The sequence below is a fragment of the Dioscorea cayenensis genome, chromosome 5, assembly GCF_009730915.1.
Source record: "Dioscorea cayenensis subsp. rotundata cultivar TDr96_F1 chromosome 5, TDr96_F1_v2_PseudoChromosome.rev07_lg8_w22 25.fasta, whole genome shotgun sequence".
Classification (NCBI taxonomy): domain Eukaryota; kingdom Viridiplantae; phylum Streptophyta; class Magnoliopsida; order Dioscoreales; family Dioscoreaceae; genus Dioscorea; species Dioscorea cayenensis.
The window spans coordinates 28,355,698-28,416,645 of NC_052475.1; the positions used below are offsets into that span (position 1 = coordinate 28,355,698).

The 60,948-nt window shown below is 34.2% G+C and overlaps 10 protein-coding genes and 1 non-coding gene across 16 annotated transcripts; 6 read left to right on the forward strand and 5 right to left on the reverse strand.

Annotated features, from left to right (window-relative positions):
• Nucleotides 1-1,676: 1,676 nt before the first annotated feature.
• Nucleotides 1,677-4,489, forward strand: LOC120260073 (probable inactive receptor kinase At1g48480). The gene is made up of 2 exons (XM_039267518.1): nucleotides 1,677-3,119; nucleotides 3,740-4,489. The coding sequence occupies exons 1-2, from the start codon at nucleotides 1,745-1,747 to the stop codon at nucleotides 4,339-4,341; spliced, it is 1,977 nt and encodes a 658-aa protein (XP_039123452.1). The 5' UTR covers nucleotides 1,677-1,744; the 3' UTR covers nucleotides 4,342-4,489.
• A 2,029-nt stretch (nucleotides 4,490-6,518) lies between these two features.
• LOC120261240 (phosphoglucomutase, cytoplasmic) lies at nucleotides 6,519-13,646 on the forward strand. The gene is made up of 18 exons (XM_039269041.1): nucleotides 6,519-6,672; nucleotides 7,263-7,344; nucleotides 8,480-8,535; nucleotides 9,104-9,217; nucleotides 9,357-9,419; nucleotides 9,586-9,702; nucleotides 9,782-9,882; nucleotides 10,146-10,205; nucleotides 10,301-10,400; nucleotides 10,491-10,648; nucleotides 10,731-10,826; nucleotides 11,494-11,557; nucleotides 11,630-11,711; nucleotides 12,085-12,260; nucleotides 12,382-12,458; nucleotides 12,795-12,927; nucleotides 13,108-13,224; nucleotides 13,341-13,646. The coding sequence occupies exons 1-18, from the start codon at nucleotides 6,592-6,594 to the stop codon at nucleotides 13,410-13,412; spliced, it is 1,749 nt and encodes a 582-aa protein (XP_039124975.1). The 5' UTR covers nucleotides 6,519-6,591; the 3' UTR covers nucleotides 13,413-13,646.
• Nucleotides 13,647-14,321: 675 nt separating this feature from the next.
• Nucleotides 14,322-17,608, reverse strand: LOC120262093 (glutamine synthetase nodule isozyme-like). Of its 2 annotated transcripts, XM_039270147.1 has the most exons (13): nucleotides 17,461-17,608; nucleotides 17,151-17,190; nucleotides 16,698-16,801; nucleotides 16,443-16,491; nucleotides 16,249-16,355; nucleotides 16,061-16,148; nucleotides 15,710-15,838; nucleotides 15,565-15,639; nucleotides 15,433-15,486; nucleotides 15,294-15,331; nucleotides 15,039-15,198; nucleotides 14,808-14,868; nucleotides 14,322-14,709 (listed from the first exon to the last, which is right to left on the reverse strand). In XM_039270147.1, the coding sequence occupies exons 1-13, from the start codon at nucleotides 17,532-17,534 to the stop codon at nucleotides 14,615-14,617; spliced, it is 1,074 nt and encodes a 357-aa protein (XP_039126081.1). In that variant the 5' UTR covers nucleotides 17,535-17,608; the 3' UTR covers nucleotides 14,322-14,614. The 2 variants fall into 2 exon arrangements, with proteins under 2 accessions (XP_039126081.1, XP_039126082.1); XM_039270148.1 differs by lacking the exons at nucleotides 14,808-14,868; nucleotides 15,039-15,198 and having other exon boundaries at nucleotides 14,650-14,707.
• A 1,658-nt stretch (nucleotides 17,609-19,266) lies between these two features.
• Nucleotides 19,267-29,581, reverse strand: LOC120261215 (protein VAC14 homolog). Of its 2 annotated transcripts, none has more exons than XM_039269000.1 (20): nucleotides 29,205-29,581; nucleotides 28,991-29,104; nucleotides 28,832-28,897; nucleotides 27,457-27,546; nucleotides 27,260-27,379; nucleotides 27,128-27,156; nucleotides 26,893-27,035; nucleotides 26,713-26,807; nucleotides 26,419-26,505; nucleotides 26,113-26,220; nucleotides 25,921-26,012; nucleotides 25,662-25,743; nucleotides 24,421-24,486; nucleotides 22,715-22,830; nucleotides 22,441-22,561; nucleotides 22,179-22,340; nucleotides 21,962-22,090; nucleotides 21,141-21,209; nucleotides 19,957-20,235; nucleotides 19,267-19,890 (listed from the first exon to the last, which is right to left on the reverse strand). In XM_039269000.1, the coding sequence occupies exons 1-20, from the start codon at nucleotides 29,286-29,288 to the stop codon at nucleotides 19,789-19,791; spliced, it is 2,154 nt and encodes a 717-aa protein (XP_039124934.1). In that variant the 5' UTR covers nucleotides 29,289-29,581; the 3' UTR covers nucleotides 19,267-19,788. The 2 variants fall into 2 exon arrangements, with proteins under 2 accessions (XP_039124934.1, XP_039124933.1); XM_039268999.1 differs by having other exon boundaries at nucleotides 28,832-28,900.
• An 865-nt stretch (nucleotides 29,582-30,446) lies between these two features.
• Nucleotides 30,447-36,508, forward strand: LOC120261103 (probable UDP-3-O-acyl-N-acetylglucosamine deacetylase 1, mitochondrial). Of its 4 annotated transcripts, none has more exons than XM_039268799.1 (7): nucleotides 30,447-30,622; nucleotides 30,717-31,007; nucleotides 32,298-32,504; nucleotides 32,943-33,041; nucleotides 33,928-33,992; nucleotides 34,687-34,831; nucleotides 36,133-36,508. In XM_039268799.1, the coding sequence occupies exons 1-7, from the start codon at nucleotides 30,551-30,553 to the stop codon at nucleotides 36,199-36,201; spliced, it is 948 nt and encodes a 315-aa protein (XP_039124733.1). In that variant the 5' UTR covers nucleotides 30,447-30,550; the 3' UTR covers nucleotides 36,202-36,508. The 4 variants fall into 4 exon arrangements, with proteins under 4 accessions (XP_039124733.1, XP_039124735.1, XP_039124734.1 ...); XM_039268798.1 differs by having other exon boundaries at nucleotides 30,449-30,622; nucleotides 30,702-31,007; XM_039268801.1 differs by lacking the exon at nucleotides 34,687-34,831 and having other exon boundaries at nucleotides 30,702-31,007.
• Nucleotides 36,509-36,595: 87 nt separating this feature from the next.
• LOC120261104 (trafficking protein particle complex subunit 6b) lies at nucleotides 36,596-38,800 on the reverse strand. Its single transcript, XM_039268802.1, has 4 exons — nucleotides 38,612-38,800; nucleotides 37,407-37,524; nucleotides 37,092-37,323; nucleotides 36,596-36,862 (listed from the first exon to the last, which is right to left on the reverse strand). The coding sequence occupies exons 1-4, from the start codon at nucleotides 38,761-38,763 to the stop codon at nucleotides 36,834-36,836; spliced, it is 531 nt and encodes a 176-aa protein (XP_039124736.1). The 5' UTR covers nucleotides 38,764-38,800; the 3' UTR covers nucleotides 36,596-36,833.
• Nucleotides 38,801-39,501: 701 nt separating this feature from the next.
• On the reverse strand, nucleotides 39,502-40,587 carry LOC120260219 (protein PHOSPHATE-INDUCED 1-like). The gene has a single exon (XM_039267660.1). It carries the CDS (start codon nucleotides 40,585-40,587, stop codon nucleotides 39,628-39,630), a length of 960 nt encoding a protein of 319 aa, XP_039123594.1. The 3' UTR covers nucleotides 39,502-39,627.
• A 1,986-nt stretch (nucleotides 40,588-42,573) lies between these two features.
• TRNAK-UUU lies at nucleotides 42,574-42,645 on the forward strand. The gene has a single exon. It is a non-coding gene; the product is annotated as a tRNA-Lys (tRNA).
• A 6,099-nt stretch (nucleotides 42,646-48,744) lies between these two features.
• LOC120262220 (serine/threonine-protein kinase SAPK2) lies at nucleotides 48,745-50,899 on the forward strand. Its single transcript, XM_039270296.1, has 9 exons — nucleotides 48,745-49,041; nucleotides 49,161-49,235; nucleotides 49,312-49,413; nucleotides 49,578-49,631; nucleotides 49,709-49,801; nucleotides 49,897-49,989; nucleotides 50,052-50,156; nucleotides 50,269-50,367; nucleotides 50,493-50,899. The coding sequence occupies exons 1-9, from the start codon at nucleotides 48,922-48,924 to the stop codon at nucleotides 50,778-50,780; spliced, it is 1,029 nt and encodes a 342-aa protein (XP_039126230.1). The 5' UTR covers nucleotides 48,745-48,921; the 3' UTR covers nucleotides 50,781-50,899.
• Nucleotides 50,900-51,482: 583 nt separating this feature from the next.
• LOC120261004 (40S ribosomal protein S6) lies at nucleotides 51,483-54,461 on the forward strand. Its single transcript, XM_039268656.1, has 6 exons — nucleotides 51,483-51,638; nucleotides 51,740-51,804; nucleotides 52,850-52,907; nucleotides 53,046-53,154; nucleotides 53,266-53,538; nucleotides 54,000-54,461. The coding sequence occupies exons 1-6, from the start codon at nucleotides 51,633-51,635 to the stop codon at nucleotides 54,242-54,244; spliced, it is 756 nt and encodes a 251-aa protein (XP_039124590.1). The 5' UTR covers nucleotides 51,483-51,632; the 3' UTR covers nucleotides 54,245-54,461.
• Nucleotides 54,462-55,108: 647 nt separating this feature from the next.
• On the reverse strand, nucleotides 55,109-58,010 carry LOC120261003 (peroxidase 17). Its single transcript, XM_039268655.1, has 3 exons — nucleotides 57,739-58,010; nucleotides 57,197-57,388; nucleotides 55,109-55,842 (listed from the first exon to the last, which is right to left on the reverse strand). The coding sequence occupies exons 1-3, from the start codon at nucleotides 57,973-57,975 to the stop codon at nucleotides 55,231-55,233; spliced, it is 1,041 nt and encodes a 346-aa protein (XP_039124589.1). The 5' UTR covers nucleotides 57,976-58,010; the 3' UTR covers nucleotides 55,109-55,230.
• Between the last annotated feature and the right edge of the window lie 2,938 nt (nucleotides 58,011-60,948).

Consider the following 60,948-nt stretch of genomic DNA (forward strand, 5'->3'; position numbering starts at 1 on the left):
CGGATCATCTCTCTTTCAAAATTTAAATAATAATTTGTATGAAGTTTAAAATTTTAAAAGGGATCTACTTTGAAAAATCCCTTTCATACCTTTGTCTTTCATTAGTCCAATTTAATCAAACGGTTGGGAACTTGCTTCGTGTGATGGGCGGAAACGGTCCAAATCAACGGTCAAGCGCGCTATAAAAAAAGACCTCATCTCGAGGCGCTTTCACAGTATCATACTCTTTTATGAACTCCAGCAAACCAGCCATCCTTCATTCCTTTGCCAAGTCTCCGCACGCGGTTTCCGTTTTAAGGCACCATGCCACGTGGGCAATTTGTGGGGTCCACTTTGACGTCAGCCGTTGAATGCCCCTGTCCATGTTTGCCAGCCACCACAGAAGAACCGGAACTCATGGCAAATAGTTTTGTGCCACGTTTCACACAAAAGAGACGTATGGGTCCCACTAGCAAAGATATTAGTAGTTTGACGGTTGGATTTCGTGGAGGCGGTGATTGAATGCTAATGAAGTTTATATCTACCGCGAAACATCGAAACGGTGTTTCGCGGCAATTTGTATGTCTTGTGTCCCAAATTGTATCGTCGTCCCGCGAAAACTAAGGACGATATGTAGAAAACCCCCTCAACTTTTAATATATTGGAGAAGACACCATACTTTTGTTCTCAAAGATTTTAAATAAATTCTAGTAGTACTTCTTGCATCACAGATTCACAAGTACCAGTTCAAACGCTAGCAGTAATTGATTGACTGTTGAAAAGTATGTATGCCATTTTTTTTTTGCCTATAGCTTAATGGTCATCTTATTAAATGAATTTCCTATTTTTGACTACTGAATCGATGCAAATTATTTTTGACTATTCGTGACAATCGCATATTTCAATTTACAGCTTTATTTTCTCACTTTTTAATGATTAAAATTACTAATATACTATTTTCATGTTTTTAGTGATTGCAGATAATCATTAGTAAGCTCTTACAGAGGCTACTCATAAAATAAAGGGCTCAATCAACTTCATTAGCGTCAGGGTTTCAAACAATTCCGGTGAACTCGAATCTAATTCAGCTCTGGAATAGAGCTTTTTTCTCATAGCTTTGTAAACTTGAGTCCCTTGTTGATGGCTTTCGTCTGCAGAGTTGCTATATTCTATTTACAGTCTTTTTCTAATTTTCTTTCAGTTGTACTCGTGCCTCACCTCTAGTGAGAGCATCTACCTTTATTTGTTTTTCTGTTCTGTATTACTCTTTGCTGTTTTCTTTTCAATAAATTTGTAATTTATCCATTTTTATGAAAAAAAAAATTATATTTTGAGTACTCAAAAACAAATTATTCAAAAATAATAATGGAATAAAAATAAATGATCAAATAACTTGATCAACTGAAAGTTTTAAAATGGTTTGAAACTAACTTATAATTAAAATACTCTTGTCTAATTTGGCTTCTTGCTTTTTAATTTTCAAGACTAAAGAGAAAAAGAAAACAGTTATTCATTCAAACTGTAGTCATATATATCTAGAAACGTTTGAGAAACACCTAAAAACAATTTCCACTGTTTATTTTTTATATATCATGTGACCTCTTCTTTCAAACCTAAATGTGAACAACTCTTCCACCTCATCTCAATAAAGCTAGAAAGTCAGACACTGCAACCAAAATCTAAAAAAAGTCTTTTTGGGGGGGGATGAAATCAAATACCTTGTTAGTGAGAAAAACCCAGAGAAATCTAGCAGCTCTTGTGTCTAATGTCTAAAGCCCGTCCAAGACGGTATCGTCACCGCATGGTTGAACTGGGAATGGTATCACCGCCGCTTCTTCTCCTCCTCCTCCTCCTTTCCCTTCTCCCTGGCGGGGCACCCGACCTCGCCGGGGATGCGGCGGCACTACTTGCCCTTCGCGCCGCAGTGGGCCGCTCCGTTCTTCGATGGAACGCCAGCGCCTCGCCGTGCTCGTGGCGCGGTGTGAGCTGCTCCGATAACCGCGTCTCCGTGCTGCGCCTCCCCGGCTCTGGCCTCCTCGGCGCGATACCGGCTGGCACCTTAACGAACCTCACCGCTCTTCGCGTTCTCAGCCTCCGATTCAATGGACTTTCCGGCGCCCTACCGTCGGACATCGGCTCTTTGCGAAATCTCAACAGTATCATCCTCCGAAACAACCGGTTCTCCGGCGAGCTCCCCAACTCCCTCTTCTCCCTCTCTGGACTCGTCCGGCTCGACCTCTCCGAGAACAACTTTTCCGGCGGGATCTCGCCGGGGTTTAACAATTTCACTGGCATCCGGACCTTGCTTCTCCAGAACAACAGCTTCTCCGGTGAGATGCCGGAGATGAGCTTCTCAAGATTGAAAAGCTTCAACATCTCATATAACAATCTCACTGGATCGATCCCTCGGGGAATGAGATCCCAACAGGCGAGCTCGTTTCTGGGGATGTCCCTGTGCGGCGGGCCTCTTCGTTCGTGCCAAAACGAAACCTCTCCAACTCCATCGCCATCACCACCGCCATCGCCACCGCCACCGCCACCGCCAGCATCATCGCCATCGCCGCCGACTGCAAATCGGACAACTGGGGGAAGCAGCAGCAGCAGCAATCTCTCCGGTGGCGCGATCGCGGGGATCGCGGTGGGATCAGCGGCGGGGGTACTCCTCCTCTTGGCTTTGCTCATTGTTTTTTGCAATCGACGCCGCCGTCCGAGCAGCGAGCCCCCTGTCAGCGTTGCAGCGGCCACAGCGGCGAGACCGGCCACATCAGCGCCGGCTGTGGCGAAGAATCCTGCCCCAGCTCCGGCGGCGGCTGCGGCGGTGGAGAAGAGACTGGTATTTGTTGGGGGTCAGGAGATGGGATTCGATCTGGAGGATTTGCTGAGGGCTTCGGCGGAGGTTCTCGGGAAGGGGCCAATTGGGACTACGTACAAGGCGGTGCTGGAGAAGGGGGAGGTGGTGGCTGTGAAGAGACTGAGGGATGTGGGAGTAGATGAGAAGGAGTTCAGGGAGAGTATGGAAGCCATTGGTGAGCTTGATCACGAGAATGTGGTGAAGCTGAGAGCTTATTATTACAGCCGAGATGAGAAACTTCTTGTTTATGAGTTCATGCCCTTGGGTAGCCTCTCTTCTTTCTTGCAAGGTATCCACTCTTCTTCTCTTCTCTTCATTGCTTATTTACAATATGGTTCATTTTATTGCCAAATTGCTCTGCATTTCTGATTTATAAATTGTTTTAATTTCATGCTTATTTGGTTCAAAATTGTTGCATAGTTTTCAAGAATTTTTTTTTTTTTTTTAATCTCTGTTGTTCATGTTTGAAGTTTAATCTTTTACTGCATTGAGAAATTAGTATGTTACATTATGTTATGTCTTAATTCATCTAGTTGTATTCTTACCATAGCTTTAGTGTTTTCTTTTGTATAGGAATATCTTTTTTCTTATGCAATCTTTTATACATTAACTTCATTCGCATTCTTTAATTTTTAAATATATAACTCAGGTAGGAAAAGCTACTATTCTCTCAATTTTTAATAATTAGCATGTGAATACTGTAATATCATCTAATACAATGAATTCAACCCCAAAGCATATGTCCAGATCTACAATCCAAATCTCAAATATGGGATTAGTCTGGAATGATTACTTCATTTCTGCAACAAATTGGGAGCTTTCATCCACAATGCAAATTATTTAAATAATGAATTAACTTAACTTGATATAAAGATTCATTTACTGACAATCCTGCATTCCCTGATTCAGGAAACAAAAGTTCAAGCCAGGCACCTCTCAATTGGTCTGAAAGATGCAGCATTGCCCTCTCGGCTGCCCGTGGAATTGAATACATCCACTCCAAAGGCTCCAAAAGTTCTCATGGGGGCATTAAGTCCTCCAACATCCTTCTCGGCAGAGATAATGAAGCCCAGCTTTCAGACAATGGCCTTGCTCAGCTAATTACCCCTACTGAAAACCTGATCAGTGGCTACACTGCTCCAGAAGTCACTGATACTTTAAGGATCACACAAAAGTCAGATGTATACAGTTTTGGTGTGCTTCTCTTGGAGTTAATATCTGGTAAGGCGCCTTTGCAGGAGGTGCACAAAAGCAAGGGTGGCGCCGATCTGCCAGGGTGGGTCCAGACTGTGGCTCCTGAGAATTGGAGAGATGTGTTTGATCCTGAGCTGCTAAAGTATCAGGATGTGGAAGAGGAGATAGTGCAATTGTTACAATTGGGTGTTGAGTGTGCTTCTCAGTATCAGCATCAGAGGCCTTTAATGTCTGAAGTTGTGGCTCGGATTGAGGCTATTCATGGATCAAAAACTCTCTTGTCAGAGCAGCAGCAGGAGGACTCTGTTGATCCTTGAGAGAGGTGTGTTTTTACATTTCATTTTCTAATGTTTAAACGCTTGTATCTAGTTTTTATTTTTTTATTTTTTTTTATGGTTCTATGATTTATCCTGTTGTTGATGAATGATGTATACTTCATACAGTGATCATTTTAAAGTCACAAAATTCAAAGTTTTAGAGTATCATAATTCAAAGTGAATTTTGTTTTGTTTTGTTTTATCTTATCTTATTTTATTGTTTTTATAATTTATAGTGATTTGATGAATTATTGTTGAGCTTAGTTTTTGAATAAAGAGCTTAGGTATTTTGATTGTTGGAGTTCGTACTTTTGTTTTTGTTTTGGATAATTTTATGCATGCTTATATACAGCTTAAAACAGATGAGCTCTAAAAATAATTTCAGAAAGTTTGAAAATGATTCTGTGTATGTATATATACATTTTTAACTCTCTCTAAAGTCTGAAATTTGCTCTCATCTATTTGGTTGATCTGTTGATGGTTTTATTAGAAAACTGTTATTTAATTATGTTTTTTTTTTAATAAATTTATTTAATAATGTTATGTTTTTAAATTCGACTTCACACCTGCACCAAATTAAAGACTTTCATGGGCTATGAATAGAGGATAACAAATTATAATCTAAAGTTTTCAACTAAATCTAATATGAAGCATTGACAACAAAAGTAATAAAAGTAATTGGGCTTATTACATGAATTTCTGATTAAGATAATTACTTGAATATGCAACCTTCATTGTTACTTACTTTGTGAATTAGTAAAGAAAGATATCATCATTGTCTAGAAAACAATCAAACATACGTGGCCATCTAAAATAGACAACCATTAGCAATTCATTTTATATATTATTCTTGGAGCTTTGTCTTTCCATTTCCATGGATTCTTCCATGCTTGAGTGACACCTAGAAGCCTTTTCTTTTAAAAATTAATTAATAAACTACATATTCGTGACACCTAAAAGTTGCAATAAATTATTAATTTCATCATCTTAACTTTTAATCTCAACCACTCATCAAAATCATTTTCATTGCCGGTAGATTTTACTACCCAAAAATTAAAACAAATATAATCTTATTGGTAAATATGAAAGTTTGATTATACATCAACAAATTAATAAAAAAAAATTATTCATGCCAAATATACTAATTTAAGCAAAAAAAATTTAAATGAAAAAATATATTAAGGGAAGTGATCTCTGATCATTGGACAACATTTTACAAGAAAAATTTAGAGTTTCACATTCAAATTATACTATTTCAAAATTATTATATATCTATATATATTTTTGACAAAGTTATTAATAGATATACATATGATAATAACGTGTTAATATATATATTATCATTCACAAATTATTATTAATAGATATTTTCTCCCCTCCAAATGAATGTATATATATCTTTGAGATCTTAAGTAATACTATATTACATATATACAAACTTCTATTATTAACAAAGTGTATGTTTTCCCATGGATAATTGACAGCCGTACACGTGGTCCGCTGATCTTCTTCCCATAAAGTTTATTCTTTTTCATGATGCCATGGACCCCTCCTGCACAACCTCAATTCCATATTTTTTTTTCATGATTTTCAACTCTCATTATGTTTTTCAGTTTTGGGATCCGCATAATCCAACAACCCGTTAAGGACCCGACCCGAAAATCAAGATTCTCGATCAAAACAATATATCAAGGGGAAAAAAAGAAAATGTTACGGAAAAATAATTGATAAATGTAATTATGCATTGTCCATTGTAAGGAATTAATTTACAAAATTGGTTTTTGATATTCATCCCAAATTAAAAATTATGATAAAAATATTTCAACCAATAATGTATTTATACCCTAATATGTGAACAATATAACTACTTAAAATTTTAATAAAGCAATAAATCTTGAAATGTAAAAGAAAAAAACCCCAAAAAAAAAAATATATATATAAATCCACATCTGAATCTACATGATTGCTTGTATATCAATCTCACTCAATTTCGGACCCAAAAATCGGATTATTTAAAACCCGAATCCGATATAACCTCAGCTCCCCCAGTGGTAAGTGTTAACTTATTCATACCGCTTATTGTCCAGAGCGGCCAAATCGGTAACTGAACCGCCTAGTAACTCGGGAATGAAGACATCGAGAACCATCACCATCATCAAACATCCACTATATAAGCACTCCGTTCCCCTCCTCTCCTCCTCACTCCCTTTATCTTTCTCTTCTCCTTTTGATCCTCCTCTCGCCCTAAAAATGGTGGTTTTTGCCGTCGCGCGCAAGGATACTACGCCTTTTGATGGCCAGAAGCCTGGCACCTCGGGGCTCCGGAAGAAGGTATCGATCTATTCGCATCTGGGATTTTTTTTTTTTGATCTGTAGGTCTGGATCTCTATTTTTGGATTCTTTTCTTCAATGTTGTACAGTTAGATCTAGCTTGTTTGGAATTTTGGATCTCTTGATCTGTGTGGAAAATGATCTTGTTTGATCTCATCAACTGAGTCGGTCTGTTTGAGTGATCTGATGCATCTTGCATTGTTTGATGAGTCTTTGGGCTTTTAGGGTTGTACTTCGGTTGAAAAGGGATGAACTTTGGGGAGTGATGCAGATGTTATTCTGTTTGATTTTTATATTTGATCGTTTTTTATTTAAGTTTGGATCACTGTGTGGTAGCGTAGTGTACTGAAGCTAATTTGTACAGGCATCGCATGTTTCAATCTAAATAAGTCAGTTCAGAGCATGTTTGCGTGATGCATATGTTTCTTATGCACATTGTCATCTCTGGATAGCATACCAGATGGTAATATGCCATCTGAATCCATTCTTTGGCGCCGTTATGGATGTGCGTAAATGATAAAGTGAATTATCCCTTCATTATTTCGTAATTTTTGACAAATATACCATGACATACCTGAATTACTTTTCAGGTGACTGTGTTCGCACAACCTAATTATCTGCATAACTTTGTCCAATCCACATTTGACGCCCTTACAGCTGACAAGGTGAAAGGTAATCTTGGTCTAGTCTGTCACTATTTACCAGAAATTGTAAAGTGTAATAGGATAAAGATTAACTTCTCTTTTAAATCTGAATGAATATTTCTGCTTGACATAATGGTAATTGTATTGGAAATTTCTTAGTCTTTGTTCTTGGTTTTCTTTGTCAGATTGTAAAGTCTGATTTGCTATAATCTGTTCTTCAATCTTTAAAATTTGGTTTAAGCTCCAAGATCTTGTGGTAATGTAGGCTTTTTCCTATGTTTGTATCTGCTCTGATGGTGATTGATCACGCCACAATTGGTTTTCCTAATCTCTTAGAACTGCTAAGGAAATGTTAAGCAGCAAGAGGCGATTTGGGGACTTACAGTGATTAATCTAAGATTCAGATGAAATTTTGAATTGAAATCAATTTATTTATCTTGCTTTTTTTTGGCATGAGTAAGCTACTCAAAGGGTGTTATAGCGAAAGAGGGGGGAAAAAAGGCGTACAACAGAATTTTAATTTTGCCTGTTAGTTAAAGGTTGCATGACTAATTTCTTTGACTTAAGAGTCCCAAGCTCCTCTGTTTTTCTACAGGTACTGCTTGCATTCCATTCTTATATGAACTTAATGAAATTGATAAGGTTATTCCCTTAGTTGGGGAAGTAACGAGGATTTTGAGTAGGATCAATTTTGGCTGGTTGAATTTATTAGTATGGTGTTTCTTACCTGCATAAGTTTACTGTAGACACCAGAGAACATTAGGGTCCGCCATTTGGCTTGCCCATTTATTTTCTAAATCAGAGAAGTTTTAATAGATACAACTTGTGGTCATTTTTTTCCCATTTGAGATGGAAAGCATACTTAGTACCCAAGCTTTATCTTCACTAGCTATAAAAGTATCTTTAAACAATTTCTGTTAAAATTCAGACATAGGTATATAAGTTTTTAACCAGTACAAGTGATAGATTTGATCTACTCTTTTATCAGTGCAAAACATGACCTACTGTTATTGGGTATATGCTCCCATCAACTAACATGGGATGCCGCTGATCCCCTGTCCTTCACTATTCATCTTGCCAACTCTACATTTCCTATTCTTTTAACTACACAATTTATGATGTTCATTCACCTGGAGAGTTTAAGCACCTAACTTTTAATGCAGGTGCTACAATTGTTGTCTCCGGGGATGGCCGGTACTTCTCTAAGGATGCTATTCAGGTACATCAGATAATGCCTTGTGCATTTATTTTTTGTGGTTTGCTTATAATTTGCATCATAGCCTCTTAGAAGCCTTCCTATGTTAAGTATTACGGAGAGGTATGCTGTCAAAAATATCTGTTGATTATTTCTGGACATTTGAGCAGAACTTAAATTAATAAGATCATTGACTTTGACTCTCACAAGGCATGTGTGAGTGTGGGTGACTGTGTGTATATGTGTGTGGCAACAAAGCCTTCTTTAGTTTTGGACCTTTATGTACTATGGCCTAATCCACCCTCTGGTTTTAGATATAGGGACGCTTTAGTTTATGGGAGTTGGTTTAGAATATCATATGGATGAGAAAATATGTGCTGATTTTAAATTATATATGTGCTTCATAATTCATAATTTGAGGGGTCTGTGGATGGTAGATCATTACTGCAAGGCAATTTTCACTGAGCTTCTTAGACACCTTGTGTATTTTTCAGTTGATAATTGGTACATGTTTTTTGTTGATTGGTCACTATTGTAAACTCAATTCATGAATTGAAATTTTTTGTTAAGTGTTGTGTGTTAAAATTGGCAGATCATTATAAAAATGGCTGCTGCAAATGGAGTAAGACGTGTTTGGGTTGGACAAAATGGTTTATTGTCAACACCTGCAGTATCAGCTGTTATCCGTGAAAGAGTTAGTGCAGATGTAAGTCCATTTTTTCATAAATATTTACTCATTTTGAACCCAAGGATGGCAAATTGGACAACGCTTATTCTTTCTCTGTGAATTTAGTCCTGTTTAGGATCTTAGATCATGCTTTGAGATTTTATCTTTTCAAGAACAGGGAGCTAAGGCATCAGGTGCTTTTATACTGACAGCCAGTCACAACCCAGGTGGTCCACACGAGGTAATTTTCTCATGTATATCATTTAAGATTACAGTCAGAATCTTTATGTGTTAACTTAATATCATTGCATATTATTCCCAGGTAATTCTCTCATATATATCATTTAAAATTACAGTCAGATTCTTTATGTGTTAACTTAATATCACTTCATATTATTCCTTGACAGGATTTTGGAATCAAATACAACATGGAAAATGGTGGACCTGCTCCTGAGGGGATTACTGATAGAATATATGAGAATACCAAAACAATTAAGGAGTATTTGATTGCTGATCCCCCAGATGTACACTAATTTATTTAACTTAAATTTGTAGTTTTTCTACATACACTGAGTGCTTATTATTTACTGTTCCTTTTGACAGGTAGATACTTCTACTATAGGTGTAACAAGCTTTACTGGACCTGAAGGACAGTTTGATGTCGATGTTTTTGATTCAACAACTGACTATGTGAAACTAATGAAGTAAGAAGCCCTCATTCAATTAGCTGATGTTTTAAGAATATCTGTTATTACACTTGGGTGTTGAGACTATGCATTATTTTTCAAATCTCAGAAATGGAACATGAATGCTCATATTGACACCAAAAATTAAAAGGAAAATGGATGCTGATTTTTTTTTGGTTCCACAATATCTTGGCAAATTTTGATGTGTTAGGCTATTGGTTAATTTTATATTTGTAAAAGCTTTGCTTTTTTAAATTTAGTTAATCTCCTTTCTGTCTTAGGTCAATTTTTGATTTTGAGTCCATTCAGAGGCTGCTCACATCGCCAAAATTTTCATTTTGGTATGTAACTTGTACGCAGTTTGCTTTCATCAGTATACCCTCTATGCCTGACAAATCACCATTCTCATCATTGTTTGCATGTATATGTTTTTCAGTTATGATGCTCTTCATGGAGTTGCTGGGATTTATGCAACGCGGATCTTCGTTGAAGAGCTTGGTGCTGATGAAAGTTCATTAATAAATTGTATTCCTAAGGTGTCTTACAAATAATATAATGTCTTCAGTGTTTTTATATTTTTCAGTTCAATATTTATCTTATAATGTAATTTTTCTTTGCTCATACAGGAAGATTTTGGAGGTGGACATCCGGATCCAAACTTGACGTATGCAAAGGAATTGGTTGCACGCATGGGTTTGGGCAAATCAAGCCCTCAAGACGAACCACCAGAGTTTGGTGCTGCTGCTGATGGTGATGCAGATCGCAACATGATCCTTGGCAAAAGGTTTATGTTCTATTTGGTCAGCTTAGTATTATGTTGGAATAACTTTATTGCTTAAACTTACAAGATCAACTTGGCTTTTTAGGTTTTTTGTCACTCCATCTGACTCTGTTGCCATAATTGCGGCCAATGCAGTGCAGTCAATTCCTTATTTCTCATCTGGTCTGAAGGGTGTTGCCAGGTACTTGCAAGCATTTAATTCTGATGCTATGTGTGATTTAAATTAGGTTCATCTTACATATGTGTATTCTGCTCTGTTGGTTCTTATTTTAGTGTTAGATAAATTTTCTGATACTATTAGAGATGTTGATGGTCGAGAAGATATTGGACATGCTATTTCACCTTCCCTAATGCATAGACATATCAATTTTTTTCCCTGGTATATATAAGCATAAGGAGGAGAAGATGACATTTAGCCTGTTATTTTTAAGGTATTTGGCAATATGAAAGAAGGCTTCAGAAGGAAATGACTATCATAATATCATGTTCATTACTGCAGTTGGTGATACTTAAACTGCACAAGAATCAGTTCATATGGCCCACCCTTCATTGTCTATGCTCCAATTCATAAACCTTCCTAATCAGGGAGGATCCTGATTTAATGCTACTTATTCTCTTTCTTCTCATTCTTCTTCTCTTTTTTAAATTCTTATGATCTCTGTCTGATCAGTTAGGTTGCCCTTGATTGCCCACAAATCCACTCCTTCCCAAACTCCATTTTCCAATATCCTTTTTCTGCTCTTGCTTGGAACTTGCCCTTTTTTGTTACTATATTAATAATTAAGTTTCTCTAAGCCATATCTCATGCTCTTGTACAAGATGCTGAAATATTTGTTACCCACTTGCAGGAGCATGCCAACCTCTGCTGCACTTGACGTTGTGGCAAAGAATTTGAATTTGAAGTTTTTTGAGGTAACTTGTTTTTACTTATCCAGGCTAATTTCATGAAGGATTTAAAAATATTTTGATTCTAAACCATTGCAGGTTCCAACTGGATGGAAATTTTTTGGGAACTTGATGGATGCTGGGGTTTGTTCAATCTGTGGTGAAGAAAGCTTTGGAACTGGTAGGTTCTTCCAACTTGTTTAAAGATGGATGAGACGTATCTGGTTACATTTTCAATCATGTAAAGTCAAGTTTTATAATATCAGACTGTGATACTTGTTTGACATTTCTGGGAACTATCATAATTTAGTGTCTGTGTAATTCATCATATTCTTGATTTAGAGGCAACTTCTGCCTGTCTCGTTAATATGCTCATTTTGAGCGGCATGCATGCATGAAATGTGTACTTAATGAGTGCCCTTTTTTGATCTCTTAACCTTTTTATTTCTTCAAATGTTCTTTAATAAAGTTATTTTGCGATTGTAAACATGAATGATGACTTTTTATGTGGGAGGGCCTAATAGGGGGACTTACATTTATTGGTTCTTTTGCAGGCTCTAATCATATTCGAGAGAAGGATGGAATATGGGCAGTTCTAGCTTGGCTTTCTATCCTTGCTTATAAAAACAAAGATAACCTTAATGGTGGAAAGATGATTACAGTTGAGGACATAGTTTTGCAGCATTGGTCAACTTATGGCCGCCATTATTATACCCGATATGACTATGAGGTCTGATGATATAAAATTTTCTCAAATGATTTGTTGGTTTATGTGTCTGACCTTTTTCATGGAATTGCTACTTATGTGTATCATCAATAACAGTATTTGCAAATTGTTTTTGTTTGTGAAGAATGTGGATGCAGGTGCTGCTAAAGAACTCATGGCACATTTGGTCAACTTGCAATCATCTCTTGCTGATGTGAACAAGTATGTTGTTTTTTTCTCTGTCGATGCTTTAATTTAGTAATATGACAGCTGTAGTTTGAAATGTGATATGTATTTCCATTTGTGGTGAAGGATTCCCTTGTATATATATCTCAACATTTAGTTTTCAATTATCATGTTGTCACTTTTCAACATTGGTATCCAATCACTAATAACCAACATTTAGTTTGACATCTGATAGCAATTTTGATTTGCGGTGAAGGATTCCCTTGTATATATATTTCAACATTTAGTTTTCAATTATCATGTCATCACTTTTCAACGATGGTATCCAATCACTAGTAATATACTGATTTGAGACTCTGCTGACTTATACAGGATAATACAGGGTATAAGATCTGATGTTTCAAAGGTTGCTGAAGCAGATGAATTTGAGTACAAGGATCCTGTTGATGGTTCAATCTCAAAGCACCAGGGCATCAGATATCTCTTTGAGGATGGATCTCGACTGGTAACCAACTCTTTGTTGCTGTTTATATTTACTTGTTTCATAATTGAACTTTGAGGAGTCCCTTGCACTTGAGTCTTGATGTGTTGTTGCTTATTATCAAGTGAACTTGTAATAGTGTATTAGACATACTGGAGAAGCTTTTTTCTGTGATTCTCTAAATTAAATCCAATTTGATTCTAGGTTTTCCGCCTCTCTGGAACTGGCTCAGTAGGTGCAACCATCCGAGTCTACATCGAGCAGTATGAGAAAGACCCTGCAAAGACTGGAAGAGATTCACAAGATGCCCTTGCTGCCCTTGTAAGCAATTACTTATTTGACTTGCCCCTCATTAGTTTTTACTGAAAACATTACCTTCCTCAGCTGCTGTCAGGATTTATCAGATGAAACTTAAATTGGATTATCATTATTTGCAGGTGGAAGTGGCTCTAAAGCTTTCCAAGATGCAAGAATTCACAGGCCGCTCGGCACCAACAGTCATTACCTAAATTCAATATCCAAGTCTGGGTTATCTTTTCTCATTCTGAAAGTATTTTATATAATTACTGTGTTTCCGGTGAGCTATGCAGGGTTGATGTTGAGTATAATAACTGCATCGGATGAGAGTTTTTCGTGTCTTTTGTTGAAGATTGAAATAACGTGGCGTTGTGAACTTCGTTTTGATATTAACTTCCTTTATCTCATTTCAAAATAAATAGTGTGGTTGAGTTTGTATTGTCTTATGCTAAGTTACCTCAAAAGTTTGCTTACAATGCATTTACCGCAGTGAAGGCCCACTGGTGACCCAAGACATGGACCTATTGCACATTCCAAGGATGGGTAAAATATGAGTTACTGAGAATAATCTATTGACTTTGTTGAAATGCTGCAAATGCATCCAATAAACCACCTCCTGTTGTGGAAGAGTTAACTCCCAAATAAATAAGAGGTTGGAGTTCAAATTCCGTTTTCACAGAATGGTGCATGGCTGTGGGGTTTTGTCTATATTTAGAAGAAAGAAAAAATAAAAGCATCAAATGACTAATAGAAGGTCTATACTCTTGTTTTTCATTGGATGCACACATAATTCTAAAATAGAAATTTAAGCAGAGAGTTTTTTCGGATTTTTCTTTTCTCTTGTTTTATCTACTTTTATAAAAGTAAACAAATAAAATATTTATTTCATCAGAAGTCGAAGGAAGTATTTTTTCTTCTTCAAAGGATAATTAACTTAAATACTCAATTAAGTCAGAATTAAAATTTTCAAAAAAAATAAGTCAGAATTGGAATAAGATGAGTTACAACAAATAATGAGAACACTTGCATGCATGCAATCAGATATAATAGCTGCGGTAAATTTTACCCCCTGTCCAGTGACCACATGCAACATCAAACATTTAATAACATTTAGGAAAGAATTTTTTAGTAAAAAAGAAAAATGGATAACTTTGTTAAAATGAAACCAGATTACAACGGAGCACGGTGAAATTACCGTGAAAACTGACTAACAAAAGAGAGGAACTTAAGGAAGAAAGTTAGAATTAGTCTATGTCTTCCATATTATTGAGAGCACAAAACAAAGCAGAAGTAGCAGGTAAGCATTGTGCCTCCTTATTTGATTTCATGCAAATTGAAAGCTAGGAACTAAAGTAAAGACAATGCACTGATTATAGAACTCAAGAACTTGAAATCTCATGGAAGAGATAACTTCTTAATTTGGTTTCCAAAGGAGGGTAGTCTCAGCAATCATGGAAGTAACAACATATGGGTCCATGTTTGAAGCTGGCCTCCTGTCTTCAAAGTAACCTGTTAAGACATCAGAAACTATGTCTTTTTAACTTTTGATTACAAAAAAAAATATCAATTCTAAACTTGAATATAAAATGATCAAAGAGAAACAAGACCTTTGCCCATTTTTTCGGTGTCACGGCCGACACGAATCGATGCTCCACGGTCCGCAACTCCCTAACAAAAATATAATTATAAGAATTTACCTTGTAGAAAAGAATCTAATTGACATAGATTGTTATGGCTAACAATTATATCATATTAATGAAATTTATCTCTAATAGATCACATATCTTAGAGTACATGAGCTTATTTATTTAGTGTCTCTTATAATGTTTGTAACTCACCCATTTGAAGGTGTTAATATCTGCAGTTTCATGTCGTCCTGTGAGACGGCGTTCATTGCCTTCTCCATAAGCAGAAATATGTTCTTTGTGTCTCAGACCAAGATTTTCGATCGCTTTCCTTATTACATTGTAGCCTCCATCATTTCTCATAGACTTAGTACTGTATATATACACAAATAATGGAAAGTATAAGCAAAAAATCAAATACATGAAAGGTGATATGCACTAATATCTACAATGTCACATTGACATTACCTGTAGTTTGTATGAGCACCTGCACCATTCCAATCTCCCTAATCACACAGGAAATTTTTTTTTTTTTATAAATAAACGACTTTAAGAATTATGAACTTTTACAAAAACAATGACATTAAAACAGCAAAAGAAATCAAACCTGAATTGGCTTTGGATCAAAAGAGAGGACCACACCAGCCAACTCTGTGATTCGCTGTTTAACAACAGAAAAAGAAAATGGTAGTAATATCTTCATACCACATACTAGAAATTACAGTAGGCACAGTTTTACCTCAAGGATGTATCGAGCAATCCATAATTGATCTCCGGCAGAAATACCGACAGCAGGGCCAACTTGGAACTCCCACTGAAGATTATTAAATTAATGCAAATGTTTGAAGTTTGAATCCAAGAGAAGAAGATTAAGCTAGTGTTACCTGTCCTGGCATTACTTCTCCATTGATTCCACTGATGTTGATTCCTGCATAAAGGCAAGCCTTGTAATGGGCATCAACGACATCACGCCGGAAACACTTATTGGCTCCAACAGAGCAGTAATAAGGACCCTGATACAATTTTTGAATTCATTAATTCCATTGAAATGGATGAGTATGAGGTTTTTTAGTAGAAGTTAAGCTTGAGTTGATACTTGTTTAACTAGAATTGCAGAATAGATAAACATGATCAATGGAAGGTATGAACTGTCAGCAATTAAAATTGCACATTTTTTTTTTCAATCTAGGAATTAAATGAAACTGATTATGTTTCAGAAAAATATAAATAAATACCTGAGGACCAGGATAGCCACCTAAAGGCCAACCAACAGGCCAGTTGACATCTTTCTGCAGAAGAGTGTACTCCTGCTCTATTCCAAACCTTGTTTTGGTTTTGAAAAAATGTATATAAATAAGAGAAGTATAAATCATGAAATCAAACAAACAAGCATAAAATTAAGAAAAATAAATTACAAGTATACCAAGGCTCTTCAGCAGCAACATCAGGATGATTGAATATATTAGCAGCATTGTAGCGTTTGTTGGTCGGTATCGGTTCTCCGGCCGGTGTATAACAATCACACATAACCTGTGATTGATGTGAAACAATGTGAATTTTAATGAGAGGATCAATGTTATCATGTTCAAAAGGAAAAACTGAAGAATATAAGCTTACAAGAATGTTATTCCCCCTCCTAAATGGATCCTTGAATATGGCCTGGGGACTGCACATTAATTGCAAAAAATCCGTTCAATCTAATGTAAAAACTTGCGTCAAAAAGAAAAAAGAAAAAAAAAACCTCAGACATACTTATAGTTGATCTTTGTTTAATTAGATGATTTGTGATTATTAGGACTATGATCTTATTAGAAATAATAATAATAATAATAATAATAATAATAATAATAATAATAAAAAAATATGCCTTACTATAAGATCACTTCACTGTCCTGTCCAGGTGCTTGACCTGTGCTGGAGCCATCATAGTTCCATTTTGGGAGCTTGCTTGGATCATTGACAGGGCCTGAGAGTGTCTGCTCAGAAGAAGCATTTTTTCACATTAAATCAATATATATATATATATAAAGCGATTACAACCTAGTATATCAATTCAATATAAATATCAAACTAAACAACAAAAGAACAGATAGAAGTCATACCTAGTATATCAATTCAATATAAATATCAAACTAAACGACAAAAGAACAGATAGAAGTCATACCACATACATACATACATACATACATACGTATGTATGTATATATACAGAGAGAAAGAGAGAAGAAGAAGAAGAAGAAGAAGACCATACTCAAAATGCCATTTATTATAGACAAAATCTATGATGAAATAAAATTAAGACAATGAGCCACTTAGAAATTTTACCCTTGCTTTGCTTCTGATATCAACTCCAGACCCTCCAACCCTGTAAACCAAAATAAATCAGATAACAAGTAATAGCCAGAAAAAGGTGCATCAAATCTCTCCATCAAACAATAACACACCTAACCTTACTAATTTCAGAAAAAAAATGAAGTACTTTTCAAATAAATATTAATGAATATGCAGAAAACTATTCTTCAGAAAACAGAAATAGTATAATGCCAATAAAAAAAATAAAAAAAACTCTATTAAACAAACAGAGAACAAAAACATCATAAATAAAATTAAAGTATATATATGTGGCATGACAAACCAGATATACTCAGCAATGATCTTATCTGTGTGATCAGAGAGACTGAGATTGACAAGATCATTGATGAGAGACATGGTTGGTGAAGTAAAGGAAGAAGCCAGGAATAGTATACAATGAAGAGATGTGAGGAGGAAATGTGAAAAACTTCATGGGGGATTTATAGAGTTGATGTTAGTGGTGGGAATGTGAAGATGATGCTTAATTTTTATTCCGGTAAGGTACAATAATGCAAAAGATATTGATAAAGTACTAGTGGTAAAAAGAATATCCAAATTGGAACACAAGTGTAGTCCTTTTTAATAAGTACAGGTGTGGTTTTTGGAGGCAGAGTTCGAGTTGAACAAGCTAAGATGATTAGAGTTCTTCATTGATTTTTATTTTTATAATTGACGCATTTTGTGCTCATTTTGTTTTTAGATTTTTTCAATTTTGATATGAGTTTCGTTTAGTTGTTCTGAGGATCATAAAATATGTTTATGATCTATAAAGATGCTTGAAGGGAGGGAGATTCGTCCATGTGGGATGGGGAAAAGCTCATTGATATCTAGATAAAATCTCAACTTTTTTAATCACTCAGATCATCTCTTTTTTGTCAACTTATTTTTCCATGAAACTGTTTTTTTTTTTTCCCAAATCTAACACGTGTTTCTTTTTGAAGGATGAAACTGTGTTTTTTTCTTCTTTCCTTTAGAAATTGATACAATATGATCAAAAGCAATATCTTCTACTTATTTATTTATTTTATTAAAAATGTTTGTACAAATTTCGAGGTTTGATAACAAAGGTTGCCAACTTTGATTCTTCTTCCTCAGAGTATATATTTAATGGCTGATGCTGTGAAATCTTTGCTTGATTCATTGAAATGCAAACAATTGCTAGACATTCATATATCTCGCAAGGAAATTGTCACAAGATTTGCATGACAGAGCTGCAATGTCATGCTGGAATCAATCAATTATCAAATACCAAATGTGTAGTGTATATATATATATATATATATATAGAGGGGTATCTATGAGTTTTTTAAGTATCCGGTCATGTATCAAAGGAATCCATAAGTTTTACCAGTGTATAGGTGATCATGGTATCACTAGATTAAAGTGTTTTTGGCTAGTATATTCTTCGTGAACCTAGAGAAAAATGGGGGAAATAATTGTTTTTCTTTTGCATACATATACGCCTGTAAACTTGTTGTAGGTACACCTTTCCTTTGAAATATCGGACTTCAGTAAATCAATTGAAAAACATCTTTATGGCATTTAATAAGATTGTAATTCTTAATCCTCAACATTTTGTCATCTCAAAGATTGTGATTAAGGTTAAAAGCATTAAAAAATAAAAAATAACATTTCCAAAGCATGAAAGAGTGGTTTATTCACATTTTTAAAAAAACAATAAAACAATAAGAAATTTTTAAAATTTTAAATAAGAAATCTATGAAAAAAAAATTGAGATATCATCTGCATATATAAAATTTTAAAGAAATCAAAGAATCTATGTATACATATACATAAGTGCAGAATTTTACAGAATTCTGCAAGCGTACATGTGCATGTAAACAAGAATAATTTCTGCATTCTTTATCTACAAGTCATCGAAAACATTTTCTATTATGAGATGGTAACTTTTCCAGAGCTCATAACCGAAAGTCTGACACATATATAAAGTATTTTTTACTTCTCTTGACAACCACTAAAAGAAAAGGCCATTAAAAAAAGTTCCCTGTTCATGCCTGCAGACTAGTTCTGCAATGCAATATGAACCGTTAATGGAGGCATGGAACATATTCTCAAGAACCAAATCCTGTTAAATGGCACAGTTATTGTCAGGTTTGGAATATATTACATCAAAATATAAAATCTCCAGCTTTTCATCATCAAGATTTTTTAGTGAAAAATGAGATAAACAATATAGTAGCTGGAAAATTACATTTATGATGGCAGTACAAAAAAAACACAAATAATTTTAAACAAGGAACCCACAAAGACTACAATGTACATTCTTCTGGCTGCTTTATAGCTGGACATGAGAACCAACTGATCTTCTTGCCCAAATCTTTCCCCCTCTGGCTCATATGGTCTTCAAAAATAAGTGAAAAAGGTAAAAATGGCCACATGAGCATGTCATCCGGGAACAAAAAGAATAGTTCCCGAGAATGTAGAGAATATCTTATTATACCCGACCTTGGATAAACAACCACTATTATGTTCTTTACACCCATTATACACTACTCTATCAACTGTTGCTCCAAATGGATGTGATGCTCCCCTGATACCGAGAACAAGTATGATGATATAAACAGAAAATCCCTAGATGTAAATAGCATGCTCAATGTTGAAACTGTCCAGAATTCCATGAAGATCTAGAGGGTGGGCGAGTTGTGTCTGAAATAGGTGAAGGGCGACGACTTTCATCTGATTTTTGCATCTCCTACAAAGATATTGATAACAAATCATATTTAGATAAACAATGTTTAGTTGAACCAGCGCTGCAAACCTGTGATAATGTTGATGGCGTTGCTTTGCGGGACTGCTGCTGCAATTTGGCATGCATTCGATGCTGGTTCTGCATGTGCTCAAATTGCTGTAACCTAGATGCAAAATTAATTGCATTGTGCATGTTCCCTGAATCTTGGTTCCTGATGATGTCTTCAGATACTGGCAGTATCTGGGAATACGGATTCCCTGAAGAAGCTCGCTTAAGCTGATCGGTATTGAAAGCAATTGATGGCACAGTTTTTAACCGATTCCGTAATATTTGAAAGGCTGCACTTTGCTGCACGTAAAAATGAGAATGTCCAAGAAGTTATAAAGGAACAGATACACTTGAGTATAACATACTGATGAAGTCCGCATAAAATTCAATGCCATAATTTCACTAAGCTAGTACTTAGACGGAGAAAATGATCAAGCACTCCTATATGCAAGAATTCCAAATATTATACCGCCTATGTAATTATATAGGAAAACTAAAGCTAATAAGGATAAACTGAATCCTGAGTTTGTAAGTTCATCTTTTACTGTACTTGCACCTGAAATTAAGACTAAAACTTAGCTTAATTGGCTAAACTCATGTCATGTGTAAAACCAAGTGGTACTTCAACCATTGCAACCCTCTTGTTCATTTTACAATCCAAAGTGAAAATCTTCTTTGCAGAAAAACCACTGACTTGATGACTAACAAGGGGTCCTGACTCCTCATACATGATTTTCAAGAAAGCCTATGAGAGTACTATTTTAAACAGTTAAGGTCACTTCCAAATGTGAAAAAATATACAATTTCATCCACCCATTAGTTTGGCCAATTAAGGTCAAGATCTATCACGCCCTTAACTCCATTTTAAACTAAATTAATGCACATTACTTTAATTGGACATTAAAAGTGCTACTAGGACACTTGAATTTAATGAAAACCAAATAAATGGCACAGATAAAAAATAGGTATTGCCCATCAGATAAAAAATTAAACTTCCAATAAATGCATCTCACCACGTTCTTACATACTGATGTTTGTTAAGCTAAAAGCCGAAAACATTAAGACTAGATACTTTTAAGGCATGTCCTGTAACCATGTCACTCCATTATTTCCACTATTATGTCATGGCAGCATATTGATACAATAGGAAAAGCTATTCTCCACTCAGCCATGAAAGAAACAAAAAAATTTACTCACAATATTACCTGAGGTAGCAACATTAGAAGACCATACAAAGCCTTCAGCAACCAAGTATATTTTCCAGGCTCCAGAAGCTTCAATGTTGAAATATTATGTTAGTCTACGAATAAAATTATCATAAAAGAGAAAATATTGGAAAATAGGATCCCTCACTAATAGACAATGCCACCATGAGAACAGTTTCTACACAACTGTAGTACCAACTTTTCAGCACCATGAAAAAAGATAACTATAAGGGTGTAAGCGTAGATAGGTGCTATTTTTTGAGGCTGATAAGAGCATCTGATTTATGGTGTGTGCCGACCACAATCACAAAAAAGGACAAATTTTTACAAATGACATCTGAGGTGGACAGGGATAGTTTCCCAACATAGCAACCAAAATAAACCTTCCAGGGAAAAACACTAGCTGCTAATCACTAGGAAAAAAATATCCGTACATAAGTAACTACCTATAAGTATTATGTCAGCTGCGCATATTGAGAGTTGGACTGCATATTTTAAAATGGCCACTTCACATCATTTATTGAACAATAAGGTTTATAGGGTTATGAAAAAAAAGACTTGTACTAGGGGCAACCTTTTCCCAATTTGCACATAAGTCCCCAAGCTCAAGCAAATTTGGCAGTTCCACAAAGACCAAATATCCAAGAGCCTTTATACAAGACCTTACAGAGTTGGTTGGTTTTTTTTTTTTTCACTCACTAAGATCTTGATACGAGAAAACTTAAGCCAAACCAAGAATTAAGTGCTAACAAGAAAGGATTTTAAACTCATAAACAACAGCTAAATGAGGCATACAGAAATTTAACTAGATAGCAAAGTACCTGCAATCTTAGGTAAGCAAAGATTGGAGTTTCCATCAGACGGATTAACTTGTCCAGCTGAACCAAGAACTTGACATTTATGTCCTCTTCCCCAAGTGATTGAATAACAGAACTTGCATGTTGATAAGCCTTGCATAAAAGGCAGCATTTCACCAGAAGATGTAAAGAAAGATAATCCCTCCAAGATGCACAAGCATTGCAAATAATATATACCTACCTGAGCAAGTAGGCACAAGCTTATTGTTGCCATTGCAGAATGACACCAAGAAGCATACAAAGATATAAATAAGTCTTTCCCGGCAACGTTCACCAGAGATTGCTTTAGAAGAGCTCGTAGGTCAGCCAACTCAGATGAAGTAAGTAAAATCAAGTTCAGAGCCTGAATACTCAAGATTTCACAACAGATACAGTTAAACAAAAGGCATTTCTATTTGGCTATGGGAGAACATAAAGCCCATACAACTTAGTAAACAAACAACCTGAACCATAATAGATGCGAAATCCAAATCATCTTCTCCCTCTAGAATTGTGGAGAATTCACGATAAACCCTTTCCGCATCCAAAAGAACACAAAGTCTACGTACAATTAAAGCACCACGCCTGAAGTAAAATTCATAAAGCAGGTTATTCACAATCACTGCAAGGCACAGGCTCCAACTTTGCTTTACTAAAAAAGCAACCAATTCAGCAAACCAAAGCATGAAAATTAAAGAGCATAATTTCAGTTGAAGAAAGAGAACAAAATGAGCATACTTTTCAAGGAGTGAATGGTCAGACCGAAAGTTATGAATAAGAAAGACAACAAGATGACGGAAGTGTGGAGCATCTTTTGCTATACATGCAAGCACTTCAAGTACGAGAAGAACCACCTGCAAGTATAAATTGCATCAATTTGGGGAAAATGAGCAAAAACGAATAAAAGCAACTTACAGAAAACCATCTGACTGGAAACTGAATATGAAATATGATATTTTTTTAATTAGATAAAATGCACTCATTTAGCATCAGGCAAACAGTTGCATAATGGTTCAGTTAATGTCTTAAAAAACAGTAGGAATATATTTTCCCTTCAGAGAAGTAGGGTCAAAAGAACTTTGGTTTGCAAGTTGTCACAGACAGCTTAGCTCATAGCACTTACGTGTATTCAAAATGTGGCATGATATATTTATTGAAGTCAGCAATATGAAGTGTGCAGTTTAGGTACCAGGTGGCATTAGTCAGTTAGGTTTAGTGGACACTAGATTTTGCAAGACTAAGAATGGCTTAGAAACAACCAAGTAGTATAGATGACTATATGTGTATTTAAGTGGCCTTGTAAATTTTCATGTTTATGCAGTTACGAACTTAACGTAGTGTCATCATAACATATTTCTTCCTTGTGTTCTCCTTTTCAAACTATAGCTTGCTTAACTCAGACTCCATGTTCAAATTAAGAGCAGCTTATTCAATATGCAAGTAATGCAGCTCAAGCTCAGGTTACACTTTTTACTCTTTCTAGGTCGAAGCTCAGTTGTTATTTAAAGATTCTGTTAACTTACTGATTTGGCAAATCTCAAATCTAAATGTCCTGCAATTCAAATGTCCAGGAATTTCTTTTATGGGCATATAAATATACCATCCTGCATTTTAGGTAGTTGCACCTTATTTCCATTGCTTCTCATTTCTCCCCCATTGCTCAATAGAGGGGTGTGCATAATTTGTTTAAAATAAAAATCAACTAACATATAACCACCTCAATTCAAACAATTCAATTTTATCCAATTTAGTTTGATTATAATTTTATATTAAAAAAAATATCAAATATTTGATTATGATACACAGTCCTAAAGAAATATGTTAAAACAATGAATATTATGCTATTTTTCTAACTATATCAATTTTTTTTTCTCTTTATTCTATTAAAATTGTGTACTTCTATGTTTTACCTAATTTTATTAAAAAGGAAATAAGTTATTTATGGGTTAGTTACATATAATCTAACTACTGTTCGTCTAAGAACCAACCAACTACTGAATTGACTGAAATATTTCACTCCATATCAATAATCAGCTACAGGGTTGAGCTACATGAGTTCATTTTCTATGTTTCCTAATTGAAATTCTTTGGTTATACAACTCTCTTAACCATATAAACACTTCTAGCCAAATGATCTAATAAACTACACATATGGGGTCACTCAGAAAACATTTTATTGCATATGCAATATCAAATTAAAAATATTCTACATGAAGTTATTGTGATTGTTTTCATCTTCTAAAATAGTTTCAATTTTTTCACTTAGTTTTCTTCTGGTAAATTTCTGCTGTATGCTTTATCAAAGTATGATAACAATCAGTTTGATTTTGGCCATATGTGCTCATATTTCAGAATATATCCTGGGTCATGCATAGCATGCACAAACTATAACCAAATAATATGACAAGAAGAAATATTTCATTTAAAAAAAAATAAAAAGTTACCTCATCAGATGGATCAGATAATGCACTAAGAAGGGAACCAAAAATGTCATTCAAATATGAAATAACCTGTTTAAAATAAAAGATAAAAAACAATGAATTCAAAAGAAAATCAAGTCAACAAACTGAATAAAAGATGCACAGATGCACACTAACAAATAAGGAGGATATATCAATGATCAGTATAGAAAATGCCTTCCAACATGATGTTCTGGTAATACCCAATTAGCCAGTATGAATATAGTGATCAGATTATTAATTTATCAAGTCAACTATTTATCTAAATTATGAAACATTATATATAGCAATTTATCAAGTATATTTCCATAAATTCACAAGAATCATTATTTATAGTAATCAAATCACTTGTTACTTAAGACACAACAGTCGTTAAACATCAGTCTCTGACTGTCTGTAAGAGAAGAATAGCAAACTCAAAAGTAGAAGTTGTTGCAGCATTTCCATGCACCTTTTGTTCATATAATTGCTTTCTTGTGATAAATAAAGTTAAGTTTGGACCATTTTCCATGAGCCACACCAAACTAAGACATGGCCGTAGATGACAAGAAAATCCATGCTAAAGTGTTTTGGCAATTCGTAGTCCCAAAAATAATCTTAAGTGCGTCCTAAGATTTCAAGAGACTTTCCAACTGTTTGAAATGCATGCCAAAATGCCTAAAATGCAATACTATACAAGCCCCAGCGCACAATTTTATTTTATTTTTATTTTATTATTTTTGCTTTCCCTTGCACACAAATCTTTCAAAATTCCTTATTCCTTTCATCAATTCACCACAATGAAAAATATAGTGAGCCCTTCATAAATAATGGTGACATGAAAATCAAAATTATGAAAACATGGACAGTTATCAGGTTTGCTGGAAACTAATGTAGTGTTACTAGAAAATGGGTCAAATCGTTTGAATTTCATCTCATTCATATGCATTATTATTTATTTATTTTTTAACCTCTCCTTTATTATAAAAACTTATAAATTTTTTTTTTGAATTTTTTGTTTTTCTCCTTTCTCCCTTGTCTTTGCTTTATTCTTTTAACCCTCATTTTCCTTCTCTCCTGCATCCTCACTGGTACCAGATTTATATATCAAGAATGAAGAAAAGTATACAACATAAGTGTAAATCTAGGCCCAAAGGCTTTAACAGCAACAGATTCATGATAAGATCATCAGCAATTGATAAGTAAACAAATGCTTAACCTAATCATAAAGCTTGAAAATGGTGTACCTCAGCTCTATGCCGAGCCAAAAGAGTTGCAATCCAATGCAATGCCTCGATTCTAGTAGCTTCCCATTCACTTGTCAATTCTCTGTTATAACAAAGGCAAGTTAACACATATGGGCAAATATATGACCAAACAAGGAAAAAAAACAACCCTTCCATGCCAACTCCCATGCGTTTGAACAACACACGAGACATGAGCACATGAAATAGAGCCATAAGTAACCTTTAAACCTATCAATTTCCCACATGACAAAGTATGCACCTCCTAGCAATAGAAAGGATTGCCCCTATATCAAATCCCTCGCCTGGATCAGCACGAATCGAACGAAGCTCTTCATTGGTTTCTCGAGCGACCTGATTAACAAATACTCGGTCAACACAGTCCAATACTCAGAAGCTGAAAAGTACCGGTCAGTGGCTACTGAACCTAAACACAGACAAACAGAAAGGTTACCACTCGTATCTTTTCCTCTTTATCAGATATGCAGGGTAGGATAGCTCCCAAAATGTCAGCATAGTATGGAACAAGCTGGTCTCCACCAAGTTTTACAAATTCATTTATCTGAAATATTATTAGCATGAACCCAGAAATCAGGACTTCCACGATATATATATATATATATATATGAAAAATATGAAATAAGGAAAATCATCTTTATCAAGAAACAACACATATACCCTTTTGTAAAATTATTTAGTCAATAGCCACAAGAAAAACTAAAGAGTCCCACGATGACAAGTATGTGGCATTTGTCCTTACCCAGGTGATAGCAGTCAAACGAGTAAATTCATCAGGAGAGCCTGCCCTCTGTACCAATATTTCAGCCATACGGCCATAATCTACATTCTTCAAAGAAGCAAACGTTCACTTAGAATCATGCAATACAGTACAAATATATATAGATATATATATATATATATCCATGATATAGTAAATATTAAAGATCCACTGTATAGTCAAATATTCAATTGGATATACCAGCACCTAACGTTTCCCTCCTTACATCTACTAAAAAACTTATTAACCACCTTTCCTGAGGAACAAAAGACTTACTGGAGAATTTTTAATTTCTTGGAGAAATTCAGAAAGAGCAGAATCAGCCTGCTGTCGTATTTCATGGCTGGAATCACTTAACATGTTAAACAAACCTGCAGTATTTACATAGTCAACTTTAAGATAAGAAATAAAGAGGCTCAATAAACCTAAGAAACAATTTTTAAACTCTAGACATACCATCAAGAAAATCTGGAAGGAAACCAAGCATATCAATATCTGGAACACTATCCAATACAGTGATCCAGCCAACCAAAAATTGCCGTACATATGGGTTGAGTACATTCATACGCTCTCTCAAAAGTGGTATAAATTCTTCTATGCTTTAAAAGGAAATACATAGAATAGTCATGTTATTGCATCTTACAAATATAAATAAAAGAAATAACATGGTCAATGATGTTTAGAGCTGCACCTGAACTGATCACTCTCGGTGACAATATCCTGGTTATGAAATTCAACCAATCAAACCCCAAATAAAAAGAACATACTAGAATGGCTCATTAGGTGTTAGCTAATTTTATAGTAAGAAGTCATATGATATCACCTTTACAAGCCGGTCAAGGAGATGAGCTGCACTCTGCACATTTGCATCAGAATCTGCTGAAAGCTTACAAAGTGCATCAAATATCTGATTAAAATATACAATGAACTCGCCTCTTACAACCTATACAAATTAGAAAAACAAATTAGCCCATACGAAACACCCAGCCACTAAATCATCCCTAGTTGACCCATACCAACCTTCGCTATATTATACAGTGCTTCACAAGCATAATATCGGACTCTACTATCTTGATCAAGAAAGGAGTTAAGTACAGGTGGTACAATTTGCTGAAAAAAGACAGACAAAGAAAACCATATTCAAAAAGCAATCGAAGAAAATCAGGTTAAATAAAAGTAAATGTTTATGCTTCATAGAAAGGGTATGAGACAGCATTCTCTTGGTAGCACAATCAAGAGCCAAACTATCATAAATAATGGTCCAGCATCAATCAAAATTACAAAATCTGATCTATATATATAGTATGTGTGTATGTATATATATATTTATGCATACGCATACACACACAACCTGTACACATTTTATATGAGAAACATCTCTCTCTATATATGCATGCCCATCTGCAGCCAAAAAAAAAAATTGAGCAACTCTTTTCATAGATTTTAAAATTTTCATCACTTCACAAATACTCTAACCAAACTGGTCATGAACTAAACAGAAAACTTGGCATGTAAAGACACAGTATCCTTCTATTGTCAATATCCACCTAGATTTAACCAAGGTCAAAAATCTCCACTTCCTAAGTAATATTCTTTTCAAAAGGCATAGACAAAAACCAATTACTTTAAATCAAACACTACGGCGGCATTTCCATACTGGTATTGGTAAAGACATCTTTAAAGTATGCTTAACTAGAAAAATCTTGAAAACCAATTGACAGTCAGGAAGACATAATTTAGTAGATCCTTAAAAAATATGAGTACTGAGTACTCAGGACATGAAAGTATGAAACCAATAAGATATCATATAGAAAGAGAGTGAACCAGTTTTAGATATCATATCCTTGCATATACCATTTAACTCACCACACATTCAAATTCAAATCTATAACCGTAGCAATGGTTCACTAGTATAAATAAGGTAATTGGATAAGTTAATATACCTCTATACATTAACATCAAATGCTGGAACTGTTGATTTATGACTTCTACGTGTATTCTTGCCAACTGTTATGTGGTTATATCATTTAACATCAACTACTTAATATTGTGAACTTTAGACTCATATGCAAACAACTCAACTTCAAAAGCATACATCTGATCTAAGATCAATTAGTCAAATCACACTGCAATTTAATCCAGCAACCCCACTGAGGTCACTCTACAATAAACCATCTAACAGACTACACCAATAATGGAGTCCTCATAAACAGCAGACATAGTAATGAAGATGAAAATGGATGCCCAAATTGTGAAATGAAGAAGGATGTAACAAAATATTCATAAAGATGAGTACATGGAAGACTTGAAAACTGCACTGAACCCGTTGGGAATTAGAATTGCTGGTTATGACTAATTATGTTTCAGAGCATTCTAATCCTTCTACAAGACTAACCTCAAGATGCTGTGCTGCTTCAGATGTCAAACCAACTGTTGCCGCAGCAAGCCCTATCAATCCACCCTGCTAAAAACAACACCAGACGCCTTATTCACAAAAACACATCATAATACAACTAAAAGATAAGACTTTCAATCCCTATCCACCATTAACAACCTTCCTATGGTTGGCCTGCTGCGAGTAGGTGAACTCCGTTGTCAACAAGTTGATGATCGCGGTGATCTTATCATGCTCCCCCGCTATCGTCAATTGCTTCACGATTCCTTCGATCTGCCATTTTCCCCAAAAATTACACGCAACTCAACAATCAATAACCCTCGAAGCCCCAAAAAGAAAAACTAAGGAACAACAAATATATAATTCCAAATACTTCAAGGGCCGCATTCTTGCGCTTCTCATAGAGCTTGTCGGCGAGGTTCCGGAGCACGAACGCCGGGACAATCGTGTCCGACATCTCAACAAACAAAGAGAAATAGAGAGACGAAGAGGACTCTCGAGATCTCTATGCAGAGTGTTCCAGGACCTTCTCCTCCAGAGGCCAAATGGCAGAGCCGAGGAGTGGCCCAGATCGAGCAATAGTAGCCAAACCCTAACCCTAGATTTTCGTGATCGGAGGAGATGGCAAGGGTTCTTTGTTGGACCTCGACTTCTCCATCCTCCTGGATTTCTCTCCGGAACTTTGAGAGCCCCGGGGACTTTTTAGTTTTTATCTCAAGTGATGACTTCGAGACGCCAATTCGACGAGAAAATAATGGAAAACGAGATGAAAACGAAAATGGAAATTAAAAAAAAAAAAAATTGAATGAGAATTATTTTTTTATTTTTCTAAATTTTCTTGAATTTTAATTGTCGGTTCCCTCAGCAGTTTTATTTTTAATTAGAGCTAATTTTTCTTTTTCTTTTTTAATTTATGAAATCCTTGTAACAATTAAACTAAGCAAGCGTAGAGACAGTCGAGATATTTACAAAAAAAAAAATCTAAAAATTCTATTAAAAAATGAAAAATAAAAATAATATAATAAATTAGTGTCAATAAATAGTGGGCCAATAACGCATTTCAATATCTAAAATTTTTATGGTGGGAAATTTACCATAAATCATTTCTTCTATTTTTAATACAGAAATATATTAAGCTTTTAGAATTTTTAATACCTCTTTAATATTATTATACAAATCAATGGTGGATAAACTTTATTTTATTTTCTTAATTTTAAAATACGCAAAATATTAGACTGATTTCTAAGACCAATAGTATTTAACTTTTGAAAATTATAAGTATATATATATTTGGTGTGGAACAAGTGGTTGGCAAGTCTAATTATCATCGGGTTTTTCTTAATGGTAGGTGCCAAGCGTGTCAATTTTATTTAAGCGAAAATTAATTATAATGAAACAAAATCATTTTTTAATTAGTTATAAAAGTTTAAGCCATACATGGGCTTGTCATCAGACAGGCTGATGCAAACACACTGCACCCGCAGCCAGTAATCACACAACTTTAAATTCACTTATTATTTAATTAATTAAAAAAGACACAAGATCAATTTTGAATATTTTGAAATAAAAGTTGAACATTTAGATAATAATAATAATAATAGTAATTCATTCTTAACTAATCTACAAGAAAGGGACTAAAGAATGATTTCCATCGTAAATCACACATAATCACTGTTTAGTGTTAAGAATCCCATTTTTACCGCCCTTTTGCTCCGGCGCATGTTCCACAGGGCCCTCTCCGGCGGCTCCCAAGCCCTCCGATCTCGCTTCTCATCGATCTCATGGAAACCAGTGAGCTCTCTCTCTCTCTCTCTCTCTCTCTCTCTCTCTCTTCTCTTACTCGATCAACCCCATCTCATTTTGATTCTAGATTGGGAAGCCGCAGCAAACCCTAGCGTCCGAGATCGTTCTCGCAGGTGTCGCTCTCCATTCCGGTGAAACAGTGACTGCGAAACTTCTCCCGGAGGCAGCGGGTCAGGGCCGGTATTTTGTTGTCGGAGGCGTCGGAGGCCAAGTGACGACTATAGCCGCTGCGATCGGGAACGCTGAGGATTCGCCGCTTTGCACGACGCTGAGCCGGGCGGGGGCACGTGTCCGGACCGTTGAGCATTTGCTCTCGGCGCTTGAGGCATGCGGTGTTGATAACTGCCGCATTGAGATCAGTGGCGGAAACGAGGTTTGCTTTTTTTTACTGATTCTTTCTTTTCTTTTCTTTGATCTTTGTATACCTTGTGAAACTTTGATAGCATGTGTACTGAGAAAAATTAAGATTTTGTTTATAGCGAGATGTCATTATGAAAAGGTGATTTTTAGGTTTGTTTGGAATGGAGTCAGTGGGTTTATTGCAAGTCTATTTGCAAATAAGCAGCTTCATGTTTATTGTGTGTGTTTGCTAACAAGCAAATGGTTTATTCAGTTGTAAGTTGACTTGCACTTGGTGCATATAATACCAAACTCGACAAAAGAACTTTTGGTCAGTTTGGTTGTTTTGCTGGAAGTGGGAGTGCTTTTCGTTTGGATAGGCGTGTGTATTCTCCTCCTTACTTCTCTCAATTTCAATTTTTTCTTTCTCCGCACCAAAAAGCGCAAGGAAAATTAGCATATTCACCTTCATGAAGAAGAAAAAAATATACATGTTTATATGCTTCCATTAATATTACATTTGCATGTATACCTCTATTAAAGCCCAGTTATTTGTGCATATACCCTTGTTGTTAACAAATAAGTAAAAGGAAATCTAGACTGTTCTACCGTCATTTTTATGCCCCTTATCTCACTTATATTATCTTTCTCCAACTCCTTCATTGAGAAGTTCAAGTTTTCAAATGGTTGATCCTTGTTGTCTTACGATAAACTTTTGTAATTATTTGGGTTTGATAATGAGCTTTAAAGTATGCTTGTTCCTCTAAATATCATCTTTTACACCATAAAAGTCTAATATTTGGTATCTTTTACATTGAAATTGCATGAAAGACTCTCATCAACATGCACTTACATTGTATTCTTAACTTGTTCTATACCAAGCAAATGCTTAATATTATTCTAAAGGAAACTCAAGTCATGCTAATAGGAACTTCATGACCAGTGGTAGTAAGATGATCATACAAAAAAATTACATGCTAACAGAGATGGTGAGGGATATTTTAATTGTATTTTTAATTATATAATTATTTATTTATGTTTACAACCAAAATGTTTTCTAAACTAGCTTAATTGCCACCAGCTGAGACACCTAGTCCATGACATATGGTTTATAGGAAAAGTTCAATTTTGACATCCATGGTGTCAATTTTTCTCTCCATAAATCCATACTCTTAACAAACCAAGTCTGCGATATATTGCTCTCTATTGGTTTCAGTTGCTTTGAAGGTGTCCACGCCTGATTTTGGCATTATTTTAGGTTAGCTAGGATGTGATATTGTCTCGTAGGTACCACAATCTGTGCAGATAATTAGCTTCTTCACAGGTTCCTGTGTTAGATGGTTCAGCTAAAGAATGGGTGGAGGCAATCCAACAAGTCGGTTTATGTGTAGCAGAGGCTTCTGCTGGCAATTATATTGATAAACTTGCCCCATTCCTTAATGAACCAATATATGTTTCGAGAAATGATTCTTTCATTTTTGGCTTCCCTTCTCCAGAAATTCTGATCACATATGGGATAGACTTCTCTAAGGTATGAATCTTATTGTTGTCTATTGAAAATCTTTCTTTTCTTTTCTTTTTTTTTTCTTTTTAATTTGTGGATTCAGTATCTACTTTGAAGTTACCAGTTATGCAAAGTCGAGATAATTTTTAACTTCAGAAATTTTTCCTGGTCTTAATCCTAAACTGAAATATTTAAGCGCATATGTTGCCTTTGATGCAGTGCAGAGACATTGAATTGCTTTTTTTGATCTTCTGATTTTCTGTTTTTCAGTATTTCTTTTAACTTTTTTGTGCTTTCTTGTTAGCCATACAATCCAGAATTCTATGAATTTTACATGCTAAACTTAATTTTTTACCTCAAGACAGGCATTAATCATTTATCCTATTGTCAAGTTTTCATTGTTCCATTTCCTTTTATACAAAAGTCTCAGTCTATTCTGATAGCAACTAGTAATTACTTTGGCAGGTTCCATCTATTGGTTGTCAGTGGTTCTCTTCTTTAATCAATGCATCTGTATACTTGAAAGAAATTGCTCCTGCTAGAACATTTTGTGTTTATGAAGAGGTAAACTTGTGTGTTCTTTACTTGATTAGGAATTTTTTTGTTATATACCATTATGGAATAGCAACTTTGGTTTTGTTGTTAGTTAAGTCAGAAGAATGCAAGTTATGTTGATTGGAATAATAAATTTGTTTATGAAAATATTAATCATTGGCATGGTTTGATGATTTAAGGAAGTCCTGATGTCTTATTGGCTACAGATTTGTAAAGTTGATAATTTCACATTGATCAATCATAGTTCTTCTGACATTATGTTGACTCTATACAAGGATGGTTTACCTCCAGATTGACTACATTGAAGAATTAAAGAAATCTTTTTGTCATTATTTCAACATCAAGGAGCTTAGTTTGTTGAAATCATTTTTCATTTTTCTTTCCTTTGCCATTTTGAAGTGGTGAAATCATTTACCAAAATATATAGCATAATGAATAAGATCATTTCTTCAGCTATAGCTATAAGTAGATGAAAGCCCAGATTGTAGAGAATAGAGTCTGTCATGAAAGAAGTCTATTACTGTTCATTCTCGTTTAGACAAACTAAGAGTGGAGAGGTTGGGAGAGGAAGAAGTTGCTTGATCTATTTTCCAGTAAATGAATTATTATGGCTAAAATCATTACTTGGGAAATTGAAGATGCAGAATTGAGTGTCGCGAAGGTTACATTGTCACTGACAACCCCCACATTGGAAACAACCTTGCTTATCATGATTGATCAAATTATAAACCTATTTTATTATTGTCAAAAGTGAGAGTCAGAGGTAATATAGCATCACTTGCTGATTTTTAAAAATCATTGTGAAGGAAGAAGGCTTGACTTATTACCTTATTACCCATGCTTATTCATATAAGAGTAACTATTAATCCCACAATGGTTAATTAATGACTTGCAGGTTGAGAAGATGCGCAGTGCTGGTCTCATCCAAGGAGGGTCGGCAGAAAATGCCATTGTTTGCAGGTTTTGTTGCACCATAACTTTATTGAATATCATCATAATTTTTATATTGTAGTCCTTTATTTTCTTATTTTCAATGCGGAAGGCTTAAAACAATAATAAAGCATTTGTGAAATGTATGTACAAAACTTTCCACTAGTTGATTTGAGTAGCATGTTCAAAACCTCATATATTACCTTATGGTGAATACATTCTCTCTTTATGAAGTCTTCAAGTGACATATATCTGACAGGATAAGGCAACTAGTTTATTCACTTGTTCAGAAAAAAAGTACCTAGCACAATTGTGCAAGTATTGTACCAATTGCAAAGCCAAAGTCCTTTTTTTTTTGGTCTTTTAACCCTCTACTGCACAAGCATCTATCGTTAGTTTTGCCAGGGGGACTTTGCCTTATTTTTGACATATGAAGTTAGGCAACATATTGGGTTCCGCGTCCTATTCCGCCATGAGAGCAATTTTTCAGAACTACAGAACAGCAGAGTCTAATGTGATCACTCTGTCATGTTCCTGCCACAGATCAACAAGAAATGTTAGCCGACTATATATTTGAAAGTGTTAATGTATCAGATGCTCAAATCACATTGCATTCCATTTTATTTTTTGGCCTACTTAATAATGGGATGAAGCTAAAAATAGATACAAGTTGACAAAGACAATGTTTTGACCTTTTAGCTTTCCATGTTATTTCCTCTTGCAGTACCACCAGAGGTTGGCTTAATCCACCTTTACGCTATCATGATGAACCCTGCCGCCACAAGGTTCTTGATCTTGTTGGTGACTTCTCTCTTTTGGCCCACAATGGCAACCAAGGATTGCTGAATGCCCACATAATTGCTTACAAGGTCTGTCCTTTCCATGTCAATGCACTCACATTTAACTGCTCATATGAATGCTAAGAATAGCAAACCTACTGTTGCTTTTGAAATTCCAGACTAAATGTCCTTGTTGATTCTTGCCATCTTAGTGCAAATACTGACCACAACAAAACTTTTCTTTGCATATCTCCCATACAGTTAAACATGACCTTTGCCCATCATTTCTTTACTGGCTCCTCCAACAAGGACACTGTATTTTCCCTTGCCGCTTCCATTAAATCATTTTGATAACTTCTACATTGATAATTTGGTTTGTGATCTCTAGAATAAATCTTTTTCCATGTCTACTAATTATGTTTCTTGTCAACTTGCAAAATTCATCCAAACAATGTGTTAGAAATTGACTAGATGAGAACCATTTCTACTTTTCTTTTCCATTGTCAAGTGTTTATACATTGTTGTGTACCCTTAAAATTAGGATACCTTTAGTTGTCTTGAATTACATCTACAGAACTTTCATGATAAGTTAGCTAAATGAATATGCCATGGCCATAATTATGAAGCCTGGCTAGCTTGAGGGAGACAAACGTGTAAGGACTAATGAAAACACTGTTCTGTTTTTCTGGGCTTTCAATCAATATTAGAAGTCTCTTTGTTTGTTAGCCTACAGTAGCTATTTTTCTTGCATGACTCTGGCAATGGTTCCAAGTATGTTCATAGCAGGGCCGAATCATCTGGAGATATGAGAAGCATGTGAAAAATGCTCCCTGTCCAGCAATAAAAGCAACAAATATAGCAGGTGCACTTAGAAACAAACTTTCTTATTTGAAGAAGTTCAAAAAAATAAAGATATCAGGAGAGACTACAGATAAATATTATGTCTAGTCATAGCCATGTCAAGGTATGATTGTGAGAGTTAAGAAAAAAAGTAGGCATATTTAAAGCTTCTGTTCGCTATAGCCTGATTTGTATTTGGAGACGTAGCTTATAAGTTGCATTTAACATTTTGTTGTTATTGGGTTTTCATGAAGTTGTGTTGCCATAGTAAACAATAAAATGTGTAGAAAAACAGTAGATGAAAGATAACCTGATCATTGTTAAATTCATTAAAAAATTATAACAGGAAAGTATTTTGCATGGCAGTGAATAGCAACATATAACTAGAGAGTTGAGACAGGTTTGAATATCATGCATGCTGTGTTTTTATAATTCCGGAAACACTTTATCTTTTATCATTTGTAGTTAATAAAGGATGGTTTTACTGATCGCTGAAATTTTTGAAAGATGAATTCTCATAACCTTGATTTTCCATTTTTGTTTAAATACAGGCTGGTCATTCGCTGCATTCTGAATTCATACGGTGTATATCAAAAATTCTGTGCTCGGTGGAAAAATAATCAAGCTTTTGAGATAGTTGTTCACAGATGAAATTGGTTCCTTTCTTTTGAGCTAGTTGACCTTTAACCATAGATGAAGAATGCAGAGGCACAAGGGCCAAAGAACAGATTATTGCCACCATTATTCTTGTTGTTTTCTTTTGTGATGGCAAAGAAAGTCTGCATCAAAATTTTTTGTTCTTCATTATAGAAAACATTGGCACAGATAATATTGTTGTAGTATTTTGGGCTGTGCCAGCTCAAATTTCTGATCATCTTTCTCTGGCCGTTCTTCTTTTAACTACCATAGAAACTCTGATGGCTGTGATTTTTTTGTTGTTGTTTGTCTAGAAACAAATTAAAGATAACAAAACCTTGGTACGATGCCACTAATTATCCAAACCCTTGTGTCCTGTATAGGAAATAATTTGACTTAAATTAATGAAAACTTAACAACTCATCAGCATCATCATTCTGTTGAATGAACATGCTAGAATTTGTTCTGGACAGATGTTGTACAATAATGGTGCTAGTGTTTTGACAGTAAAACATATGATGCATTCAGCCATTTATCATTGAAAGCAAAGTTTCTAGTACAAGGATAAGTGAATCCATTGACATCAACACCCTATCAATTCCTTGAAGAACACAAATCAAGCTTTTATTCTCACCACAAACGAACCTGCACGGCAACAATAAACGATGAATACTCAATAACACATGATAAACAAAGTTCTCACACATGTCAGATGAATTTGAGCAGACCTAAAAAGTAAAAACTTGAACCGATAGATTAGCTCAATCATCTCAAAACACTAACTCATGGGCTACAATAAAGAAACTACAATGAGGTAAGAAAGGATACTTTGGGTGATCAATGACTGATTTGTCCATTAAACCCTTGTACTTACATGCTGGTAGATTGGATATATCTGCAGTAACAGCGCATGGAATCCCCAGATTAGAAAGGGCGCCCCTTATAATTCCACATGGGAAACAGAGATGCATGTTTGTGGTTTGGGAAGCCTTGTTCTCGGCCGTAAGTGAAGGGTCATTGGAAGATGCATCTGTGCTTTCTGCAGAGGGCTCAATCGATATGCGTGTGAGCCACCGAAACCGATTATCTTGCAAGACAAAGGTACCCTGCCATATAACAAAACATGACTCCAAATCAAACCTAAGGTGAAATTTTTGATATATGAATGGTTACTGCATCTTGTGATTACCCTGTGATTAGTTTTCAGGTTATCAATCTGCTTTTTGAAAAGCTCAGACCAAAAATCTTTACATATGAACTTTATCGCTTCTAGGTGATCAGTGAATCGAGGCCGCTCCATGGTGTACCTGGTTTGATTCAATGCGGTGAGATGCTCTATAAAATTGTCAGAAGCTGCATCGATTATACAAACTTGAGAAATCATACAAACACATGAATTAAAAGCAGTTGATCAAGACTCTGGTCTTACAGATAGAGCTGTCAATTTTCAAGCCATGATAGAAGTTCAGGTCTAACTTATGAAAAATAAGTACAGCTAGAAGATAAGTGGTTCATACAAAAGTAGTGCTGCTAATCTACAGTAATAGATGGCTAGACCAAAAAATAAAAAATAAAATTGCATGCTATCATATAATTCACGCAGAAAACTTCGTAAACATCTACTTGAACAATCAACAATTAACCTATACATGATTCTTTGAAGCCTGGTTCAGTATGTATATAGAAGTAAACCAGCCTTCGCTCAAAATTAATTTGTAACAACATCTGAGAATTTAATATACAATTCAGAAAGTTTACTTCATGCAAAACAATGTAACTGATGACTGTGATAAAAATTCATCATAATTGTGGAAGTATTAACTAAAGACAAAGATGAAGTTCTATACCAAAACAAATAATAAAAATAAAAACAATCAAGCGTCTTAACAAACAAAAACAACAAATGCAGCATCTTCCACCTCGTTTCAAATAGAGAAGGAAACAATTCATTCAATACCAGTAAAACTTCTGATGATTCACACTTGAAGCACATCAATAAAAACATGAAATTGTCCAAAATATCAAAAAATGCAGAAGAAATCAAACACTATATGATATCTTCAACATCAAAAGGCTGTTAAATTAACAAGCAGTAAATTCCATTCCACAACAAGTTACTCGACTCATTCAAATTCTGATGTTCTTTTCATGATCTAAAAGAAAACACCAAAGAAATCAGAAAAAAACAACAACAAAAAAGAAAGAAAGCCAAAATCCAAAAGACCATCATAATAGCAAGTAGAAAGAGGAAATGAAACAGAGATCCAGTAATCGCAAAACAGAATCTGTTTTACATAGAAACCATTGGCTAATTGGATTGAAAGAAGACGATCAAAGAAACAAAGATCTGAAAATTAGGGTTTTGGATCTAAAGGAGAAGAGGGAAAGCAGTACCTCTCGGAGAGCTGGTGCCCAACCTGGTACCCAATGGCCTCGATTCTTCTGGCGGCGAGCTCCGGCTTGCTGGCGTAGAAGCGTGTGCAGTAGGCGGAGACCATCTCGATCATCAACCCATCCAGGCAGCTCTCCGCCACCTCCCGACCCATCCCTCCCTCTCTCTCTCTCTCTCTCTCTCTCTCTCTCTCTCTCTTCTGCTATCGCTCTCTGACTCGCATCGCAAGGTACGAGCGCTGTATCCTTGTTATGAGGCTTTGTGAGTGAGTCTATCAAGGCCCTTTCATTTTCGGCCCAAACATATGGCCCAGCCCATCCCAGTCCCAGTCCCAGTCCCAGTCCCAGCCCCAGAAAGCATGAAAGACCGAGAGAGCAATACTCTTTAGACAAATTAAGTTTATAATTATTCAATTTATGAGAGCAATATTGGTGAATTCGGATTATAAACAAGTCTTATGTTTATTAGGGTATCGGATATATATATATATATATATAATCAAAATCTTGAGAAACATGTTCATTTATAGAGCTTGAATATTATTATTATTATTATTATTATTATTTCGAATAGATTCTCCCATTTTGTCAAAAGAACAAACAGATATACAAACCTAAAAAAAAATTTAAAAAGGTAAAATTATTATTTCTCTTATATAAGGGACCCATTCCGGAGTGGTGTGAACATTATTATGTACAGTACAAGAACTGTATTGTTGTGAGAAAAAAATTCAAACCTTTTGTCCTCCGCTTGCATTTTTGTGTCCTACAATTGATGTATCCAATAATTGACAAAATAAATTTTTATCTTAAAATTAAACTTATTTATCAATCGAATAAGTTTAAGCTGGCCACAAACACTTATAAAATAAGCCTTCCAATATTAAGTAAATCTCTTTGGTACACAAATTATTCTGATAATACACACAAATAAAGTATTACACAATATTATAAAATAATCCACCCCTTGAACCTACTTAATAAACAAACAAACAATGAAAGCAAGCAAGAATATATCATCAAACCATAGGAGAACAAGAGGAAGTAGAAGGATCAAGCATAGCAGGAACCAAGAACTTCCTTCCTGTCAACCCTACAACATTATAACTCCCTCCATTGCCTGTTTTATCCACCAACACCTCACCAGTGTACCCACTGAATGCCCCTTTCCCAAACACCCCTGAACAAGCAGCCACCACCTCCACCTCGCCACCTTCCTCTCCTTGAAAGTACCCTCTCCCAAACGGATCAGTCACTGTTCCGGCAATCAACGTTGCCAAGTTTATCACCATCCCATCAACTCCTACGTCTCCGTTTGGTGACACCAATGGAGTAGCCATTTGAGGTCCATACAAAGGTTGATGGAATGGCCATGCACATTGGCCCGGGCACTGGTTCACTGAGTTTCCAACCCATATATAAGCTTCTTTCTCGCCGGAGTATGAACTGTGATAACCACAGTGGCTCATGCAGAAGCCTTCTACGGCCACGTCCTCAGACGTCAAGACCAGCATTATACCTTCTTTTGTTGTTTTAGCTCTCTTTGTTGTTAGTCTTTCTATTTGAGACTTGTTGAGGTGTTTACCTAGTGAGTAATGGATGTCTGTGGTTTGTTCTGATATAAAGATGTGGGTTTTTGCTTTTCCTGCCATGGCTAACAAGTCATCCACTGTTTTCCACCACTGAGACAGTGTGGGGGCTCTGTTTGATGTGTGGGGATGGTGGAAAGGAGTTAGGGAAAGTATGAAGTCAATGAGGATGGATTTTTGTGACGGTTTGAAGTTGCCATACCAGAGAATGGATATGGGGATGTTGCCTTCGAGTAAAGGACCATTGTGGTATTTGAGAAGGTTAGGGGGTGGTTTGTAGAGAGAGTTTAGGGTTCTAGTCCCAAGACATATACTGAAAGAGCTTAGAAAGAGGAGAAGGAGAATAAGAAATGTGGTGGTTTTGGTTATAATATGAGAAGAAGTGGTCATTTTGGTGATGAGAGAAAATGGAAGGCAATGTGTGTATATATAGGGGAATTGGGTGCATGAACTAAGTGGAGAAGGTAAGCATACTTCTATTTTAGGGTTTATTTAGGGTCATTCAATACATTTGAGTGGATTCCATGGGGAAGATAGAAGGGCATCTGACATCTCCTTCTTCTCTCACTCTCTCTTATATATTTTATTTTAGGGTACAATTGTTTGAGTGTAGTTGAATATTGTGTTAAGATTAGGGTTGGTTAGTTTAAAAAGGTTATAGGGTTGCATGCATTTGTGGGCTAGGGTTCCTAGATGGTAAACATGTGAACTATGGAAGGATGATGCTAAAGACCTTTTGGTTACTTGGATTTTTAGCAATGTCATGCCTTGGTTTAGTTTATTAAGTATGATTTCGGTGGAGGGTAACCCCTAAATTAAGGGTTGGTGACCCCCTCATATTTGAAGCCTGAAATAAAATTATTTCTAACATAAACCATTAACTTATATATATACACAATTAGAACCTAGCAAAAAAAATTTATTAGTGTTACCCATCTTAAAAGAACAAATGTATTTTCCATTTATTGAAACTTTGAAATAGTACTTGTATTTGTTAATTGAATATTAATTAATTAATGTTATCTTTTACGTCTCAATATGATGGGCTGGCTTAACAATTTGCTTCACTTCCAACTAGTTAGGAAACAATTTATCCAAAGCGTACACTTATAAAAGTAGTTATTGTTTATGAGCATTATAATTGATTAAGTCATTAATTTGATTTTTTTATGTAAATATTAATTAGTTTATATGCTATGACTCTATCATGGACTTTGATTACAGCTTTATAAAATTTTTACAAGTTATGATATTTGGACCATGATTAAATATTTAAACACATATTTGACCAAAAATAAAATAAAATTACAAAATTTTAAAAGAGATTAGTTTCAAAGGACCTTCTTAATTTTACTTTTAATTTAATTAAGAATTATTCTCTTGCTGGTGGATTGCTCCTCTGAAAAAGGACAAAAGGGATTACATCAAAACTAAACTAATCAAAAGCATTTATTCCATTCTATCAATAAATGGTAGCATCTTGCCATGTTGATGTGAGTTCTTAACTTATCAATAAACATAGAGTTATTTGTTAATCATGATCTTAAAAAATTCACTCCATATTAATAATTGATAGATACTTAATTAGCTCCCAATTAACAAATTTAGCAGCAATACATGGAGTTATACTTTTGCGCAAGTTTGAATCTTTATTGACTCTGTTGATTAGCATGGTATAACAAAGGTTTTATATCATATTTTTTGCCAGTATGTGTGTCTCAATTAAGTGTGATAGACTAGTAACATACTTAATTAATTAAAACATTTATCATTATTTAATTTGGCTAATTAGAAGCCTCTCATTGCCTTCGAATTTGGAAGCACTCAAGTGAGCCCAATGGCATAAAACATTTACCCTTTTCTTGAAAAGAAAAGGCATGGATGGTTAATAAACAATACATGGAACCAAGTACAAAGCAAAAAATCTAGTAGTTTTTTTTTTCTTTTTTTTGATATTTTTTTTTAAAAGGTAGATAAATCACTTAAATTAAAGTAAAAGGTAGTACAGAGGAGACAACCACTAGATGTGGTTTAAAACAAAACAAAACAAAAGAGATACAACAGAAAGTCAACAACCACAGGGGTAGAGGCCCCAGAGCCAGAAATCCTCAAGATTAAAAAATCTATTAGTGTTTCAAAAGTTTTCAACCTTATTTTCTCAAGATAAATAAATTGCTTGGTATTAAATTTTGTGTAGTGAAGACCATTTTTTTCGGGTATAATAAGCTGAGCTATTATGATATTATCAAAATATTAATTATTATGACTGCTAGCTAATAACCCTAAAATATGATAATGGTATGAGAGTGGGGCTAAATAAATAAATAAATTATTTTAATTGGTTTTTATTATTTAAATAATGCACTGAACCATGAAGCCGTCCTAGCTCAGTGGTAGAGCGCGTGGCTTTTAACCACGTGGTCGTGGGTTCGATCCCCACGGACGGCGAATGTTTTTTTTATATGTATCATCATCCTATTTACTTGTGATTTAATTAATTAAAATGGAACACTAATAGTCTTAATTCCTTGAAAATCGTCCAATAATGTATATATATATATATATTTTTTAAATATTTATATAAATAATTTGTAAACATGCATTGCTGGATATGTCATATGTGATCCAGAAATAAAAATTTCAGAATGAGGTAGAAAGAGAGCATTCAATTTCATACAGTACCTAAGTGCTGCTACTTGTCATCAATCTCATCACCCCCATTAATTTCATGTAACACCTGTGCCCCCGTTTTATCATGAAAAAACAACAAAAAATCATGAGGTTTTCTCTTGACAACACACCACACAATGGACGATAGGAATTTTATTCCCCAAAAAAAATTCCCAAGTAACATCACCTAAAAAAACAAATGACACTTGTTGAACTTTGCATGGGATGTGTGTAATATATACATGATAAAAAGTTTAAAATATTAAAAATAATGTATATTTTCTCGTGTTTCAAAATTATATTGACTTTTCTCTTATCAACCTTGTCTTAACTTATTAATACCGAATTTTTCTATAAATTATTAATTTAAAAAAATAAAATAAAATTTTATTTTTCAAACAAAACAAGAGTCCATGTACTAATTAAATTGAAAATATATTTTCTATAGATATTCATAGATAAAAACTTTATGAAATGTCCATTATCAGCTGTTAGATTTTCGATCCAATGTCAACATTAATAAACAGTATCTACTACAGTAGTTATTGTTGTTCATCAATGTCGATCGTTGGATCATGATCCATATTGATAATTGGATGTCCATAAAAGAATGGTCCTCCACATAATTTGCTCTCCAGTCTCTCCAATCCACACACTTTGCATTTCAAGAAAAAAAAAACTTTTCACTTTTAAGAATGAGATTTGTATTTTATATGGCCGTCATTGTCTCTTATAGTGCAAGTCATTGCCAACAGTTAGATAGGCTGTCTTTTTTTTTATGGTGTTTGGGCGACAACGTGCAAAGAAATAGATGCCTCAATATCAACAAGCATAGAAAGAGTGCCAAGTTCATGCTGTAAATGAATTTATAATAATTAGATAAATAAATAGTTTATTCTTAAAACTTTTATTTTTTAACCATGTGAAATATAGGAAAACACGCAAATATATCTGACTGAAATCAAGTCATGGTAAAAACACTTCCGCTCCCGACTAAAGCCAAATATGGCTTGCTCAAGCTCGGATCTATCACATTCTTAGTTATAGCATTAAAATATAAAATATTCTTCACAGTACTTAATATTTTATTTTAATAAATCACACAGATGAGATGAGATGAGATGAGATGAGATTTTTTTCCCACCATTTTTGTGAAAAAAATCATCCAAGTAAAAAAGGCACGGGAGGGTTGGTTAGTGCGTGGCCATTGGGTCCGAGCCAAGTTGGCGCACTAAAAGAGAATCCATGTGGTCCTAATCAATGCCAAGGCCACATAAGTCCCAAAATATTAAGTACGTGGGTCCCATCAGCGTACCAACCCCACCGAAATCGAACCGCGTTCACGTTCAACGCGCCACCACTCATAACGACATGCGGACCCACTTTCCAACTTCAACCAAGCCACCCACGAAAACACAGCCCAAACCTGTCCTTATGGTCCCCACTATTTACTTTTTTTTTTTTTATTTATTTAGGAAACTGGAAATGTGAGAAAAATCAGACGAATTAGCCATGAATTGCCAATGACCATTTAGTTTATTGATATTGGGTCCTTTATGTAGAGTGTTTATTTCGAGTATTGAGCATGGCTCCCCAAGTTCGATCATTATCTCGTATAAGGTAAAAGCACGGTTCGATGGTGAGCGTGGCTCCCCCACATGTTCGTCATTGGGTTTCGGCACTTGTCACATTTCTAAAAAAAAAATAAAATTATTATTATTTTTTTAAAAATATTTTTGAACTTAAAGAATTCCACTTAGCATCTAAATTTTTTTTGTTTTTTTATTTTTTTATTTTATTTTTTTGACAAATTAACACCATAAAAACTAGAAATGATATATCATTTTTCTCTCTTTTAAAGAATTGACATTTTTTCTATTTTCTCATTTCTATATCACTTCCTTAAAATGAACACTTTTATTGAAATGGTTTGAAATAATGCAATGAGGAAGTGAGAAAAATGGCTCTCTAAATTAAAAATAAGTGATATTACTTCTATTGTTCATTTATAAAAAATAAAAACAATTTGAGAGTTAGGAGGGGGTTAGATTTTAAAAAACATCTGACTTCTCTCTATTTCAGTAATTTACTAAAATGGGTTTAATTTAAACTCTAGTTTAATATAAAACAATATCAAAAATGAGAAAAGTTGGCTCATTTCCCATGAAATGAATGTCCACTAATCCAAACTCATCTCAGTGCTGGCTGAGCACCGCCACACAAGGAATTCATCTATTAGCATCACCGTCTTCTACTTGAGCATATGCATTCATTGATATATGTATATGTTATAAATTTAATTTGATTTTAATGCATGTGTTTTTTTATTTTTGAATTTCACACTATTTGACTCATAGGATTAGTAAAAGAATTAACTCACATAATTCATCATGTGTTTAACTAATTTATACATTGAAGAAAAAAAAAACATATAATGGAGTATTAAACAATGGGGTAATATGTAAACATCACCATCATCATCTCAAAATATTCTTCTCGATGTTCGTTGCTATTAATAGTAACATAATAAAATATTAATAGTCAAAGTAAACTACTTTATATTTATGTATTTTAAATTTTTAATGAATAGAGATCGGATTTGGTTCCGAGTCCAATGAGAGCATACGGTGGCTGTCTGAAAACATGACATCTCTTATTGATGGGTTCTTTTAGCGGTTTCTTTTCCTGGTTCATATATAATTGAACTCATGTTATATCTCAAGGTCCATTCACATACGGGGTTTATATATAATTAAACTCCTATATCTCAAGATCCATTCACATAGACACGCTGATACGACAATAGAAAACTATCAATTGAGTCCTAAAAAAACTCGTAATATAATATGGTATATATTCACAATTGTTAGATTCATTTCATTCTATGTCTTTTAAAATTTACTAATTTATCATGTATTTTAAAAACCTTATTTGATTCACAGTAATAATATATTATTAACTAATGAGATTATTATGATAATAAAGTTAACAAAGTTACATATATGTGGTAACAATTTGGTATAATTATATTTGATTAGCAGCCATATTGCTAGTAATGTTTTATTATTATATTTGATTAATCATAATATTCAAAATACTTATTAATTCAAAATTTTGAATAAATTTATAATAGAAATAGGACATTACAATTTAAAGTATAAAGTAAACTCAATATATGTCAACTAGTCAATGCATATAATTATTAAAATATGAATAAAATAAGTAATAAAATTTGTATATTATTAAATTATGAATGAAAATTTAACCATCCATTCATGGCCAAATATATTCAATAGAATATTTAATGCAAAAATTTATCTATAAACATAAAACAAAAAGTAAAGGCTCCTTGAAAACATCTATTGATCGAGGGCAAAATTGTCAAAACATTGTAAGAACAAGATAAAAATTGTAATGACCAAGGCAAAACCGTGTATTTTAAAATGGTAATCAATCACTGCTCCCCTTTTTTTTATTAAAAATTATATTTTAAGAATAATAACAAAATTGTCTAAAAAAATTAGTTTTAATTACTATCGTTTGATAATCCAAGGTTGACATTTATTTTGGTGATAATGTTATTATAAAATTTTTTATAACATTTCATTGTTAGTAATCTCATATTACCATCAAAATACTAGTGCCACAGTTCTAAAACGTGATAATTTTTTAAATTATTGTATAATGGTAATGTGAAAACATTACTGTAAATTAAAAACACTAAAGGTAAATTTTGCTTCTCATAAATTTAATATTTTTAAAAATATTTATAAAAATCAAATAAAAGTACAATAAGCACTAAATAACTTCAACTAAAATCCCTTGTGGCCCCCCTGCAACCTAACCTAGCCACAAGCCTATGAGGTACCAAAAATTTATTTATTTATTTTTATAAATGTAGATAAGTCACTTTCCTTGACTATTATTATATCGGAGAGTTAAATTCACTTATAAAAAAAATGAGTTACCACTCTTCTAGATGTGATATATTTGAGATATAGTAATTATATTTACTCTCATTTATCTCTGATTAATCTCAAAATTAATTATATGACTTCGGATTTAAAGAGATTTAAGTTACAAGACCCATAATAATCTTATAGCATGTTAATAAGTTAATTCTCTCGTTACAAATGTTACCAGGAATGGACAATTCATTCTTAACAATTGTTTTTTATGCATCAATACTAATTTTTTTTAGGGAAAATTACTGTTTACCCCTCGATAATTTCAAAACTTCCCAAACAGCCCCTGTGAGAATCTGTGCATTTCACTATATTTTGACTTCTCTTAGTTTAATGGTGGATTGTGTGGTCTCATCTCATATTTGTTCTAACATGTTTTTAGGTTTTTTTATTTTTTATTTTTATGATAATTTTTAATTAAGGGATAATTTGCATTGGTCTTTCTACTTTCAGTAAAACCGTAGTTTATCAATTTTTTTTTAAAAAACAAATCAGCCAAGGCAACATAATAATAATAATAATAATAATAATTATTATTATTATTATTATTATTATTATTATTATATCCATTAGAAGATATGTTACTTTTTAATCATAAATTTAAATTGTTATGTTATAAAATTATTTATTATTTATTTTTAACAAATACAACAACTGCATTTTATTACATGCAAAAACACAATTTGCATTTCAATCTAGTGGCCTGTCATGTTAGACCTTAGCTTTATAAATAATACAAAACACATAAGATATAAAGTTTTAAAAAGATGGCAGATATAAATTTAGAAAATTATTTTTAAAAAATATAATTTGTAGAGATTATTGATAAAATAAAATTATATTTTACTTATACGCTATTGTGACCAGATTTTAATATCAATAATTCAGATATATTTTAAAAAAAAATCAGATCTACCTTTATAACTAAACTAAAATACAATTGTGAAATAATTTATCAAATTTTTAGATAGGCATTTTTCAAGAAGTAATATCATAACAATATAAATAATATCAAAAGACTTACAGAAATGTGAATCATTTAAAAAGTCTTTAATTCAAAATTTGTTGGAAGCAATAATAATAACGGGTTGCATGTTGTATATGCGGGCTCACAGTCTAAACCCTTCATTCCCAATCCGTGTACACGATTTGATGTATATACACTTGTTATTTTTAACATATATATAAATTTTTAGAATGTCCGCAGGTAAGCACAGTGTTAATTATGGTGCTACAGTGATACATAACAAAGAGTTAATTTGGTTGATTAGTTTAGTTTTGGGTTTTGAGTTTTTAAAAGTTTGTTGTAAGTCTAGTAGTAATAGGGTTGGGCGGTTCAGATTTGTTCAGTTACTATGCACAAATTTATTGAACTGTTTAGACCAAATTACTAAGTTTGCTGTAAGTCTAATAGAAATAGGGTTGGACGGTGATACTATTTATAAACACAGGCATACTATTCATCTAATAGTGATGAACAATTAAATTATTTAACGGTTAATAGCAATGTTGGTCGATTTCAATTGTGCGAACGTGCTTAGATGATTGAAGCTCAAATTTTTATATATATATTTTAATTTTTGAACAAAAGACAAGCGCCCCTCAATGGATTGTCAAAGAATGGACAATCCCAGTATTGGCTTGTTTGACATTTTCATTTCCACTCAAACAATGTACTCCAAACAAAGAAACAGAAAACCGTTAGGTTAAAAGTTTACCGCCTGAACAAACATAAGAAGAAAATCGTACTTCAATAGAAAACCCACTGCGGAGGTTTTCCACGCTGTAAATCACTTACGTGGGTGGTTGAAACTCAACAGAACCAATGAAATTTAACATAAAAATAAAAAAACACCCAAAAAGATGCACAACTTTTTTTTTGGTCATTCTCCAATAAATTAACATCTCTTCCTTTCTTTCCTACCCTTCTTCCCATTCTCTCTCTCTCTCTCTCTCACACACACACTTCCAACATAAGAAAGAAAACAAAGATATTGGTTCTGGAGCATGACCAAAACAAATCCATTGTGGGACTTCTCCTGATCACCACTTCCTCTTCTTAATTTCCATCTCAATTTGGATCAGAATCATGGACCGTTATGAAGTGATCAAAGATATTGGTTCTGGGAATTTTGGGGTGGCAAAGCTTGTCAGAGATGTCAACACTAATGAGTTTTTTGCAGTCAAGTTTATCGAGAGAGGAGAAAAGGTTCTTTAATTCTCTTTTTTTTTTTTTTTCTTTTTCTTTTATCTTTTCAAGAAAATGGATGAGCAGTTCTAGCTTTTCCTTTTTTTTATTTATATATTTATATATTTTCTGATGAACAGATTGATGAGAATGTTCAAAGGGAAATCATGAATCACAGTTTACTGAAGCATCCAAATATTGTGAAATTCAAGGAGGTAATTAATTTTATTTTCTGTTTCTTTGATTGAAAGAACTATGTTTGGTATATGTCTGATTGAGTCTGTGATTCAGGTCTTGCTAACAAGCACACATCTTGCCATTGTCATGGAGTATGCTGCTGGTGGTGAGCTCTTTGAGAGGATATGCAATGCAGGGAGATTCAGTGAGGATGAGGTGATAATAAAAATTATATTTATGCTCATTTACTAATCTGTTTCTCTCCATGTTTAATGAGACGACAGTCATCCATCTTGCACTGCAGTAAAAACCACGTTAATTAAATGATCTGGGATTTTTTTTTTTTTAAACTAATTTCTTGAACTTGAATTATCCAACAGGCAAGGTTCTTCTTTCAACAACTGATATCAGGAGTCAGCTATTGCCATTCTATGGTACCAATTATTGCACTAATTAAAGACATGTCTGAATTTCTGAAGTTCTAATGCCCACCTATTTCCTCTTTCTTCAGCAAATATGTCACAGAGATCTCAAGCTTGAAAACACTCTATTGGATGGCAGCCCAGCACCTCGCCTTAAGATTTGTGACTTTGGTTATTCCAAGGTGTTCTATTCCATCCTCAACTAATGTCTCATTCTTTTTCTGCAGATAAAAATAAATGATCATCAATTAGTGTTACTCATCTTTGCATTTTACAGTCAGCAGTATTCCATTCACAACCAAAATCAACAGTAGGCACTCCTGCTTACATTGCTCCAGAGGTTTTATCCAAAAAGGAATACGATGGAAAGGTAACTTGTTTTTCTTTTCATTGTCTACAAATTCACTATTTCATTGCTTATGGGGACAATAGATTGCAGATGTCTGGTCATGTGGTGTCACACTGTATGTGATGTTGGTTGGTGCTTATCCATTTGAGGACCCAGATGATCCAAGGAACTTCAGAAAGACAATTGAAGTGAGTATAGTTCTTTATATATACATATATATATGGATGTATGTATGTATAATATAGTTCATATTTAATCTAATTCTTCGAAGTTTAAAGATACATGATTGTGTTTGTGCAGCGAATACTTAGTGTCCAGTACACTATACCTGATTACGTGCGGATATCAGCAGAATGCAAACATCTCTTATCCCGGATATTTGTAGCCAATCCTGAACAGGTCTTACAGCTTCTTAACATGCTATAGAACTTCTTACTAAAAAAAAACATGCTATATATAGAACTTCCTGAAATCTATTGAAACTCTGTTTTTCAGTCACATTACAATTGTTGCTTTGATTGCAGAGGATAACTATTCAGGATATAAAGAACCATCCTTGGTTTGTGAAGAACCTGCCGATTGAGCTGACTGATGAGTATCAAGCCAACGTGAGGAGTATTGATGCAAATACTCCGTCTCAGAGCATGGAAGAGATTATGTCCATCTTGCAGGAGGCGAGAAAGCCCGGAGATGTTCAAAGATCAGATATCGGTGGCTTAGTTGATGGCAGTACAGAGCTTGATGATATGGATGATGATTTAGAGCTTGATGAAGATGTTGACACAAGTGGAGACTTTGTATGTGCACTGTAACTGTTAAGACTTGTTGTTTGCATTGTGCTGTGTGGTACATACATTTCAGTTATAAATGGTAGTGAATTCTGATGGAATTGAGGAATGTTCTATGTAAATGTTTGCCATGTTTTTTCTTATTCATGCATTATGGTGAATGGTTCCAATTGGCAATAACTTAGAAGTGAATGTTCATTGTGAAGAAGAATGAAAGAAACAAATCAATATTCTGAACCTGAGTTTGAGGATTCAGTGTTCATCTTCTTATGTCATGCCATGTTCTAAGTGAATGCTTGATTAGACTAATTTTATTAAAGTAATGCATGTAACATGGTGAAATTTATAAGGTAATATACACACTTATACTAAGTACTCGCTCATGTCAAGGTGAGTGCGTGCATAAGTTAATCATATGCGTTTCTCCAAAAAAAGATTGGAACTCAAGTGTAGTTTTTTTATTAAAAGACGACAAACACTCCTCATTTAAGGGATTGTATAAAAACACAATTTACAAATTACAGTGCATGAATCATGTGGCTTTAGCTACTATATAATGTATTGCATTCAGGTAATTTTCAACAAATTTTAAAAAAATTATATCTGATTTAAATCATAAATTCATTGTAAATAGAAAGCCCCCGCACCCGAATAATTAGGAAGAAATCGGAGTCGTCCGTTTCAGTGAGGCCCAAATCCAATACGATTGACCAAATGGACGGTTCTGATTAATCAAACAGCAAACCCTAGTTCTCCCACTTACGCCTCGAAATATAAACCCTTTCGACGCGGCGGCGAAATCCCAGTGAGCGTTCGTTGTTCTCCTCGTCCTCGTCGTTGGGGATCTTCGTCGCCAGCGGAGCGCAGATCACCAAGATGAAGGTGACTTTGCGAAACCCTCGATTCGTAGACGTTCATGCTGTTTTTCGATGATTTAGGATTGATTTGATTGTTTTTCTTTGATTTTGTTTTGGTATTTGTAGTTCAATATCGCGAATCCAACCACTGGGTGCCAAAAGAAGCTCGAGATCGATGACGACCAGAAACTGTAAGCACGATTATGCATTTGATCTATGATTTTATGATTTTCAGTTGTTTGGTGTTTGTATTTAATCAAGAGATGGTTTAAAAGATGATGAAGTTATATAATGTAGATCTCTAGTTCCTGTCTTTGATTGGTACCTAATGAATTGGTGACACTGAATTTCTGGTTTTTTCTGATGTTTCTTGTGGAAGGTTTGGGATAATGATTCTAAATCTTTTCAGTGAATGCTGGCAGAGAGTGATTCTTGCTTTGATAATGATGAGCTTTTAGAGAAGATTGCCATAGTTGAATGTCAATTTGGTTACTGGCTGATTTGATTTGCTTAGAGCCCATTTAGTGGAGTGATGCAATATGGAATTTGGCTCATGATAATGATTGGACCATTGTCTTACCCTGTTCTCTGTCTGACTAAAAGAAGGTTCAAGGAATCGGTTTAGTATACTATTATAGTGTTACTGAATGCAATATGTTACAAGTAATTCTTGTATAAATCAGTGCATAATGGAAATTTGGTTCAACATGTTGCATTCTCTTCCTTTGGATGCCTCGTAAGAGATTAGATATGTGACTGAGCTTCAAGGATGTCTTTTATCATCACCCTGAAAATTATTGTCAAATATTGTAAGTTGTGTGTTACAGAATTCTCTTATTTTTATTCTTCAATCTCTGGAAATGACCGCATATGATGGTTGAATAACTTGACAGAGTGTTGTCATTTATGATCTTTTCTGCCCTAGTTGATTTTCACTCAGTGCTTACCCTGCTTAACTCTTTATGTATTTATTTATCCTAAAAAATCCAGACTTGATATCTCTAGTATATAAATCCAACACAGTGAATGTGAAGCTCTGCTCTTTCTTTATTTATTTTTTGAAAATTTGTTATTGAGCGCTACACATTCCACTGGTGTGCCAGAGTTAAAGATCTTATGAATGCTTTGTTTGTGTATTTTTGAAATTAATTCTTTAACTTCAGTCCACTGTTCTGGTGATCAACTTTCTTGCAAATTACCACTTGTAAATTATGATGGCATTTGTCATGTGTGCAGCCGGGCATTTTTTGACAAGAGAATCTCTCAGGAAGTTAGTGGAGATGCTCTTGGTGAGGTATGGCGTTGTTTTACCTGCTATCTTCAGTTCAATCTTATACAAACTATTTCGAGGATATAAGCTGCTTTGTTGGATTCTTAAATCAGAGTCTAGAAAATCTAGAGTTAATCACATTTTTGGTGGTGCATTCTGCAGGAATTCAAGGGTTATGTTTTCAAAATCATGGGTGGTTGTGATAAACAAGGTTTCCCCATGAAGCAGGGTGTTCTGACTCCTGGACGTGTTCGTCTTCTGCTGCACAGAGGTAAGCCGTTTTGATCAGTTTCTTAGAGTAAAATTTTCTTGTAACGCATCTGTGCTTGCTGTCACTATTCTTGTGTGTCTATGTTCATGTATTGGTTGATAATGTTGGCAGGAACACCATGCTTCCGTGGGTATGGCAGGCGTAATGGTGAGCGCAGGAGGAAATCTGTTCGTGGATGTATTGTCAGTCCTGACCTTTCAGTCCTGAACTTGGTTATTGTCAAGAAGGGTGAGAATGATCTTCCTGGGTTGACTGACACTGAGAAGCCAAGGATGAGAGGACCAAAGAGAGCTTCTAAAATCAGGAAGTTATTTAACCTCTCGAAGGAGGATGATGTCCGCAAGTATGTCAACACTTACCGCCGAACCTTCACTACCAAATCAGGTTAGATAAAGCCTCTTCTTAATTGTATGTTGTGAGTGATCACTGATAGAAATAACGTAATTTTATTTAGTATCATCTTCCTGTGAAGCGTGTGTTGTATGTTGATTCATATTTTTGTGATCCTTGATGAATTCTTATATGGCATTTTATCGCGTATACATGGCTTGAGCCTGTCTTTATTGCATTGAAATTGTAAATATGGACTTGCATCTTGCAGATTGTAGACATGTTTAATCCAGAACTTTTTTGTGTCCAAGAATATTGTGTGAAAATGAGTGTTACATGTATATGGATTACGATTTCTGGCTGTATTTTTTTTTTCTTATCATGTTATTCATTGCGGTTGGCCATAGCATATTATTTGAACACAATCTGAACCTTTTATTAATGCAACAGCAAATTAGTTATCAAAAAAGTATAGGTCTACTTTTATTTGACAAACAACATAATATTTCTTGAAGGCAAGAAGTGCAGCAAGGCACCTAAAATTCAGAGGCTTGTCACTCCATTAACTCTTCAGAGGAAGCGAGCAAGAATTGCTGAGAAAAAGAAGAGGATTGCCAAGGCTAAGTCAGAAGCTGCCGAATACCAGAAGCTTCTTGCCTCCAGGCTTAAGGAGCAGCGTGAGCGCAGGAGTGAGAGCTTGGCCAAGCGGAGATCCAAGCTTTCTGCTGCATCTAAGCCTTCTGTCGCAACCCAGGCCTAGATCCTCCCAATAATGAAATACCTACCTTAAGCATTTCACTACTTTTTTGTATTGCTTATCATTCTAAATTCAGTTCCAAGTAAGTATGGACCAGGCTTGACTTGCCATTAGTTTCTTATGTTTTTTAAATGTTATGGCCTCTACTCATCTGTTTTGTTTAATGATATCAAAACTTGCGGAACAGTAGTCATTGAAGGACGGTTCATGTTTTTTTTTAGCACTTGCCTTTGCTTGATGTTCCATTGTTAGTTCTTAAATTTTGATCTGGATTTGAAGTGTGAACTTAGCTTGTGTGTGCTCCAATTGCCAAGTCACATCTAATCAAGCCAAGATATGCTCTGTGCTATATATTGTCCCCATGCTCGACTATTTTCTGGTTTTCTTTTAATGAAATATTAGTTAAAAGTTAATATACCCATATTCTTTTGCTGTTGCGTGTGTGCCCATATCCATAGTGAAGTTCTATGATGATAGGTTTATAACAGTACCCTAGTAACTATGTCAATTTGCATTCATACTTCAAAAAGAAAGAATTTCTTTACCAATAATATATGCAACTTGCCCTCCTCCGTAGGCTCCCACCAATATCAAACCTTGTTTGTTGTCTCAAGTGGAAGCCACTTGCTAGAGCATCATGCAAACTGCCTCATCACTAACCCACAACTCCTGTTTCTTATATATATCTCCTCAATCCTTTCCAACATTATCCTCCAAACAGAACGCCAACTTTCGGTGCCATCCAAAAGTGATTGAAAAGAAAAACCAGTAGTACATCTATATCCACACAATTTTGTCTTGATAGTCAATATATATATCATTCATTTCATTTTCACTGTCTTAAAATTCATCAAAACCAACACAACATTAAGAAAAACTCCTAATTCATCATCATTAATTATTATTCCCATGGATCTTAAATTTCACCAAAGTCTATATATATATATATATATATTCAGTCTGTGACTTAAACTAAAATCCTCATCCAATCAAGCCTCAAGAAAGATGGAATGCAACATTTGATCAGGAGGATGATGATTGGCAACTCTGCAGTTCTTCCTAATCTCCCCTGGCTCCTCAGACTGTAAGTCCCCCATTCTAACCATCCCTTCAACAAAAGCCTTAAAGAATGCCTTCTCATCCCTGCTATACTTGATCACAATCTCCCTAGTCCTTGCATCCCCTGAGAACAAGCTCTGATCAGAGTTCAAGAAACCTCTTCCCTGAACCAAATCCTTGAAATACTGGTTATCAAACTTCAGTGGAGTTGCATCCAGTCCTCCGGTCACATTACCGTCCCCGTCTTTCGGGCATAGACCGTCCAACATTCTCCGGAATCGAGGTTCTATGGTAGGGTCTGGTTGGCCGGAGCCTGATTGATTATAAAGTCTAAATACAATAGAAAAACATCGGCCTTTTCCAATCGAATGAGAGCCGGAAAGAGCCACGAGGTCGGTGATTGAAAGGTTGAATTGGCTGAAGAGGTTGATGAGGTAGGTGGCATTAGCTCTAGGACTTGGCATCACCTTGTCTGAAGCTTCTTGGCTGGCTGTTAGACTGTCTTTCCTTCCTAGCTTCACTTCCCATGTTGGCCCTCCCGTCTGTAATCAACTAATCATACATAACACGTATATATGTTGCCATGCAACATGCATGATTACAATTATTAAATTACTTGCTACTTTTTTTCTACATTATTTTTTTTAGAAATTATTTAGTTTGAATTGAATTTTAATTTATTCCAAAAATAAGCTCAATACTAATATCCATGGGAAATAGTTCTAGAATAAAAGTATTTAAAAACAAGGTTTTACTATTCTCCATTCAAAGCAAGAGAATTATTTAAATTTAAGAACAGTTACAAAATTGACAAATATTGAGATGTATCAATTACCTACATAATTGAGTCATGAAATTCTAATTGCACTTATTTGAGTTTGATATTTTGAGAAAGCAAAGGCATGATTTGTTAAGTCTATTTTTCTAGAAAGATCGACAAGTTGTGTATGGTATTTATTACTTCCTACATCGTTATCATCTTCCAAAGCTCTTCAAGGCAAACAAGAAAGAAAAATTCCAAGTCAATCAAAACAAAACCCTAGCAACCTCTACCTAAGTAGGTTAAGCATATACTAATAAAATTCAAGTTAGGGTTCAAAATCAAAATCTTTTTATTAACTTAAAATTAAGAACACATGAACCCTAGCAAATTTTAGAATTGTGTGAAAAATGAAACCTTCTAAGGTTCTACATAATTATATGCAAAATTATCTTTGAAAATATTATATTCTAGAGTCTTAATTTTGTAGCAAAATGGGATCTACAAGAGCTAATTAATTAAAATAATAGATGCAAATGGACCACCCCACAACTTGTGCCAACCCTAGAAGAAGAAAGCTAAGCAAATGAAGCCACACATGTGCCCCAAAACAACCTAAATGGGCATACTTGTTTTCTTACACTTCTCCTTGTTCCTTTATTCAAATATATTTTTAATCCAGTAATTGCAAATAATAAACTAAAAAAAATATGAAAAAGAAGTCCTAAAGTTTCACCAAAAAAACAATCTCCACAAAATTCTGAAACCGCACTTAACACATAAATCTCTACACTTCTCTAGTGAAAGAAAAACAGAGGTTTACCAGTAGCTTAAAGTGAATTGTATTTAAAAATGCTATTTTTAAGAATTGTATTTTCAAATAAAAAATTTTAAATAATAAAAATTCTTAATTAATAATGAGTACCACACTACAACCTTACCATATGAATGATAATTCTGTTGGAAAAACACCAACTTAGGAGAATTCAGAAATAACTCCCATGAAAGTCAGTACTAAGTAAACAAGCACCACAGGCAAATAAATAATATCTTAAATTTATATATTTTTATGGAAATATATATATATATATATATATATTAAAAAAAAAGAATAAAAAAAGAATAAGAGTTAATACCAAGGACACAGCATCCCTTGAGGCCATGATGATGATATCAGCACAGGAAACAACACCAGGGCAAATCCTTTCAAGCTCAGCCTTGGCTTCATCAATCACTTCATATGATCTCAATGAGTTAATATTTGAGAGAGAGAGCTTCTCTCCCAGCATCGTCTCCGTATCATCAAGCAACAGAGATGCATCACATCCCTTCCTCCATTAAACCAAAACCAACAACATATCATAGCTCCATATAATATATATATATATATAACTGCATGAGAATTTGATTCATAATAGAAGAAGAAAAAGAACCAAGAATTACAACATATTAATTGATCTATGAAGTGGTTCAAAGAAAACAGAGTGGATCAATAGAATTCAAAGTAACAATAGTTTCAAAGAGTAAGAAGAAAGAAACAGAGTGCATGATTCAAAAGAAACCAAAGAAACAATTGATTCACAAAAAAAAAATGAAGAAAAAACAGAGTGAATACATATAAACCAAAGAAGCAACAGTAAAAAGATGAAGCATAATAGAGAACAAGGAAGAGGAATACATTAACAAAACAGTCATGGAACTGAAGTCTCATGACAGAGGCAGGGCTTCTTGGGTCCTTAACCATGGCTCGTTGGATCACCTTCCGGACAGTGGACTCAGCCGCTGGGCATGACTCAGAGTAAAACCCTCTTCTCAACTGTTTGACAGCCATGGCTTCCTTGCAAACATTAAGAAGGAGAAGAATAGGAACAAGGAAGAGGAAAGGGAGCAGTTGCTTTGGAGCCATTTCAGACATTTGGTGGGTTACTGTTAAGCCTCACTCTTTCTCTCTCTCTGTTTCTGTGTCTCTGTCTCTATATATAGCAAGCAAGTGTTACTATTTCCTGGCTTTTTGTTCTCTAGTGGAAAAACAACCAATGAGGTGGCTTATTACCTGTTTTTACTTTGTGGATATGTGCGGATATGTATATACCTTCATAAATGCAATGGGTTGGCAAGCTTCAAAAAACCATATCTTGCTAACGTTTCAACGGTTGCTTCAATGTTTGGGAAATTGGTCATTAAACTGCCATTTAAGGAGCAAGATTACTTTTGTGGATGAATTATACTGACCATGCTTAGTAGGAAGTGGAAATTTGCAATAGTTTATCTTCCACCAAAAAAAATTATTAATATGGTTAAACATCATATATATATATATATATAGATAGAAATTTTGTTATATATTTATCTAGATAATTTTTTAGGATCTAAACAGAATTAATAATTTCATTTGCTATATAACTTTGGAGGAGATGAATACAATAACTCCCACAAAATAACTCCCACAAAGAACTCACAACACTTATTTTAATAATACAATAAAAAGTACTTACATCAGAAAATATTGATAAATAGGACTACTATAAAGATTTCATGCAGGGTTTTGACCTCATGTCTTGCTCATCATTGTCTTGTAACTATACCATTGGGTTACCAGTGGCTTGTCTCATCTTTATAAATCTTAAACGAGTTAAATACCAAATATGAATTTGCTAATCCATTTATTTGATATAAAATAACATTTTTTTTAGGTGATCAATATAGTGTTTTTTTATTGGATTAAATTATTATTTTATAGATGTTTATTTAATATTGATAGCCAAATTGAAAAGAAAAAAAAAAGAATATACCTTTATATAAAGTGTTACTATATAACTAATATTAGTATAATTTTGTTTGAATTAAATTTTACTCCATTTTGAGTTTAGAAAATTTCGTTTAAATTCTAGATAAATTACTCTTTTCTCCATCTTATATACAAAAGGATAGATCCAAAAGTTAAATAAACAAATAAAATCAAAATTATTAATACAAGAAAAGGATGCATCAATATAGTAAATATATGATCATTGAAATGACATATAATAATGTTGCTACTGAAATTATAACAAGGCAAAGGGCGAAAGTTAGATAAAACAAATTTACAAGAGCTCACACATTGCAATTTGGAGGAGGATTGAGGGGGTTGATGAATAAAGTATGCTATTGCTTTTACAAGTTGACACGTGTTAAGCCTTTAAGGATGGAGACATTGGCGAGGAGAGCCCGGGCCGGAGAACATGCCGAGTGGGCTGGCCTACTTTAGTTACTATCATGGGCCCACTTGTCTGGTGGGCCAGTCTTCTAGTATCTTGGCTCCCTGAATTTATTTCTATTCTTATCTAATAAGTAATAATGTATAATTTGTTTGCAACTCTATAAATTAAAACTGTTTTCTCTGTTTTTTCTAATTTTTATTTAGAAAAATTATTTACCAATAATCTAATAAATATTCACAAAAGATTGAATTTCACTGATAAAATTGTGTTGCTAAGTTCATATAATAGATAATAAGCATTGATTTTGATATTTTTGTTTTTTTTAAATATTTGTTTAACTATAGTAATCAATAAGTTATTATATATATATACACTACAAAGTTATTGGAGTAACCACCAATGCAATAGATTGGTAGTGTGATTAATTTCTATATGAAAAACCGAGGGTCTATCTCATTTATAAAGCATGATTAAAAATTTAAGTTATGCGTGGTGGATTATTCATGTTATAAAAAATTATAAAATAATAAAATAAAATTCTTTTTATGGAACAATTGCTATCAATATTTTTTTTTTTTAAAAAATTGCTATCAAGAAGCTCAAAGCATGCGAATATTGTTTACCACTCTTGACTACCTTTTCTTTTATTGACTTAGTGCCTTCAAAATACTAATTTTAGATAATTGTCATTAGAATAACAATTCCCTAAATATATTCTAATTGTGTGGGAAGTATATAAGATATTCAAACGGAATATTTTCACAATGTTCGCATGTAAATAAATTTACTTTGACTTGACTTATGATATTATTTTTTTATTTTTTATTTTTTTTAAAAAGGTGACAAGCACCAGAACCCAAGGATGTGCACGTGTGGGGAGCAAGGCTCAATGCCGACCCACGCACCCTCACCTTGCGTAGGACATGAGGTTCGATCTTGGGTCCTCTATGAAACGAATGTTCTACGCAAAGGACCCGATACTAATTGACCCAAAGGCCGTTGATTAATATTTCTTTAAGCATTTGATATTTGTTTGTAATTTTTTTTTAATTGTTCATGAAGTTGATAATAAAATAAAAATTAAAATTAATGTAAAATTAATTTGGAATTATAGATATGAGTGCCTTGTTTAAGTTGTGCCCTTTCACTGTAGTAACAAAAAACGATACGTGGAAGTTACCACTTTGACTTTCCTTTTGAACTAATTTATGCTTTGAACTAACTTTTCAAGGCCCATTGAAGTAGGAATCTCTTATGTAGGCATCTTTTTGACTTCAATGTCATCACTCACCATCACTGAAAATATTACTTACCAAATTTTTTTCTATATTGAAATATTTTTCTTTAAACTTTATATTAAGATTTTTATTTATTTCATGTCTAATGTCATTTCATAGTTTCATTTTGAGTGGAACCAAAAATAATTCAGAGTCATGCAATTATTAGTGTTGTTGGATCATTTCTTGTGAACACCACCTATCTTATATTAATATTAATTTATAGAAAAAGAAATGTTTACATTTAGTACTAAATAAACATGACTTATTTGTAAGAATTCTCCCCACGTTTACGCGTGCTCATATTATACTTCTATCCACTGAAATATGATATTTTGGAATAAAGATAACTTTCTGAACAATACTCACTCAATTCGATTAATCATATTATCAATTAATAGTACCTATATA

Coding starts and splice junctions, on each gene's coding strand:
- LOC120260073 (XM_039267518.1), top strand. CDS start 1,745: ATGTCTAAAGCCCGTCCAAGACGGTATCGTCACCGCATGGTTGAACTG. Junction 3,120..3,739: donor CCTCTCTTCTTTCTTGCAAG/GTATCCACTCTT, acceptor TCCCTGATTCAG/GAAACAAAAGTTCAAGCCAG.
- LOC120261240 (XM_039269041.1), top strand. CDS start 6,592: ATGGTGGTTTTTGCCGTCGCGCGCAAGGATACTACGCCTTTTGATGGC. Junction 9,420..9,585: donor ACCCAGGTGGTCCACACGAG/GTAATTTTCTCA, acceptor ATTCCTTGACAG/GATTTTGGAATCAAATACAA. Junction 10,827..11,493: donor GGTCTGAAGGGTGTTGCCAG/GTACTTGCAAGC, acceptor ACCCACTTGCAG/GAGCATGCCAACCTCTGCTG.
- LOC120262093 (XM_039270147.1), bottom strand. CDS start 17,534: ATGTCTCTCATCAATGATCTTGTCAATCTCAGTCTCTCTGATCACACA. Junction 15,332..15,432: donor TTGATCCAAAGCCAATTCAG/GTTTGATTTCTT, acceptor CTGTGTGATTAG/GGAGATTGGAATGGTGCAGG. Junction 15,199..15,293: donor GGTGCTCATACAAACTACAG/GTAATGTCAATG, acceptor GTATATATACAG/TACTAAGTCTATGAGAAATG.
- LOC120261215 (XM_039268999.1), bottom strand. CDS start 29,288: ATGTCGGACACGATTGTCCCGGCGTTCGTGCTCCGGAACCTCGCCGAC. Junction 26,506..26,712: donor AAGAAATTAAAAATTCTCCA/GTAAGTCTTTTG, acceptor GCTTCTTTGAAG/AATGTAGATTATGGCCGTAT. Junction 26,221..26,418: donor GTTTGACTGCTATCACCTGG/GTAAGGACAAAT, acceptor ATAATATTTCAG/ATAAATGAATTTGTAAAACT.
- LOC120261103 (XM_039268798.1), top strand. CDS start 30,551: ATGTTCCACAGGGCCCTCTCCGGCGGCTCCCAAGCCCTCCGATCTCGC. Junction 32,505..32,942: donor ATGGGATAGACTTCTCTAAG/GTATGAATCTTA, acceptor TTACTTTGGCAG/GTTCCATCTATTGGTTGTCA. Junction 33,042..33,927: donor CATTTTGTGTTTATGAAGAG/GTAAACTTGTGT, acceptor AATGACTTGCAG/GTTGAGAAGATGCGCAGTGC.
- LOC120261104 (XM_039268802.1), bottom strand. CDS start 38,763: ATGGGTCGGGAGGTGGCGGAGAGCTGCCTGGATGGGTTGATGATCGAG. Junction 37,324..37,406: donor ACCTGAAAACTAATCACAGG/GTAATCACAAGA, acceptor GTTATATGGCAG/GGTACCTTTGTCTTGCAAGA. Junction 36,863..37,091: donor TATATCCAATCTACCAGCAT/GTAAGTACAAGG, acceptor GTTGCCGTGCAG/GTTCGTTTGTGGTGAGAATA.
- LOC120260219 (XM_039267660.1), bottom strand. CDS start 40,587: ATGACCACTTCTTCTCATATTATAACCAAAACCACCACATTTCTTATT.
- LOC120262220 (XM_039270296.1), top strand. CDS start 48,922: ATGGACCGTTATGAAGTGATCAAAGATATTGGTTCTGGGAATTTTGGG. Junction 49,042..49,160: donor TTATCGAGAGAGGAGAAAAG/GTTCTTTAATTC, acceptor TCTGATGAACAG/ATTGATGAGAATGTTCAAAG. Junction 49,632..49,708: donor TCAGCTATTGCCATTCTATG/GTACCAATTATT, acceptor CTCTTTCTTCAG/CAAATATGTCACAGAGATCT.
- LOC120261004 (XM_039268656.1), top strand. Junction 52,908..53,045: donor GTGGAGATGCTCTTGGTGAG/GTATGGCGTTGT, acceptor TGCATTCTGCAG/GAATTCAAGGGTTATGTTTT. Junction 53,539..53,999: donor AACCTTCACTACCAAATCAG/GTTAGATAAAGC, acceptor TATTTCTTGAAG/GCAAGAAGTGCAGCAAGGCA.
- LOC120261003 (XM_039268655.1), bottom strand. CDS start 57,975: ATGTCTGAAATGGCTCCAAAGCAACTGCTCCCTTTCCTCTTCCTTGTT. Junction 57,389..57,738: donor TCCATGACTGTTTTGTTAAT/GTATTCCTCTTC, acceptor TAATGGAGGAAG/GGATGTGATGCATCTCTGTT. Junction 55,843..57,196: donor CAAGGGATGCTGTGTCCTTG/GTATTAACTCTT, acceptor AGTTGATTACAG/ACGGGAGGGCCAACATGGGA.